This window comes from Nelumbo nucifera, chromosome 2 (genome assembly GCF_055504915.1).
Source record: "Nelumbo nucifera cultivar China Antique chromosome 2, China Antique-T2T, whole genome shotgun sequence".
Taxonomy (NCBI): domain Eukaryota; kingdom Viridiplantae; phylum Streptophyta; class Magnoliopsida; order Proteales; family Nelumbonaceae; genus Nelumbo; species Nelumbo nucifera.
In genome coordinates this window covers 24,549,446-24,606,473 of record NC_142650.1, presented here as the reverse complement: position 1 = coordinate 24,606,473, position 57,028 = coordinate 24,549,446, and the positions used below count along the sequence as shown (strand labels likewise).

At 38.9% G+C, this 57,028-nt stretch overlaps 2 protein-coding genes across 6 annotated transcripts; one reads left to right on the top strand and one right to left on the bottom strand.

Annotated features, from left to right (window-relative positions):
• Positions 1 to 819: 819 nt before the first annotated feature.
• On the top strand, positions 820 to 27,875 carry LOC104595286 (RNA-binding (RRM/RBD/RNP motifs) family protein). 3 transcript variants are annotated; one of them, XM_010255962.3, is made up of 10 exons: positions 820 to 1,028; positions 10,826 to 10,924; positions 11,151 to 11,590; positions 11,955 to 11,997; positions 12,109 to 12,162; positions 24,534 to 24,602; positions 24,729 to 24,794; positions 24,894 to 24,962; positions 27,006 to 27,080; positions 27,586 to 27,875. In XM_010255962.3, the coding sequence occupies exons 1-10, from the start codon at positions 918 to 920 to the stop codon at positions 27,715 to 27,717; spliced, it is 1,158 nt and encodes a 385-aa protein (XP_010254264.1). In that variant the 5' UTR covers positions 820 to 917; the 3' UTR covers positions 27,718 to 27,875. The 3 variants fall into 3 exon arrangements, with proteins under 3 accessions (XP_010254264.1, XP_010254266.1, XP_010254265.1); XM_010255964.3 differs by having other exon boundaries at positions 27,006 to 27,097; XM_010255963.3 differs by having other exon boundaries at positions 821 to 1,028; positions 27,006 to 27,126.
• A 2,709-nt stretch (positions 27,876 to 30,584) lies between these two features.
• On the bottom strand, positions 30,585 to 37,623 carry LOC104595285 (myb family transcription factor EFM-like). 3 transcript variants are annotated; one of them, XM_088896892.1, is made up of 5 exons: positions 37,214 to 37,623; positions 36,191 to 36,817; positions 35,940 to 36,016; positions 35,236 to 35,730; positions 30,585 to 31,355 (listed from the first exon to the last, which is right to left on the bottom strand). In XM_088896892.1, the coding sequence occupies exons 1-4, from the start codon at positions 37,401 to 37,403 to the stop codon at positions 35,257 to 35,259; spliced, it is 1,368 nt and encodes a 455-aa protein (XP_088753018.1). In that variant the 5' UTR covers positions 37,404 to 37,623; the 3' UTR covers positions 30,585 to 31,355; positions 35,236 to 35,256. The 3 variants fall into 3 exon arrangements, with proteins under 3 accessions (XP_088753018.1, XP_088753019.1, XP_010254263.1); XM_088896893.1 differs by lacking the exon at positions 30,585 to 31,355 and adding an exon at positions 31,444 to 32,336; XM_010255961.3 differs by lacking the exon at positions 30,585 to 31,355 and having other exon boundaries at positions 35,005 to 35,730; positions 37,214 to 37,621.
• Between the last annotated feature and the right edge of the window lie 19,405 nt (positions 37,624 to 57,028).

Below are 57,028 nucleotides of genomic sequence, written 5' to 3'. Positions count from 1 at the left end.
AATTGGCCCAAACCCTAGTTGAAATGCATTAAATGGGCACCCCAACTTGCAGTCCCATTGTTTGGTAGCTTTAGCGTTGATTGAGCAACTTCGAAGAAGCTATTAATCATTGCTTCACTGGAAATTTGATTTCATGGCTTATGTAAGTGTACATCCAGCTTATTAGGTTTTTCACCAAATATGGCTTTATTGACGTGGGTCTACCTTGCAATGTGAGAGGCTACTTGTGAAAGCCCTCCAAATGGGCACCAACTCTAAGGCTTTATTCTCGTTTTGGTAAATGACCGTTTTACTTAAAAAAATAATGTTATTGAAGGGATAATATTGTCCCATCATATATTAGTGATTTTGGTGTGTATAGATAAATAATTTATCCAAAACTAAGGAGAGTATTACATTTTTAAATAGATAAACTATTATAGGACTGTTTGAAACTTATTTATTTCTTTTCTGTGAGACCTATCAACTTAAGGGCGTTTGCCATTAGCCATGCCAACCTTAAATGTTATTAATGAAAACGCTTTCAGACTTTTATACATTCACCACTTGAGTCTCATTCATCAAACCGTTCATCAGGAATATCAGCGATGTAAAGTACAACCGATGTTCCTGATGTGCAAACGCGGCAAACAATATGTTGTGGTCTGCAGATCCGAACCCTCACCACTTGCCCTGAAGTTCTCTTGTATAAACATCTGGGCCTCGGGCCCAGTCCAAAAAGAGGATGTTCTAACTTGCTATGGAGTTATGCAATTCTACATACCACGCCTTACAGACATGGTGGGGCCAAGAATTGCATAAATCTCGTTGTTTTCTAGCATTCCGAAAAAAACATTTCCCAGAAAGCGGAGTTCCTTCTTAGCTTGTTGCAGAGGCTCCTCTCCGAAGGGGTTTATGCGAGCGCCAACAAAAAATAGATGACGATCGACGACGATAATTCGATCTATGTGGGAGGACTCCCCTACGATTGTACTGAAGACAGCCTTCGCAGAGTCTTCGATTTATATGGCTCTGTCGTCGCCGTTAAGGTCTGCTATTTTCCCGTTCTTTCATGAATTTTCGTTTTCCTGCTGTTTCTACTTCTATAACTAGGGCTTTTCGTCGAGCATCCATACCTTAGTTGAAATTATAACTCAATATGTTCGATTTTCTTTTTGGACAAAAGATGAGAAAATTCCAGCAAACTTTTGTCCTCATTGCCATTTTTGGGTTCCAGTTTCCAAAACTTGTGTGAAGTTGTGGACATGTTGATTACTAGTTCAACCAAAGTTTCGCGTTTACAGTTTAGCTTTACTGAATATGATGTTAATGGTGGAAAGAGATCTAAACTTCCAATCTGCTGGGAGTTGGCATCTTAAGCGTGCAGAGTTATCTTTTCCCAACAGAGTTGCTAAGCGCTCACATTGTCTTCCTGTGGTTTTAACTTTTAAGCCTTGGTTGTATTATGTTGGGGGAAAAGTGGGAGATAGTTCTAGCCTTCTAGGCTATTCTTATTTCTTATACATCTACTTAAACGTACTTGGTTGATAATCATATCCAAGGCTTACTATCAAACATTGAAAAGTAAGGCATAGCTCAGGCTCTCTGTTGTTTGATCTGAGCGTGTTGTTCTTATCTTATGTTGTGATTTGGTTTGACCGTGGTGTTGTGAAAAGTGACCATATTCTTTCCGAATTAACCATCAGAAGTGTGTTCTAGTATTCTAATGGTTCATTATGTATCATACTTGTTGGTTTATTTGACATGTATTTATGCATGTAAGCCGAGAATATGAGGGCAATTAAGCCAGTGCTGTTTGAATCTTATTAATACAATACCGTTAAAGATTTGGCTTGTGAATAGGGCTTTCATTTCAGATAATATTGCTGTTAATTTTCTGAAATAGCCTGTAAGTTAGTGCTCAAATATTGCAAGTTGATTTGTGAACGTTATAACTTAAATATCTGTTTGGAGTTAAACTGGTTGGGAGTTGGGACTTGTTTTTTGTACAATGAAGGATTTATTTCTCTTTTTCCTTAATATTTTTCAATGTTCTTGTTTTAAACCTCCTTATTAAGTTAAAAATTCACTTGGGTTTAAGTCCTATATTACAATTTGGTTCAACTCAAGAAAGCTTTGTCCTAACTACTTAGGTCAGCCACACCATTTCTCTCTTCCCTTTGACACTATCAATGGTGATTTTTTCTGTCAAATTATGATTCTTCATATCTGTTATTCCTGCTTCTATCCATGTTTTTTATCCTTTTCCTAACTCTTCTAGAACCATTGACTTGCATCAAATTGCTCCTTACTATATTTTTGATAAGTAAATAAATAATTTCATTAAAATAAGAAAAGGAAGAGTACAAATTAGTGGTGATGAGGCATCATCCGTTACATCAAAAAAAGAATACAAGAATCCCAGATTCAATACAAATTTTCCAAATCACATATTTGAAAACCCAACACTTCCCCTAAGTTTTCCCCCAAGTCCTCCCTTGCGCATTGACTGAATTCTGGGTGAATCAAAACCCAGTTGACCACTGATTTGCTTATTGCAGCTACTATCCTGTCCAAATTACAACTTTTGTCATAAAAAATTCTTCTGTTCCTCTCCTTCCAAATGTTCCAGCAAAATGTGAATGGGATGCAGCCCCAAACCACCTTCACCTTCATGGTTGTGTAGGAAATGGTTGGGATTTCGGGATATCTTGCCGAGCTACCCTTACTACACCTTGGAAGGCTATACATGGTATTCTCCCTCGCTTCCTCAGATTCATCAGGTATGATGCTTGTTCTGGTAATGCTATTATGTTCTGGAAGGATGTTTGGGTGGGTACTCAACCCCTCGAAGATTGTTTCCCCTCGCTTTATTCCTTTTCCCTTCACAAACATGAGCCAATTGCAACTTTTCTCCCGAGCCCGTTAAACCCCTTATCTTTAAACTGGGACTTTGGGTTTTGTAGAGGGTTAAGGGATGGTGAGTCGAGTTGTGTTATTGAGCTAATTCATTTACTAGAATCCATTTGCTTGGACCCCACTTCTTCTAATCAAAGGGTTTGGACTTCTCTTCCAAAAGGTACTTTTACTTCCTCTTCTTTTCTAAAATCCCTTAGTTCTAACCCCATTTCCCAAGGATTCCCTATCAAAGAAGTCTGGGTGCGACCTATTCCCCAAAAAATTGCTATATTCTACTGGGAAGTCTTCTATGGGAAAATCAATACTTTGGAAAACTTACAGAAAAAGAGACCCTCGCTTTGTCTTTCCCCAAATTGGTGTTCCTTGTGTAAGGCCGAGAATGAGGACTGTTTCCATTTGCTGATCTCCTGTTCCTTTGCTACAACTATCTGGAGGTGGAGCCTTTGTTTATTTGGAGGTAGGTGGTCTATGCCTTCTGATTTAAGCTTGTTATTCAACCCATCTGTCTTTGTTTGGCACACTAGAAGAGGTAAGGTCATGTGGAAATGTGTCAGGGCAGCCACTCTGTGGACTCTTTGGGAGGAAATGAATGCAAGAATTTTCTTAGAGAAGGAAAGAGGGTTAGATGAAATGAAGGATTGTATCCTAACAAGAGCAATCCATTGGCTTAAAACTGTGGATATCTTTGATGACTTGTGGAGGAATTGGCTAGTAATAGCTAACACTTCAACAAAGTAGGATAGAATTCTGTTAGAATGGGTTTCGCCTTTGGAAGGTGTCATCAAGCTGAACTTTGATGGAAGCAGCCAAGGCAACCCCGGGCCTTCTGGTATAGGGGGTATCCTGAGAAATAAGGACAACAACATAATTTCCCTATTCTTAGGACCGGTGGGAGTGGGGGATTCCATAAGGGCAGAAATCCTTGCTGCAGTACAAGGAATTCAGATCGCCAACCAGCTTGGGGTGGAGCATTTCCTAGTTGAAGGGGACTCCCAGGTGGTAACAAGGTGGCTCCTAAACTTGGATACCACCATTTGGGGCTACAAAGATCTCATAAAAAAAGTAAAGTGGTTAACCAACAATATGAGAGTTGAGGTAAAATGGGTTAGTAGGTTTGCTAATTCTTTGGCTGATGCTTTAGCCAAACAGGGGGTTTCTAGGGAAGATCTTTTTTGTGCTTTTTTGTAAGTTGTTATTAATTTGGAAATCTGTACTTAACTAGCCTGGAGAGGTTGCAACTCGTGCCTTTCCTTGGGGACTTTGTACTATTGTCTATTGCTGATTAATAAAATTATTTCAATTATCAAAAAAAAAAAGAAAAAATTTCTGAGACTGAATTTGGATGAAAATCAGATACCCCAAACAAAGTTGTAAACAATCTCCATAGAAAATAGCAATCTTGCATTAAAAAAAAAACCATGTTTGAAATTTTCTTCCTGCTCTTTGCATAAGCAGCACCTATTGATCAAGTGGAAGCCTCTTGATTTCAAATGATCAACAGTCAGGACACTGTCCATAGCCACCAGTCACGCAAAAGCTTCTACTCTTGGGGGAACTGGATTTCCCCACACACCTTCTATTTGATCTGATTCTGAATTGCTTTTGCTGAGGGCTAGATAACAAGACTTTACAGTAAATTTTCCATTTGAGCATTCCTTCCACCACAGCTCATCCCTCCTCCAAGGAGAAATTTTCACATCCTCTGATTTCCCCAACAGAGAGATGCATTCATCCACCTCTCTGTCCAGCAAAGGCTTTCTGAATTTTGGGCTCCATATCAACTGATCTCCCCTTCTTTCATAACAACTTTTAATTGTCACTTCACCCTCAGCTAGCCTATATAATCTTGGACAAACCTCACTTAACTTGTCAACCCCACACCAATCATCCTCCCAAAACCTCACTTTTGAGCCCTCTCCTACTGAAAACCTTGTGAAACTTCTAAACTCCCTATTAAAATTGATAATCCCTTTACACACACTCACCCCATAAGAAGACCTCACCTCTCTAGATACCCATCCAAGCCTTACAGAAAATTCATAATCCTCACCACCACCCATCCTCCATAAAGAAAATTTCTCTCCCTAACCCAAACCCCCATTTGCTCCTTACTATTGCTGTAGATGGTGCAGATGTCTAAAGCATCTTAGGTGTTGTTTACCAATATCTATGATTTTGTTCTGAAAAAGAAAACCAATCATATTGCCAACCACCCCCTTAATCTATTTTGTCTCATTTTATCACTTATTGGGGCCACTTGTAGGTTCTCACTAATGCACTTATTTTTGAATCTATGCTTTCTAGTTTTTTCTACTAATTTATCTCAACATCTTGATCTTTGTTGTGCTCATTTTATGTTGTGTTGCTTATTGCGCAAGAAGTTTTCTTTTCCTCACTAAATTATTGCCCAAGAAGTTACATCTTATAAAAATTCTTCTTGATCCGATTGCCTTTCTCCAGTCACACAGCACTCCCAATACACCTCCCCATTTAATCCACCCTCTTTCTAATTATATAGGTAGCATCCTCTTTACTCAATTTCTTGTTATGAATTGCCATTATATGGTAGTGGTCACATTTAGTTATCTCTTGGCCACCAATTGTAATTTCTCTTTTTCTATTATTGTCATTGATTCATTCCTAAACTTGTATTGCCTATCTGTCATAATCCTATTTATTTGGAAACATTTGATTCTAGAGCATCATAATGGGGAAATTTATTTTGGAATAAAAACTTATTGTGAAGGTTTTCTGAATGAAACTTTTTGGAAGTTGTTGTTCTTTTTCTCTCGGGTGACTTTTGGTCACCTTCCTTTTAATGCTCTTTTTTTTTCATAAATTTTATTTTATTACAAGAAAACAGGTTTTCTGAATGAAACATAGCCTTGTGGTAGAAAGAAGAGTTGGACATCATGACTTCAACCTTATCAGTGGACAATAATTTTCAAGTCGGGGGGGGGGGGATTGATACATTTCCAAAAAAAGTATCAAACTGATACTCATAGTAGAAAATGTTTCTGCTTCCAATAATCAATGAAAAAAGTTTATGCTTCTGAGAAAGAAACATGCTTTAGAAAATAGTAATTACAAATGATATTATACCACCAAAACTCTTAATGGATTTGTTAAAAAAACGAGGAAAAAGTAGGAGAAAAATACAAATAGATGTGCTAGAGCACTTCAGCTTTCATGGTATCAGAGCATTAAGCACCTTCCTGGTTACAGCCGACGCCATCTCTTCTCTCTTGTTGTCTTTCTTTTCTCTTTTTTTTTTTTTTCTCTGGGTTGCTGCTGTGAAACCCTAGGGTTGTAGGAGAACAAAACAAGGTTCGAACCTAGGGTTTCCCTTGGTTGTAGGGCGCAAGGGAAGTAAGATCCAGACGTTGATGTCCTACTAGACTGTTTCTAGTAGATAGTAGCTATTCGGCTACTAAGAGAGGTCTGTATAGGACAAACCTAGTTAAGGACTGATTTCAGCAGTCCTAGCAGTAGCCGTAAGGGGAAGAACTCTCTCTACAGTTGTAGTACTCGAAGCTCAAGTGAAGTCTGCATAGCACAGTGGTGGAGAGCCCTTAGTTTCAGGTCGGTTACCAGCCCAGAACACCTCATTTGCTGCTGTAACTGAACTGCTTCAGAACTGTGACAGTCTCGGAAAGTCTGAAACAGTGTTGCGAGCTGTCTAAACCTTCAACTCTGCAACTAGTCTCTCTTTCAGCACTGTGATCACTTCGGCTAGTCTTAAACAGTGCCATCTACACTGAGGCTACAGTCAAGATGTCTTCAGTATCCGGAGAGGTTTCTTCTAGGGACAACAGACCTGCTGCAAGGTCTTCAAATTTGGAAAACCCTAATCTGCACAACTTGCAGATTACAAGTGTGCTGCTGGATGAGTACAACTTCAGGGAATGGTCCGTTTCTGCAATGCTTTTTATTACTTCCCGTGATCTCGCAGGCTACTTAGATGGGAACAAGAAGGAACCTGAGGTTGGCAGTGCAGAGTATGCTGTGTGGCACAAGGAGAATGCGACGATTATGTCCTGGTTGCTTGCCTCTATGACTCCTCGGGTTGCCAGGACTGTTCATCACTTTCCTACAACAGCCAAGATTTGGGAAAAGGTGTCTAAGACCTATGGACAGAAGAAAAACAATGCTAGAATCTACAGATTGAATCAAGACATTGCAGCCTTAAGGCAAGGGGATATGATAGTTGCAACATACTTTGCAACTCTGGAAGGCCTTTGGGAAGAACTTGACCATCACTTGATATTGGATTGGGAAAATGCCAGGGACAAGGAGAGACATGATAAGCAGATTGAAGAGAGTAGAGTCTTTAAGTTCTTGGCGGGCCTGGACCCAGTGCATGAGGGTATAAGGTCACAAATTCTAGGGAGAGATGAATTGCCCGAGTTACACCATGTTTATTATCTAGTGAGGAATGAAGAAGTCAGGAGAAAGGAGATGCAAGTTGACTCTTAGACTCAACCAATTGAACAATTTGGAGAACATTCAGCCTTGGTCTCCACTAAGGGAAACAAACATCTAGACAAGAAGCACCTTAAGTGCACTCATTGTGGTGGTGAGAGACATGTAAAAGAAAAGTGTTGGGTCCTTTATCCTCACCTGAAGCCAGCTGCATTGAGAAAGGACAAGAAACAACAGAAGGGTCATGCGGCAAGTGGGAATCTTGTCACCAACAACAATGGTGACAACTCACAGAATATACCAACAATGTCTTCTTCTCCTATGGGGCAGGTTGCTGATTCCCCTAGAGCTGGTGCTTTGGGCTTCACTGCTAGTGAGGTAGAAGTCCTTAGACTCTTCAGAGATTGACACCCAAGAGATTAACTTGCCCACTGTCTTCTGTATTAAATCTTCTGGACTCAAGGCCTTATTACAGAAAAGCCTACTATTCCTCTCAGACCAGATGGACCATAAAACAACACTAGGGATGGTCTTCCACACTATCTTCCTTTTCTTGTTAAGCCCTTTGATGTTCCAACAACACATAAGCTCCTTAACCGATCTTGGCATAGCCCATCTTAAGTTCATATAACTGAAAAAATAATTCCACAGCTGAGAGGAGTGTGGATAGTGAATGCACAAATGATCAGTAGATTCAGAATTATTCCCACACAGACTGCACACAGTGTCCAAAAGCTGAAAGCCCCTTCTCACAAGATTAGCTCTAGATAGACATTTATCCAGCACCATAGTCCAAACCAGGAAGTTGGACTTAGATGGGCTAATGGGGTTCCAAACCTGAGAGCTAGGGAAATCAGAAACACTTGTTCTACAAAGTTTGGAAACCAAAGACTTGACAGAGAAAACACCATCTGGACTCCACTTCCAGGACCATTTATCTTGTGAACAGAAATCCACCTTTTGATTCTGAAGAATAGTCAACAAGTTCAACATCTCTTCCAGTTCCCTGTCGAAAAGATTTCTTCTAAAGGTAGGGGACCAAACAGCTGACTCTCCAGACAAACTGCAACACTCAGCAACAAAAGCCTCTTGATTGGATGCACACTGAAAAAGGAGAGGAAAAGACTCGGCAAGAGAACCATCCAAGCACGAGGATCCTTCCAAAAATTGGTTCTGCTACCATTTCCTACCTTAACTGAAATCCCTTCAGCAAGAACAGAGAAGTTCTTCATTATCCTTTTCCACAGAGAGTTTCCCCAGCTAGGAGGAGGGTCCCTAGTTCTCCAGTTACCCCACTCTACTCCATATTTACTGGCAATGAGAGATCTCCACCAAGCTTCCTCTTCAGTCACAAATCTCCAAATCCACTTGCAGAGAAGAGCAGAATTAAATGTTTTCAACTTTCTTATGCCTAAACCACCTTCATTCTTGGGGAGGCAGACTTGATCCCAACTAACTAGGTGAATTTTTTTCTCCTCTTCCCAATCCCTCCAAAGAAAATTTCTTTGAAGTTTTTCAAGCTTTCTAGCAACTTTGTTTGGGATAGGAAAGAGAGAGAGGAAGTAGGCGACACCTACTTTCTTTGAAGTCTTTCTTTTCTTTCTTTCTTTCTTTTTCTCTCCTCAAAACCCTTTGATCTTTTAAATTTCAATAGTAAAACATTAAAACAAGGTATAATTGATATATATAGCATATAATAATCTTTTAACACATATATTATAAGAGGTGCCCGCCTTGTCACTTTTGTTGCCTATGTGGGTGCCTAGTTGCCTAGACGACGCCTTGATTACTATGGTTAAAACTGAAAAAAAAACGAACCGAAATATCAGTTTCAGTTACTTTGGTTTTCAGTTAATTCGGTTTGGTTAATTCAGTTTTACAAAATTTTGGTTTTGGTTTCAATTTTTAGGTTTTGAAATTTGGTTAACCAAAAAAACCGAAATAAAACCGAAGTTTATATATATATATATATATACGTATACATATACATATACATATACATATATATCTATATATATTAATATATATGTTATATATTATATAGAGTATTTAAAATATAATATAGTATATGTATATATATTGTATTATATATATAATATATTAAAGAAATTTGGTTTTAACCGAAATAACTGAAAACCGAACCAAAAATATCGGTTTCGGTTTGGTTTTCCATTTCAAAGTTGGTTTTAAAAATTTCAGTTTATTTGGATTGGTTTTTAACTGAATAAGCCGATTGCTCACCCCTAGTTGCTACCCAAAATCAGTGGTGGATTTTGTGAAGAGCTGGAGAGTCAAAGGTCTCACAAAGAGGGGAAAACTGGCATGGAATATGGCTCCTGAAGTGGTTTTTTGGTGCATTTGGCCGGAGAGAAACAAAAGGATTTTTAAGAGTCAACATAATTCTAAAGATACAAAATTTCACAAAACTTTGGGAAAAATGTTATCTTGGCTGGCAGTATATAGAATGTTTAAGGGCAGACATTATAATTCCTTTTTGGTTTTTGATAATCTTTTTGTAAAACAGGGTTTGGGGATATAGGACTGGGCAGTATTTTTATATCTATAGCTCTTCCTTGTACATGCTTTTTGCCCATTTCAATGATATTATACTTTACCTTTTCAAAAAAAAAAAAAAACCCATCCCCAAATAGGATTTGGGGATAATCTTTTTGCTTATACCAACTATATGGGGTCGGCTACATTAATTCTGTTTCACTATTTCTTTTTGTTTAACGCCATATCCATTGTTAAATTATGAGTGTTTAAATCATCTCTTACTTCTTCAACCTATGTGCTTTTTGGTCTGTCCCTACCCCTTCTAGCCCCTTCAACTTGCAATAGATCATGGGTGCTTTTAATGGTTTTCTATGCACATCACCAACCATCTTAGTCTACATTTTTTCATTTTATCATCTTTTGGAGATACTCCTTGTTCCTTTGAATGACTTCATTTCCGACCCTATCCTTTCTAGTTTTTCCACTATCTATTTCAGCATACCCTAAACTCTACTCTATACACTATAGCTGACCTTGCAACTGTTATATAGAATTTTCCTTTTAATCAAAGTGGCATTCTCCTATCACACAATACTCTGGATGCACCCTGCCATTTTGTCCATCTTGTGCTAATTCTGTGGGTGACATGCTCTCTCTCTCTCTCTCTCTCTCTCTCTCTTATTATGAATTATTGAACCAAGGTACCGGAAAAGCTACTTACATGATGGATATGAATAGAAAATGATGGAAAGTTGTACTTTTTTATTCTTTTGGAATTTCTATAGTTTATTCATTTCCCTATTGTTTTTAATCATTCTTTCAGTTTATGATGAAATTCACAATTTAATTTGATTGGGTTCCCTGTATGATCTAGGATAGTCTTTTAATTTTAATCTGAGAATTAATTATTGATTGAAAAGCAGTGATAGGGTGCACAATGCATTTAAGAGCTTGATGGCTTATTTTACGTTGGGAAGACTGCCTCTGTTGACTACTATTCCTCTTCCAGATAATTAATGATCGAGAAGTAGGGGGAAAATGCTATGGATTTGTTACTTTTACAAATCCTAGATCTGCAATTGATGCCATCAATGATATGAATGGCAGGGTATGTTCTTCTTCTTCTTCCTTCCTTTCTTTATTTTTTGTAAGTGGTGTTTTTTAATAATTTGATAAATGACAAGGTATGTTGTTCTTCTTTATTTGACTGGAGCTCCGAGTTGTATTGTGTTGTTAGTACATGGTGCTCCACTTTCTGCTATGTATATCAGATTTTGTCTTTTATGTTTGATTTCAATTTTCTAGATTTCTGATGTTGTGGAACTTTAAATTAGACAATTGGTGGTCGCATTGTAAGAGTAAATGAAGTCAAGACCAGAGGTACAAGACCAAATTTTAATCGTGAAAATTTCCATCGTGATTCTGAGAGGGATAGAGGCTTGGACTGGGATAGGGGCAGAGATCGAGATAGGAATTATGACAATGAGAGGGAGGGTTATCGTAATAGAGACAGGTCTCGTGACCGACATCTGGAACGAGAAAGAGAACATGGGCGTAGACATGATCATGATCGAACAAGAGATCACTTCCTAGATCGAGATCGTGACCGAGACAGAGATCAAGAAGAAAATGAGCAAGTGCATGATAGGAATATTGATAGAGATAGGGAAAAGGATCGTGATTTGGACTGGGACAGAGATAGAGATAGGAGTAGCAGTGGTCATGACAGAAGCAGAGACAAGGATAAAGATCAACAGTTGAAGAAGCGGACCAGGTAAACTCAATTATGTTTTGTTGCTAGGAATAAAAGGTTAGTTATAATTTCCATTGTGTTAATGTTTTCTGTAATATCCCCTGGTTGTGTGAAGACTTGGTCTTGCAGCATGGTAACATTACTCCATTTGACTTCATATTTAAAAAAAAAACATTAATTACTACCAAGCAAGAATTTTATTACTGGGAAAGGTCATATGTCAAGTCTCTCTTTTTCATTTTTGGGGCATTCTCCATCTTCCTAAAGAATTCTATCAAATTGTTGAATTAGTAGGCTTTTCTAGAAGACCATTCTTAAGAAATGGCATAGGCTTGTAGCATATTGCTGATTTTTATTTAATTATGCTTCTGGTTTCCTCTAACAGTAAAGAGTTATCATCAAACTCCAGTGATGATTATTATGATCAGGTGAATTTAGCGTCTTTATGTTTGCTGGTTTATTTTGTGATGTCAATGCATACACTTTAAGATGTTGATGATGATGGGGTGATTGCTTTTGCTTGTGTTTCATGCTATTAGGCAAAGGAACAGCTAGAGCTCTCAATCCAAAGGCGTGAGGATCTCCAAAAAGAGGTTTGCATACCATTTATATTCTGATTCTTGGAAGAGTATGCCAACTTCTTTAAGTTGTCATGAGCATTTTTATGATTTTTTTTGGAGGTTCTAAATTAATGCCCTTTGTTTGGTTTTCTTGCTGTAGGAATTCCACTAGGAATTGGACCTTAAATTTTGGTTAAATTCTGGAAATTTAGTGCAATAGTCATAATGAGATGAGAAGATTGCTAGCTAATTCTTCAAAACTTAAGGTTTTGTCAATCAGGTAGAACGATATTCATCAGTATGTATTCTTGATGTAGGAGAAATTAGGGGCCTTCTGATACTTGGCTGTTGGTGAGTAAATAGGAAGCTGAAAGAGGATTTGGAGGAAGAACAGGGGCTGTATATGATGAGAGAATGAAAAGGTAGGAGTGGTTGTGTATGCGAATAGAAGTAGGAGTGGTTGATTTGGTTGATTCAGAATAGGGGTCGTAAAGCAAGTAGGCAGCTTGCTGCCCACCAAAGAATGAACAAGAAAGTAGAAAGAGAAAACCCTTACTGTTAAGAGTAAACAGCATAGAGATAAATAAGTGAGAAGTTAGATAAAGAAATAAGTGAAGAGAATGTCTGTAGTGCTCAACAAGGGGAAGAGGTAGAAAGAGTGAACCTTTGTGAGTTTTCAGATTTGGAAGGAGAGTCGCAGAGTTCAGTAGATGTCTTCGAGGTGATGGTGGGCGAATTAAGTGTTGCTCTGAGGCAGAAAAGGAAGGGAAATGGGTTTGAAGTGGTTAATATTGATAGCAACACGTCAGATACCTGAAGAATTATAAAGGTACAAAGCAAAGGACATTTGGTTCATGTCACCAAAGTCTTTCGCCGTTTGAAGGATGGTCTTCTGGGTGCAGGTCCAAGTGATAAGTTCAAGAGAGTCTATATAAGAAGAAGGGTGTGAAGACGAAAACCAAAGTTCAGAAAGGTACTGAAAAGATCAACTCACTTGATATTTTGAAGGACGATTCTAAGAGGATTTTAAAGGAGATGGCTTTGGATTCTCAAGAAGAAGAAAATAATCTGAAGAGGGGAGAGTTGGAGGAAGTGAATGAAGGTTGTGAAAAGATTGATAAAGGCCAAGAGGAAGAGAGTGAGGTAGTTCTGGATAAAGTGAGAAAGGCAGGGAAGAAGATTGATCTGGAAAAAAGTTTGGAAACAGAGGTCCATCTAATCAAAATGTTAGGGCTCTTCTTCTTGGGAGCATGGAATTAGAAAAGGAATCTGCTTCAGATAAGGTTTAATCGAGGGTAGAAGATTCTTTTTCAGCTTCTTTCAGGGTGGAGTGTTTTTAGTTTTTGGGTTTGGATGAGTTTGAATTTTCTGGATGTATTGAGTTCTTGGGAGGTTCTTATTTTTGGAGGGCTGGAAGGTGTTGATTTTTTGGTCTTTTTTGGTGGGTGATATCTTATCACCCTTTCTTGTATTCTCCTCTCTTCTTCTAATAAATTTTCATTTTTATTTATCTTCAAAAACAAAAAAAAAGTGAAGAGAAGAAAATACGAGAGAAAAATCCCCAGCAACAATCAGTTTTTTTTTTTTTTTTTTTGAAAAAGGTAAAGTATTGTATTGCAAAAGGAAACCAGATACACCAGCCCATGTACAATGAGGACCTGTACATTGGGAATTTACAAAAGATCTGATAGATCAGATAAAAAAAGGTCCAGCTTGCAAAAAAGGAATGAACTGAACTCCAGTGAAAGCTCTTTGTACACCTAACCAGGAACAAAGAAAACCTATAATTTTGTTCTTTACAGAAACTATGTCATTGGAAAGATTATCAAAAATCCGGCTGTTCCTTTCCTTCCTGAGGGCCCAAGGGATAGCGGCTGGAAAGATCTTTCAAAGCAGCTTGCCTCTTGCATTCAGACCTTCAATGGTCCATCCCTGAAGCAGCTGAAGGACTGAGACAGGAAGACAATAAGAAACACCAAAACGGGAGAGGGCCGTTTCTCAAAGCTGCTGAGAGAAGTTGCAGTGGATAAAAATGTGGTTGAAGATTCAGGAGCTTCCACACAGAAAGGACAAGACTAGGAAGCTGCATCCCCCTTCTGACCAGCCGATCTGCGGTTAGGCACTTGGCGAGTGCTGCAGTCCAAATCAGGAAGGCTACTTTTGAAGGAGCATTGGACTTCTATATTAAAAGAGAAAGTTCCAGAAGCCTCCCAAGCCCAAGTTCTTTCATCATCTGCTTGTGGGTTGGTCTTGAAGCTGTGAATCTGAATTAGAATATCTGTTAATGGACCTATTTCTCAATCATTAAGGTTTCTTCTGAAGGTAGGGCTCCATATAACTTCACCATTCCTCAAGTCAAAACATTTATCCACTTCAACATCTTTATCCTGTGCAATGTCAAAGAGAGAGGGGAACCTATCCTTTGAAGCAATGTCTCCACACCAATTGTCATGCCAGAGCTTGAAGAGATTACCCTTGCCAACCTTGTATTTAATTCCTTTCAGGAAATCAGGGGAGATAGAGACAACATTGCTCCACAAGGCACAGCCCCTAGGGAAAAACTAGGACCTGAGTTCCACCCTAGGTTTGTGAGTCCATACTTTTCTGCAATGGTTCTTCTCCAGAGGCTGCTCCTCTCTTTGCTGAATCTCCAACACCATTTTCCAAGCAGAGCTTTGTTTACAACTTTAAGATTTCTGATTCCTAAACAACCAGTTCTCCTTGATTTGCACACAGATTCCACCTTACCAAATTAAACTTGAAATTGTTCCTCCACCCGGCCCATAAAAAGAGCCTCAGTTTCTTTTCTAGCAGCTTTGCAACACTGGCGGGAATCTGAAATAAAGATAGATAATAAATTGGAAGTGAAGACCATACAATCTTAATTAGAGTGAGCTTGCCTCCCTTTGATAATAAATATTTAGATTTCCACATTGCCAATTTTCTGTCAAATCTTTCAATAGTTGTATCCCAGATTCTCTCAGAGCTGCTTTTGGCTCCCAAGGGAAGACCAAAGTAGGTGGTGGGTAGATTTCCAGATTTACACCCCAAGACATTAACCATACTGGGATCAATAAGACCATCCTCTGTCTTCAACAGTTCACCCTTAGATAAATTGATTTTGAGGCCTGAGATTGCTTCAAACCATCTGAGAATAAAACTCAAACAGACTATTATGGACACGACACCTGGCAACACGCTGCGTCGCAATCACAGGCGGCAGCGCGCACAGCAGCGCGTCTAGCGGCATGCACCGCCCGGCAGCGCGCCGCGGTACAGGCTGCCCCACAGCGCACCGCAGTACAGGCTGCCAGCCGCACGCCTAGCGGCACGCACCGCCCGGCAGCGGCATGCACCGCCCGGCAGTGGCACACACCGCACGGCAGCAGCACTCGACAGCAGCACGCACCACACAGCAGCGGCACGCACCACACGGCAGCAGCACGCGCCCTACAGCAGCAGCAAGGAGAGACGCGCGCGCCTGCAGTAGAGTAGGGCCCACACGACAGCTCATCCCGGTGGGCCCACTCTTATCCGGCCACAGCAGCCCTGCTCGCCAACGCCAGCTGTACCTTTCCCTTATCCCCTATTTTTGTGTTTCCCTTAGTAGTAGGAGTTTGAGTTTCGATAGAAGTTTAAGTTGCGATAAGAGAGGGACTACCTTAGCTGAATACAAGAAGGAAACCCTCTTGTAATCTCCTATTTAAGGAGCTGATTTCATTCAATAAAGGTATCGAATTTTCAGTCAAGAAAGAGAGCAAGGAGAGTTAGGTGATCTCTTGAACAAATCACCCCTCAGTCCGCCACCATAGGGTCAACTCGCAAAGGCAAGGGCAAGGGAAGGCAAGGAGTTTTCCCCACAGACCGCCCCGTGACGAGATCCTACGCCCGGGCCCATAACATTTTGGTATCAGAGCCAAGCGTCATGGGCGACATGGAACAACTGTCGTCCAAGGTTCATGAGCTGGAACACCGTCTCGTGGAAAATCACGCGGAGGTAAGAGAAGTTAAAGAGGATGTCAGGGAACTTCGGCGTCTTCTGGAGTTATACTTCTCCACCAGGGAAGGGAGCCCTGAAGGGGCAGCCACTAACCACAGCCGCCGCCCAGATCGGACAAAAGGCTCCGGTGAGTGACAGAACGACACACCGACAGCAGCAATCATACCTAAATACAGTCATCTGGAGTTCCCCTCATACAGCGGCAGCGGTGACCCACTTGGATGGCTGTACCGCTGTGAGCAATTCTTCCGCAATCAGCGCACGGAAGAGAAGGACAAGGTCAGCCTGGCAGCATTCCACTTGACCGATGAAGCACAACTCTGGTTCTACCGAGTGGAGCAGGAAGAACCAGGCCTTAGTTGGGGCCAATTCAAGTCGTATTGCCTCCTCCGGTTCGGGCCCCCATTAACGAGCAACCCCTTGGGGGAGCTCATTAACCTCAAACAAACCGGGACCGTCGCGGAGTATCAGCGGCAGTTTCAAACTCTTCTCGCTAGAGCCTCGTCAGTTCGGCCAGACCAACAGGTGGATATGTTCACCGTCGGCCTATCTGAGCCTCTGAGAGTTGATGTGGAAATGCAGAGCCCACCCAACTTGGTCACGGCCATGAATCTGGCCCGAGCCTTCGAGCGCAAGCTGCAGATCAGCAGAGCGCCGTCCAGCATGGGGCGTCCCGCAACGACTTCGGCGAACCCAAGGTCTATAGCAGGAGGGCCTTCGATGGCTGCCAACAGGGAACAACGCCCTTTCACCAGCAACAATACCCGTTCTGCAACTAGCATGGGTAGTAGCACGACAACACCTCCCATCAGGCGCTTATCCAGGGCCGAGATGGCGGAGCGCCGAGCCAAGGGCCAATGCTTCAATTGTGACGAGTTGTACTCAGCCGGCCACCGTTGCAAGCGGTTATTCTGCCTTCTGGTAGACGATCTGGAGGAAGAAGAAGAGGAACAGGCGGCACTGGAACTCGAGATCTCCCTCCATGCCATCACTGGAGTCCAAAACTCCCAAACCATGCAGCTGCAGGCCCAGGTGGCAGGACAACAGGTACGGATTCTGGTTGACTCAGGGAGCACCCACAACTTCATCAGCAAGCAGGCTGCGCTCCAACTGAAGCTACCAATGGAAGACAGACCGTGGCTCCAGGTGGCTGTAGCAAATGGGGAGAGAGTTCACAGTCCCGGGATCTGCCGAAGCGTCCAAATCCAGGTGGATTCTGAACCATTCCTTGCAGATCTATTTGTACTGACCCTAGACGAGTTCGACATAGTGTTGGGAATTAAGTGGCTCATCACCCTCGACCCCATCCTATGGGATTTCAGTGCCTTGACCATGACGTTTGACTTACATGGGAAACGGGTCACTTGGAAAGGGACCAAGATGAGAGCAAGAAAACCACAGGTGCATACTCTTCATGGCGACGCCTTGCACACCGTAGAGATGGAGAGGCTTCTTGTCGATTTTTTAGACGTGTTCTTAGAGCCTAAGGGCCTTCCGCCTGGCCGGTCGTGTGACCATCGGATTCCCTTAATACCAGGGGTAGGACCCGTTGTCGTGAGGCCGTACCGCTATCCACACCTACAGAAGGACGAGATAGAAAGGCAGTGTACAGAGATGCTGGAACAGGGAATCATACGCCCCAGTTGCTCTCCATTCTCCTCACCAGTCTTGTTGGTGCCAAAGCAAGACGACACCTGGAGATTTTGTGAGGACTACAGGGAGCTCAACAGTAGAACCGTCAAGGACAAGTTCCCGATCCCGGTGGTAGACGAATTGCTAGATGAGCTCCATGGGTCTCAGTACTTTTCTAAGCTGGATCTTAGATCAGGTTACTTCCAGGTCCAAATGGCCCCTAAAGATGTGGAGAAAACAGCCTTCCGAACGCATCACGACCACTTTGAGTTCCTGGTCATGCCTTTCGGTCTCACCAATTCCCCATCTACATTCCAGGCCCTGATGAACGAGGTATTTCGGCCCCACCTCCGCAGGTTCGTCCTAGTATTTTTCGATGACATTTTAATTTACAGTACTTCGTGGGTGGAGCACGTTCGTCACCTAAGGACAGTTCTGGAGCTGCTACGGCAGCACAAGCTCTTCCTGAAACGAACTAAGTGCTCCTTCGGAGAACCGCAAGTCCTTTACCTGGGCCATATAGTCAGCAGGGAAGGAGTCTCGGTAGATAATTCCAAGATTCAAGCCATTCGGGAGTGGCCCAAGCCCCAGACCATTAGGGCTCTCCGCGGGTTCTTGGGGCTCACGGGATACTACCGCAAGTTTGTAAGGGACTTTGGACTCCTGGCGGCCCCATTAACCAAGATGTTGAAGAAAAATGCTTTTCGATGGGACGAGGCAGCTAACACCGCCTACACCAACCTAAGGGACGCACTCTCCACTACCCCCGTACTGCAACTACCAAACTTTGACCAAGAATTTACGGTGGAGTGTGATGCGTCTGGCATAGGCATCGACGCAGTACTGCAATAGCAAGAGCACCCCATAGCCTTCTTCAGCCGCAAACTAGCAGATCGGCACCTCAAGCTACCGGCCTACGAGCGCGAATTGATCGGACTGGCCAAGGTCGTCCAGCATTGGAAGCCGTATTTGTGGGGCAGGCCCTTCGTTGTCAAGACAGATCACTACAGCCTCAAATACCTTCTAGAGCAGCGATTTACTACTCCACCCCAACACCACTGGGCAAGCAAACTGCTAGGGTTTGACTTCTGCGTGGACCACAAGGCGGGAGCCTCTAACCGGGCCGCTGGTGCGCTGTCCAGGCGTGAAGAGGACACGACACACCTCTGCGCGGTCTCCCAGCCCCGCGTGACTCTACTGGAGGACCTAAGGAGCGTGTTGCCCCAATCACCAATGTGGAGAGACCTGGCACAAGAATTGCAGTCTGGCACGACCAAACCAAACTGGACCATCCACGAGGGACTTGTGCTGTACAAAGGAAGGGTGTATCTCCCAACAGATTGCCCCTTGATTCCAGCTATCCTCGCTAGCATCCACAACGCCACCCATGAAGGGGTTCAGAAGACGCTACACCGCGTCCGTGCAGACTTTCATTGGCATGGTATGCGAGGCTCGGTCAGGGATTTCATTCAGAACTGCTCCGTATGTCAGCAACAAAAGTGGGAGAACTTACACCCAACAGGACTTTTGCAGCCTCTCTCACTCCCAACGCAGATCTGGGCCGATATCTCGATGGACTTCGTGGAAGGCTTGCCTAAAGTTGGTGGGAAATCCATCTTATTCGTAGTGGTGGACCGCTTCTCCAAATATGCTCATTTCATTCCATTGTCCCACCCCTACAGCGTAGTGTCGGTGGCCCACGCCTTTTTCACGCACATCTTTCGCCTACATGGGCTGCCCGAGTCCATCGTCAGTGACAGGGATGCAGCCTTCACCAGCACCTTCTGGAAGGAGCTATTCAGATTACAAGGCACGACCCTAGCCTTTTCCTCCGCCTATCATCCACAGATGGACGGGCAAACGGAGGTCGTCAATCGCACCATAGAAATGTACCTCTGTTGCTTCGTAGGGGACCAACCACGACGCTGGGTGGAATGCCTTCCTTGGGCCGAATACTGCTATAACACATTCTACCACTCGTCCCTTGGCATGACCCCCTTCTGCGTGGTGTATGGGCGAGACCCTCCTCGTCTTCTCTCCTACGAGCGGGGTTCAACACGGTTGGAAGAAGTGGACCGCAGCCTCCAAGACCGCGATGCCCTACTGGCTGAAGTTTCCTTACGGTTACAGCAGGCATAGGCACGTATGAAGGTAGCCTACGACTAGCACCACCGCGAGGCCACCTTCCAGCCAGGACAGTTCGTTTGGCTAAAGCTTCAGCCCTACAGGCAACTCTCCCTCAGGCGACAGGCCCCCAAAAGCTGACCCCAAGGTTTTACGGGCCCTTCAAGGTTCTTCGACAGATCGGGAAGGTTGCCTATCAACTTGAACTGCCAGAGCACAGCAAAATCCATGACGTCTTCCATGTGTCCCTACTAAAGCCTTTTACAGGGACTCCCCCAACGCAAGTGCCTCCTTTACCCCCTCTCAAGGACGGCAGACCCATCCTTCAACCTAGAGCTCTGGTCCGGTCGTGCATCAATCAGGGCACCTTCGAAGTTCTAGTCGACTGGGACGGACTACCATCAGCAGAGGCCACTTGGATCCCCTGGACTGACCTGCACAACGCCTACCCCGACCTCGAGCTTGAGGACAAGCTCGTTGTCCAGGAGGGGTGTAATGTTATGGACACGACACCCGGCAACACGCTGTGTCGCAATCACAGGCGGCAGTGCGCACAGCAGCGCGCCTAGCGGCATGCACCGCCCGGCAGCGTGCCACGGTACAGGCTGCCCGGCAGCGTGCCACGGTACAGGCTGCCCCGCAGCGCACCACGGTACAGGCTGCCAGCCGCACGCCTAGCGGCACGCACCGCACGGTAGCAGCACGCACCACACAACAGCGACACGCACCACACGGCAGCAGCACGCGCCCCACAACAGCAACAAGGAGAGACGTGCACGCCTGCAGTAGAGTTGGGCCCACACGACAGCTCATCCCGGTGGGCCCACTCTTATCCGGCCACAGCAGCCCTGCTCGCCAACACCAGCTGTACCTTTCCCTTATCCCCTGTTTTTGTGTTTCCCTTAGTAGTAGGAGTTTGAGTTTCGATAGAAGTTTAAGTTGCGATAAGAGAGGGACTACCTTAGCCGAATACAAGAAGGAAACCCTCTTGTAATCTCCTATTTAAGGAGCTGATTTCATTCAATAAAGGTATCAGATTTTCAGTCAAGAAAGAGAGCAAGGAGAGGTAGGTGATCTCTTGAACAAATCACCCCTCAGTCCGCCACCATAGGGTCAACCCGCAAAGGCAAGGGCAAGGGAAGGCAAGGAGTTTTCCCCACAGACCGCCCCGTGACGAGATCCTACGCCTGGGCCCATAACACAGACCAACTGATCCGAAGAGTAATCACAGAAAAAGACAGTATCATCAGCAAATTGAAGCAGAGAGGTCTGAGTATCTCTTTCACCGACTTTAAACCCATGCAGGAGACCACTATCTGTTGCCCTACAAGTGAGCTTACTTAAGGCTTCCATAATTATATTGAAAAGGAAGGGAGACAAAGGGTCTCCTTGCCTCAGACCTCTTGAGCTTTTAAACCTACCACAGGAAACACCATTGAGGAGGACCGAGAAAGTGGGTGTGGTTACACAAACCTTGATCCAGTTTCACCACTTGGAGCTGAAATTCATTCTTGTGAGCATATAGTCCAGAAAACTCCAACTAACATGGTCAAAAGCCTTTTCAATGTCCACTTTGAGAATCAGCCCCTTCTTACCTCCCTTCTGCGCGAGTCAATCAACTCATTAGCAATGAGGACCCCATCGAGAATCTGTCTCCTTTCTACAAACGTTCCTTGGGAGGGAGAAATGATCTTACTCATCACTCTCTCCAGCCTTAAAGGTAAAACTTTTGCTAGAATCTTGTAAACACTTCCTAAGAGGCTGATGGGCCTATAATCCTTCAACTCCAAGGCTCCTTCCTTCTTAGGAACCAGGGTGATAAAAGTGGAGTTAAGACACCTTTCTAGGGAAGCATTTGCATGAAACTTTGCGAAAACCTTCAGTAGATCTTGCTTGATGAACTTCCATCCCAGCTTATAGAACTTCGAAGTGAAACCATCCGGGCCTTTGTCTCCTTCCATTTGAAAGATAGCCTCCCTAATTTCTTCCTCTGAAAACAGTTTTTCTAAATCTGCAGCCTCTTCAGATAATCTGTTAATATCCAGTTCATCCAGTCTAGGCCTTTTTTCCTACCTTTCTCTGTATAGTTTGGAATAAAAGCCCACAGTGGCATTTTTAATCCTACTATCCTCTTCCAACACCTCCCCAATTACTTTCAGAGTATTAATGCTGTTTATACACCTTCTAGCATTAGCCATTTTATGGAAGAAACCAGTATTGTTGTCACCTTTCAACCAAAGATTCCTGGACCGCTGCCTCCATTTAACCTCCTCTTGGACTGAAAGTTTGTCAAAATTCAGCTTGGCTTGGGATCTCGTTTTCCTATTTTTTTCACTCAAAGGGCCTCTCTCCTCCTCTAAGTTTATTTCATCAAACCAGTCCTTCCTAAATCTCAATTACAATAACTCTACTTATAGTAAATTTGTGAACTTGGATGTCCCTTTACAAATTCCAATTTGGACCAGGAAATAGATCCAAACCAACTTCTAATTGCTTTGAAACTGAGACAAATCCATAGGTGATGATGCATAGGGAGTTGGGGACATTCTAATGAGGACTTGAGCTCCTAAAGAATTTCAATAACACTTCATTAATCCTACAAAAACTAAATATAAAGACACCAGAAATTTCTAAAAATAGTAAATCAAAATTTTACTTATAAATAGTAATGAGTTACCATGAACAGTAAGCCTAAAAGTTACCATAAATAGTATTTTTGGAATAACTGAAACTTTTCTAGAAAAACTTAAAAACCCTATTCTTATGACACCTACAACTTCAATAAAAGGGTTGCATCCTAAGTAGACCCCACTTGTGGTTTTCATCAATTCTTCTGTGAAGTTCCTTTGAGATGAGAATGAGGCCAAAAGACTTTTTCAGGTCATTTCTTCCCTCCCTTTTGGCCCATTACTTTCTTTTTGGGCTTACAAATAGACTGAAACTGATCTAACCAAGTACATGCTGCCGCATCATTAGGATTTTAGGATTTAAAATTTCATGGCAAAGAACAAAAGAATTGCCTGATCTAACCAAGGCTCAAAGTATCTATACGTATCAGTTTTCAGGATTCCCCAATACAGATAAAAGACTTTTGACATTTTAAAGGTTTCAGTCATTAATAATCTGTTGAAACTTGCAAGCCCTTCATTCTTCTTGTTTTGAGCCAGATTCTAATGCCTCAATCCCTCCTAGACTTCCATCTGCCTTCATTCTGCAATTTGATGGGATCTGTAGAGGAGATGAAAACTCTCAAAGGAAAGCAGGTATTGGGGGATTAATAATCAGATATGATGGTGGGCTGGTGTGGGATTTTGTGGTCCCATTGGGTACTCGGATATCTCTGAAACTGAAGTCTGAGTGCTTCTTGTTGGTCTTTGGGCTGCTGGTTCTCTTGGTTTATCTTTGATTTGGTGGAATGCAACTCTAAAAATGTTATTGGTTGGGAGAGCGGGTCGCAGCAAGGCCGGTTTATATTTGACTTCCTTCTTAATGAGATTAGGGGGATTGCTGCCAAGTTATTTTGCTTTTTTAGATGAATTAGCTAAAGCAGGGGTGGATAGGGATTTTTTTTGTGTAGCATGAGCTCTATGCCAGTGTAATTTGGGGGAGGGTTTTCTTTTTGGCCTTGTTCTTGATGGTCCGAGCTTCTTGTACATCTTCTCATGTACATCCTTTCTTTTTTGAATGAAAGTCGCCATTTCTCAATAATAGTGTTATGGTATCTGGTGTTAACTTTTCAAAGCAAACAAATAAAAAAAGTGAGAGTTTTGATGCTTCTAAACTCTCAAGAGTATCGATACTGTGAACCTTGGAACAATAAGAACAATAGAAATAGACCAAAGTAGGGATTTCTTTATTGTATTGGTGGAACAGTTACAAATTGAAGAATGGGAAGAGAAGATAGTAGATTAAAGAAAAGAGAAGGATATGTAGCAATTTTAGACAGTAACTTCTAATCTTGATAACAAATTAAAATTAAAAGGTCTCTATATAAAAGAGGTAGACCCAATTAAATATTTATATTTTGCCCTTGGATTGCTTACAGTAGGAGGTCTTGGATTTCTCCTAAATTATTTGCTTTCTTTTCAAATTTCTTTAGCTACAGGGCATTTTTGGGCTTGTGCTAGGAGTTAGCTAGGTTATTGGCTCCAGGGATGGTTGTGAACTCCAAGAAAAAGAAGCTTCTTCTGAAGTCAAGTTTTCTCTCCTAGGATTTCTCATTTCCTAAAAATTGCTTTGCCTCAGTTATTGTAACGGTTGAGCTTCATTTGTTCAACTTGTACATCACATGCAATTTTTTGTTCTTTTTTCCTCGTATATCATTCAACTGAGAAACTCCCAACTGATCATTACCTATCCCCAACTACCTGCTTGTATCTTAAGAATAGTTGGATATGAATTATTACTCTGTTGCTTCCTCTAAATACTGAGTAAATGTGTTTTTAATCATTTGGTAATTTAGGTTGTGCTGGTAACCGTTCTGGGCATATCAATTATTTACTGCTTTTGTTTGTTTACTTGTTGCTTAAAGTATAAGGACTATACCTGTGCTCATTTTTTCTTAATTAGTTCCTTACCATAATTGAGGAATACGAGAAAGTCAAGTTATATTTATTTATCAATTAGCATTTCATTTTTTGATTATCAGATTTCTCAGCTTGAAGAGAAATTGGAAGGGAAACAACAGCTTGTTTCTGATTTACAGAAGAAGTCTCAGGCAAGTTTGTTATTCAGTAAAAGGTCAAGGCATTATGTATGCTATTTTATTTTTTCCTTGAAAATATCACTTTGAAGCATCTGCAATTTGAAATAATCACCTCCTAGTGGTTTGATGTTTTTTCAGAAACTGGAAGAGGCCTTGGCTGCTGCTAAGAAGCTATCTTCCTACCGATGTATGCAATTGACGAAGGTAACTGCTACATGTTTGTATTTCCTATGTTTGTCAAAGTTCTGCTTGATAACTTGCTCACTGATGATAGTTTCTTTCTTGTGTGTGTGTGCTTTTCAGTTGTATAAATGTTTTCTGCAAGTAAAGGACTACACTGAAAGGCTCAAAAGCTCTGAACAGGAACTCCAGGTTATCTCATCACATTCTGTAATCTGTATATCTTAAAGGCCTCAAGTAGTATGTGCATGTGTTGGCTGGTTGCCTCTTAGATGGGATGAAAATGGAAAGTGCAAATGAGAATGCATATAGTGGTTCATAATCATATATGAATATGATGGATGTCTTAAATATTTTAGTTCATTCATAGAATGCACAATGTAGTAAGGCAGGAAATCATGATCATGAACTAGAGGTAGGTTGGTGCATTTGCCTCATGTCTACATGCATGTTCAGTACGTTATGAATGAGATGGTGCGTATTCACGTCTTCACATGGTGCATGATGTTTAGATTGTCCACCTCCCCACTAGACCCGTTCATGGGCCAGGCTCGGGTCGGCCTTTCACTCTTCATTAACAGATTTTTTTTTAAGGCCTGAGCCCGATCATCGGGCCTACAACTTGGGCCTGAGCCCAGGCCTGGGCCCGAGCCCAAAGTCTAAAGCTCAACTTGTTGCCGTTGCTACCACTGAAGCGGCTGAACAGAGAGAGAGAGAAATTATAAAGAAAAAAATAAAAAATGTATATATTAAATTATCAATATATATATTATATAAATTAGTCGGGCTGGGCTTTTTTTGACAAATCCTGAGCCCGGCCCAAAACACAATCTGCCTTGGTGTTTCGGGCCCGAGGGCCTAACTACATATCCAAGACCGATTGGGGGCTGGGCCGGGCCGTCGGGCTACCCGGCCCACGAACAGGTCTACTCCCCACCCCACCAAAAGAGAAAGAAAAGTCAAGATTGGCCACATTTGTGTCAGCTAGCCTCAAAAGATTAGCATAATGTTTTTTTCCCTTCTCTTCTGTTTTTGGTTTACTTTTTAGTGCTGAAAAACTTTTATTGAAGTCAAAGAAAGATAGCAAGACTGCAAGAGTGCAGCAGGAAACAATTTACTATTTACACCACCATGAGTGCAAAAGAGGCACCTGGCTCACCCAACTCAACTCAACTCAACTAAGTCTTGTCCTAAATATATGGGGCCAACCACATAAATCCTGTTCCACCATTCCACCTGTCTTACCCACCCCACAGATAAAATAGTAGCCTTCTTTTCTGTGTTGCTGATAAAAAAATGGTAGCCTTATTGTGGCTAGCCAAGAATCACAGGTTCCTGATACAGTTCTCCAGATTTCCCCTTCTCTAGCAAGTTTATCTGATGGGGTGAGGCATTATTAGTTAGAAATTTTTGTGGATTTGATTATTTGAACATGCTTACTGATAACAATTCTGGTGATTTTGTTCTTCTAAGAATAACTTTTAAGCTCGTATATGTGAAAATCACAAGGATTAATTTCACTTTTTGGAACATCCATGGGAATTCTTCCCTTTCTGTTCATCTGCCCTATCATCACCTGTGAGTCCCTTTATACCTCCAACCTAATGAGCCTATAAGAGAACTAATGCAATCCTTGAAGAATAGATAGCATCTCTGCTGAATTGAACAATTCCTATCTCCTGTAGGTCAAGGGTTCACAATTATATACTCTCCAGTGTGGTCTCTAAGTTCTCGTATTCCTGGCCTCTGGATTTCCAATATAAGAGTCAATAAGATTCAATTTAAGAGAACCCAAAGGAGGAGGGGACCAAACCATTAAATCACATTCTTCCACTGAGTACTATAGATTCTGATAATATCATCAATATTAATATCCTTAAAATCCATATAAATTCTCTTAAATGCATTCTTTATTCTCGATTATCCAGTAACAGCCATTCAAAGTTCACCATATGGTTAACGAGTTGCATTCTTGGGCTCTTTGACCTTTGAATTGTCCCTGACTTTGCACCACGTGGACTTGAGCGGGACAGTAAGTGTTTCACATTGCACATAATTCTTTATACAAAAAAGAAAAATTGTTGTACAGAATTGTTCGACTTTGATCCATATTCATGCATGTGTAGACGGATATTCCATGTTTCCACAAAAACGTGCAGTTTTAGAATTAGATGTTAAAAGGTGTGCCTGGAGAACATGACTTCAACTTATATGCATTCATCTTGCTTATGACAGTCACTTGTTGATATGGCAATGCTCGAAGCTGATGAAGTTGGAATTAGGGATGGCAATCTATATGCTAATGGCAAGGCATGATCTTAACCAAAGTATTGACTGGTCTACTGTGCATTCAATGGTGATTTTGTAGTTCTGCCTTCAGTTTATCTTTTATTTTGTAGATATCCAGATCTTTCTTATTAACAGAAAAAAATTAAAAAAAAAGGAAATTAGAAGGAAAAAGGGTACTGATTCAAGAATCATCTCCCCTTAAGCTTTCTACTTGTTATTTTGATCTGTTGTGATCTCAATGACACCCTATTCCTTTTTTTCTGATAGATTATATTACTCCATGGATATCTATTTTACTTGAACATGCTAAGCCAGTGCAACCAGTTAACTTATAAGGCCCTGTTTGGGTGGACTTCTATTTTTGTCCTTTTAAAAATATCAAAGTAGAAAGTATACAAAATACTTAGGTATTTTTGCTTTAAAAGCCGTTTGGGTTAAAAAATTTGAAAAGTATATTCTCCAAAACAGAAGTATTATTTTCTGTTTGGCAAAAGTATGTTCATTCGTGCTTCTGGTGGTTTCGCAGTCTGAGACCAGTGACGACGGTCCGACTCTAGCAGCGACGAGCAGAGGTAATGTCGGGAGTTTTATTGAAGGGTGGTCACACGTGACCTGCTGTTCACACAAGACGGAAGCACTATTTCACCAAAAGCACTAATTGACTTTTTTCATACTTTGGAAGTAAAATCAAAGTATAAAAATATATGCTATATGGTGCTTTTTTGTACTTTCCCCACTGTACATTGCAGCTATACATTGGGAACATTTCATGGCTACTGCTTTAAGGTTGGTGTTGGGAGCTATCTGTGGGGATCATATCCGAGTTCGGTGTGGCCTTGTCATCCACCATGAAAATGCAGAAATACCTACTTAATGGAAGGAGGGAAAGTGAATGCTCTGCCATAGACCATCGGGAAGTTGGGAACCCTGCAACGTTTGTACTGTTCTGGCCTCTGGGAATGGAGTCGGTGTTGATTCCCAAAAAATAGAGTTTAATTTCACCTCTGGAAAATATTATCAAATGCGTAACCCAGGCCTGGCCCATGTAACCTAGACCTCCCTCTGAAATACTCTCGAGGTATCTTGTGGTGACTGGAAGGTTTCAGAAAACCCTAGAAAGGAATTGGATAAGACTTAACCATGGCGGCTGCTCTGTGATGCTTGATGCACACCTTGTTAATTCTTATGGATAGCTAAACATGCATTGTGGGTAAGGGTGCCCAGGAAAAACCGAAAAACTGAATCAGACTAGAAAATTGAACCGCAAAATGTGGTTAATCGAACCGATCGATTCGGTTTTGGTTTGGAATTTTTGAAAAATCAAAGGATTGATGCGATTTGCGGTTAACTTACAAAAAACCGATGGTTAGTTGAATCGATCAGTATATATTTATATGTATGTTTTATATATATTTTTAATATGTTATATATTTTCTGTATATTATGTATAAATGTATACTTATATTATATTTATAATAATCTATTTATAAATATATTATATATATTTAAAATATTTATAATATATTATATATCATTTAATATAATATTATACATATATTTATATAATATATTTTATAAATATAAAAAACCGAAAAACCGAAGAACCAAACTAGTCAAAAACCGAAACCGGCAGACTGATTAACCAGTGGTACCGGTTTGGTTTCGGTTTGGAGAAATGGGAAAACCAATACCACCGGTTTGGTTTGCAAAATATGTCCATAATTCGTTTAGCCGAACTGTGAACACCCCTAATTGTGGGTAGAAATGGAGTTCAAAATCCCATGGAGCCCCTAAAAGTCTCATTCTTCCCCCTCACGGCCTCACCAACCCACTGAAATGTACCTTCTAAAGAAGATCCCCCCAAATAACTTGCTGGGATACAAATTTCAGGGCCCATTTGGTTGGTGAAAATACAAAATAGGGTCTGGAATTGGAATTGAATCCAACTGTTTGGTTGGACAGAATTGGAATCTCATTCCCATTTCTGGTAGAATGACATTCCCCTATTTGAGGAAATGGCCATTCCCTCCCCCTCCCTTAGGAATGAAATTCCATTTCAGCTTATTTCAATTATCATTTGAGAATAGACCATTCTAATTCGGATTCTGACTTTGAATCAAACGGATCCTTAATTGTAAAATCTGATAGACTAATTCCCAAGCAATTACTTGAACATTGCTTAAGGGTGCAACTTTTTCGGATTAGGATTGGGAATTTGTCAAATTTTCAATAGGCCCAACCTGAAGCCCGAGCCTGAAACAGTGTAAACTATTGACTCGGGCCAACCCGACTTGCAACCCTAAATTGCTCAATGAAGCCAGTCCATCAGGGGGCTATTCGGAATATCGTATTTGCGGGAGCCTCTTCCAAATTCTATCATGACTGCAACTTTTGTTTTGTTAAGATATATGGTATCTATTGGCATAGTAGTTGATACAAGTACATACTCTGCAATTCTACAAAGACCACACTCCTGATACACCTCCCAAGTCCCACCCAACATGCACGGCTTTGTTTTGGTTATGTATTGGGCAGAACCGCACACAACAGGTAGTTGTTTATTTATGATAGAGAGTCTTTTTCTCTTTTTTTTTTTTTTTTTTTTCTTCCTTTTTTTCGGGGTTGGGGGTTGTTTTGATCTTGTACATATTCTTCAATACATGGTAATTCTGTTTCTTCTAAAAAGGTAGAATTGCAGTTTCAGACTTACTTTTCAGGTGTAACTCCACTCTATAACAGTCAATTTCAAAATATACCACTGCAGCACTCAAAACTTTTAAAAACGGTCAGTTTAGTTTAAAAAAAGTATAAAATGACAAAAATGTATTTCACATGTCATCTAATTTTCTTTATCTATCAAACATATTGAACATGCAAATTGGGAAAAAAATAGGCGGAGTGTCATCTATTATAAAAAAAAAAAGAAAAAAAACAAAGTCCTAACTCCTAAGGTTTAAATGTTTAAACCTCTCTAAAACCTTTGTTTTTTTTTGGTCGAACCTCTCTAATACCTTGAACATTAAAGAAAGAGCTCTGGAATACAAATAAAACCAAACAAAGGACCGAAAACAGAAATTGCAGCGCTACCCAAAACATCTCTACTACATAAAAATTAAAAAGGTTTGAGAAGTAGGAGCAGTTGACAGTGGGGCTCTCTCTGTTGGTCCTTGAGCCAAACGCTCCTCCCTCCTAACCTTGATAAGTACGATGGTTGAATCAGGCAGGGGGCATTAATTACTTTGATTTGAAGAAAATAGAGGCTTAACAGGCATATAGAGCCAATCGTTCAACTAATCCTAGTTTGTGTAAGAGATTTGTTTGAGTACAACTTAACCCAGTTGGATGGTAGTCACTCAATTGTCAATAGTTGTGAAAGTATGAAGTGGGAATGCAGAAAACCAAACCTAAACGTCTCTCGGGGGTTAGATTAAAGGCAGATTTTTTAAATTATTCTTATGATTTAGTTATTTGACTAATTCAATTCTTAGTGTTTACATATTATATATTATCTTGAAAAAGCAAATGTTGAATTTGCCCTCTACTATTCATCAAATTTTTAAAATAAAACAAAACCAATAAAAATTTTCAAGAATAGGAAGCAGATCGTCTTCGTCTCCATCTCCGTCTCTTGTCACCACCTCCGTCTCCGTTTTCCATCCGTTTCTGTTTCTATGTTCGTCTCCACCTCCACCTCTGCCTCCGCGCCTCCGCCTGCATCCTTCTTGCCATCTTCCTTACCTGAGTTGAAACGGCATCGGAAATGAAAATAAGAATCTCAGAATCTTATAATGGAAGCAGCACCGGAAATCTGATGCGGAGGAAAGATCGTGTAAGCTCTTGTAATATTTAGCAATCTATTTCTTCTTTTCTTGCATTGGCATTGTTGTACTAGGAAAAAGCTTTGGCATTGTAGTACGTCCATTCCTTGTCGCCTTCATCATCTTCATACAAGATCTCTGGGCGTTCAACATTTTCAGTCCCTGTCCTCTGCATGATGGAAGAAATAAGTTCATCCAAGTTCTCTGCACAAGAATTAAATCTATGAATACAACCCTTCCCTTTCTATCCTTCAATTTAAAGGCAAAAGTATTCCCAAGACTAAGAGATGGATAGTATTTTCCAGGATCTCCACTTTTGGACGCCATTAGTGCAGAAAAGTTCACTGTGAGTGTCAAACCCATCATCTGGTGGCTCAAGGTTAAGTGCAGAATCCCAGAATTTCTGCACCATTGTGTGTGCCATGTCATTGACAGCTCCAGAGCTCCCCTCAAACATGAAAATTGCTGCATGAATTATCTGCAGGACATCCAGACAAGCAGAAATACATCCTTCTTTATCTAGAACAGGAAGATATAGAGTCCGGTCCTGAACGAGCCCAAAATAAAAAAAGGAGCATTTTCAAGCGTAAAAGGGTATTTTAGGAATACTAAACAAAAATATTACTCACTTAATGTTACATGCAAACGGTGTATGATGGTGAAGTAATGTAAGGGAGATTTTTGAGAATTATCAGAAAAGTTAAGGATAGTTTAAGATAATATATAAACAGTAAGGATACAGTTGATCAATTTCTATATGCATAAATTTTTGATAGTTTTTGTATGTTTATGCAGTTTGATAATGATTTCTTCGTTATAATTATCTCATAAATTCTGCTTCATATTCCATCTTAGATGAGTCCCTAAGAATAACTAATGAGACAATAATGGATTCATCTACTGATACTGAATAGCAATTCATCTAATGAGACAATATGGAGTTTCATTTTGCTAATTGAGACAATAACAGAGTTATACCCTTAAAAAAATGAGCTTCAGTTAAAGATAAATTCAACAAATTGGTTCTCTTTCTCTCTCTCTCTCTTACTTGATTTGCATTGTCAACAACCACGACAACCACAAGGATACCCCATGTTGTGTAGCCCATTACCAAAAAAAACAAGTGGTTGAGATTGAAGCTCTGCCACAAAATCTAAAATCTGCATTCCTTTGTCCATTTCATCCTTCTTCCTATACTTGGTTTTACAAAGCTCTCTCTGCTTCCGATCCTCCACATCAATGATTCCTCTTTGAAGTTGCAACAAATTAAGAGGGAAATACAACAGCTGTCCATGGATCATTTATCCTCCACATCAGTGATTCCGCCATTCTTCTACAACCAAAGATTTTGCTGACTCTTCTCCTCACTCTTGTGCTTCATGTTCAGATTTGAGATTAAGAAGATATAGTCTTCCAAGAAGTTTTCTTTGTGGATATGAGATCATGTTGGTAGTGTTCTCTTCATTCAACAGACAAAGGAAAACAGGAAAAAAACTAAAATATTTAATGTTTTGAAGAAAAGGGTAGTTTTGGTATTTTCAAAAAATATAAGTCATATATGTCGTTACATGATACAAATAACTAACAGACTGTTAATATCGGATATTAAATTGACAGTTTTTGAAAGTTTAGATACTACATTGACACATTTTAAAAAGTTTGGGTACTAAAATGAGACTAGCCTCACAAGGTACTAATATGCAATTTACCCTAAAAATTTAGTTCAATCCAGAACAGTAGTAGTACACCTCTAATTATAATGGACACTGAGATTGAACATGTTTCCAATCTTAACCATCTGCTCCTTGGGAGTAAGGGTGTCAATGGACTGGTTTTGGACTGGACCCCGTTCAATTGGTTCAACCATTTTTCAACTGGTTTAAGTGTTGACATCAATGTTCATCTAATCTAAACTATAAAAAATAAAAACGTGAGCATCCCACTCCAGTGGAACTTGGTTCAAGCAGCAGCACTGGTTGGTTTTAGTTTTATCTAAGTAGGTGGAAGCACTTGATTTGAGTTGCATACAAGGTTTTAAAAACTAGACCAGACATAGTACCGTTTTGGCCCCTGGTTCTTGGGTTGAATGGTCTGATCATCTGGTTCCAACGAATGACTCATTCTGATTTAAAAAATAATTAAAATAAAAAAATGGCCAAAAATTTTTATTTGGGTTGATGGTTCGACAGTTCGACCGCCTAGGTCAACAGGTCACTGACCAAGTCAATGGTTTTTGGCCCAGGAGTGGTTTTAGGGTGAAATGGATCTGGTTACCTAGACGGTTCCCAGGTCAACCGGTCCAACCATCCGGTCCAATTCAGTTTTCAAAACTATGGTTGCATATATGTATGTATGAGAGCAAAAAAATTGCAGATTTATTATCAAATTACTTGGATAAAGGCCTCTATATTATAAGTCACTCCAAATGTCTGATACTTGATTCGACTCCAAATCCAATTGTTCTAGATTTGAATATTAGAATTTGTATCCGATTAATAATTGGATTGGATGGGGTTAAATGTAGTGTAATTATGTATATATAAATATATTGTACAATTATATAAAGTTTATAACTGATAAAGTTTAGAACTGATAAACACAATAAGGTAGATACAATTATATTATAAGTTATAAACAATTAGTTTTTTAAACCTTTTTTAAAATTTTTCTCTGTAAACACAATAAGGTAGATACATATTAAATCCAAATTCAATCTAACGTCCAATATGTCATATTTAGGACTTATTCATTTGCTTTGAAGTCTAACATGTGAAAGTGTAATAATTACATTAAGAGGTATATTGGTATTGGTGAACTTTTCTTTCATCTAAACTTTGAATGCAAAGAATGTTGTTCTGAATTCTGAATTTTTATAATTATCAAATATCTATTTTGACCTCATATATGAGAGTTTTTGTTTGTCTTTTTGGGGGTATTATTGGAAAACAAAATATTGTATGATTGCATTTTAAGAGAGAAGAGATAAGATGAAACAGACAACCATTTTTCTCTTAAAGTTAAAAGATTACTCTTAAGAGATAAGAATTAAAAGGAAACGAGTAGACCCTTAGATTAGATTTAGACCCAAAGTTTGATAACCGGATGTGGATGCAGATGTAACTGGATCTGATCCGATTACAATCCTATGTGAGACTCAATAAACCTGGCAACTGGTAGGTTGTAGGAATGACACTGGGGTGGCTTTAGGGTAGGGCACCCACTCCCTATTGGGGATGGGGAATCCCCGTATTTTCTCTGCCCCAAAGCAACTACCTAAAAATAAATTAATTTGTGGATATTTTATAAATAGGATTATGGAAATTTGAGAGTATTTTAGGAATTGAATTATGACAGAAATGGAATTATGGGATTATAAGATTTTAAGAATTTAGGAAAAACTTAAAGATATTTTAAAATTTAACATTAAATCTAGGGATATTTTACTAATTTGGAGAATTATATGTAAACCCCGTTCATGACAAAAATATTTTCCCCATCCCCGGTGCAGAGGCTGAGAGCAAAAATATTTTTCCCATCTTTGCCTTGTCCCGTTTGAGATTAAGAAGACAAGACGTTGATTTTACAGGAAAAATTGGCATTCCTAATAGGTCGATTTTAGGCTCTAGGTGTGTGCTAGGTCCGGGTTGTTTGAATGGGTTATATACCCTGCCCCGGCCCAAACTCAATCCATTGAAAACCTTACCCAAGGATCTATCACAACTTATCCGAATTGAAATACATAAGTGGATACTTCATTTAAGATCCGAACTCAGTAGACCTAATTGGTCGAACACAGGATCAATCCATTGACACCCTATCCTAAACCGAGTTTATCATGCAATCTGCGGCCGTTAACCCTTCAATTTGCTGATGGGAGATATCGGGTCGGGCTCTATTTTATTCTTACCCGGCATCGGAATTTAGAATTCAGAAATAGTTGATTTTAATAATTTTACTGTTCCAAATTTTCATGAGTTGTCTCTTTCATCAAAAGACAAAATTCACGGGCTTTCTCGCCTTAAGGTACGCAGTCATCCTTTTCGGGGACCCGCCATTATGGAAGAAGACAGAGGTCAAATCCGTCATTTGGTAAGATAAAGTGGAAAAGCCCTAAAACGCCAAAGATCATGTAATTCCAAACTTCAATTTTTCTCAGGCTATGTCCAGTCACCAATGACCAAACAAGTAATAACAATGTAAAGATGGAAAAACAAAACAAACACTCGCTTTTCTCTTTTCTGCCCCTTCTACTACCCTCTCCAAGACTCCAACTCTCAGTCTCAGAGTCTCAGAAAAGCAATAAAACAAAAAAGCAAAAAAGAAAGAGGGTAAAAGAAGCCTCATAGTAGCTTGCATACCAGAAGTAAGAAAGACTATGTCTAGAACTTGAGAGTGATCTCACTTCCATTGCTCTCATCTCCATCGTCTCTCAGTGAAGCCAACCCTTTTCTTTCTCCTCCATTCTGATCACCACTGTCGCCTTTATTCCAACTGCTGCTCTCGGACTTCCCATCTTCAATGCTCTCCGACCCATCTCCGGCCGGTCTACCATCGGATTCCGGGGAGCTGTGGGTCTGAGACGATGCCTTGTACACGTGGTGAAGGCTATGGTGGAGCTGGTGCGTAGGTGTCGGATAGAACTCTTGCGCCACGGCCGGTGCACAGTAGTGTGTTGAAGCGTGGGAAGCTGGATGTGCGCTGTAGATGGTCGGTGCAGCAGGGTGAGCTGCTGCTGCTGCCGCCGTCGCGTACTCCGGTGGGACCCAAATCCCACTCAAGACTACAAGCTGCGGTGCCGGAGTTCCAGCCGCTTGAGGGCTTGGGCTCGGCCTTCGAGTGTGGAGTCTATATTTCTGAAACAAATACATAACTCCCATCAATAATGAACCGAATATCATCAGTCTGTGGCTTCTGGGTACCAACTAAGTACGAACTACACATTCAGTGAACTGTGAACATGAAGCAGAGGGAATCTCTCCATGCTTTCTGCATGCATGTTCAGTGTACCACGAGAGAGAGAGAGAGAGAGAGAGAGAGAGAGAGAGAGGACTAGTCTAAATACCTGCAAATGGCTTTTTACTTCATCGTTAGTCAAGCCATCAACCTTCATCAACTCCCTGATTTGCTTTGGGGTGGCAACTATTTTGGTAATTAACAAAAACGAGTCAATTTGTTATCCTTATATAATTTTGATAATAATATTAGAACAAGTCTTTAATTCTCCTAAAACTGTAATAAGAATCAGAAGAAGAGCAAATCTCAAATCTTCCTCCTGTTGTTATTATTATTGTTATTGATTTTTTTTTTCATTACCTTGAGAACCACCCAACATTTGGAGGGCGTTCACAAAGCGTCGGTGCAAATCCGGCGACCAGCACCTCCTTGCTTTCCTATGAGTTTGGGTTGTCGTCGCTGGCTGTGGTTCTGCGGAATTCCTTCCTCCCTTTCCTTGCTCTGTGGTGGCCGTTCCTCCGGCGTTAGACTTGCTGGAATTCTCTCTCCTCGAGCAAGACACTGACACCGCATTATCGGACTCTGAGCATTTCTTGTCTTCCATCTCTTTGTCCGTTGAGGCAAGAGCCAACTCGGGAAGACCCCGTAAAGTAGGACTCGCACATGTGTTCCTTTCTTTTGAGAAGGGAAGAAAAGCTCCTCCATTTCTTTGCTTGCTGTCTAAAGCTAGCTTGGGGCTCACACTGAAGCACTGATCGCCTACTTCTTTTGCAGAAGCTGCCGTGGCCGGCTGCTGCTTGCTTCCATCACTCGATTGGCTCCACAGTTGTGCCGTTGTCATCCAACTCGCCATCTCTGATGCGGTAGATGCTTTCTCTAATCCTTGATCAGAAGCCGAATGTTTAAGGGGTATGAATTCCTCAAGGACTGGCCTTGACACCTGGTTTGTTCGGTAGGTCTGTAGCTGCTGCCTTGAAGCTTCCATGGCTGAAAGGAGAAATTGATGATTAATTAAACACAGATGTGCTTGATTCGAATTAATTACATATCAACCCAATCATATCTTTGAAAAGGGAAGCTAGCTATATATATAACTGTAGATGAGATGAGATGAATATCCATGCAGTACTGGTCGCTAGTAAAAGCTAGCTCTGCATATATACAAGTGAATTGAAGAACCTTGTTTGAATCTTGAATAGTAGTTCTTGTTGTGCTTAATTCTAACATTCTTAGGAAAAACAGTTCCGATCATTAAATCCTAGTGATTAAGAGGCGACCATAATTAATCAGATCTTGATGTTTTTATATCTTCTCCGATTGCTTTGTTTGTTGATACTTGGCAACGTGCTACATCGGTTATAATACGAAGCACGAGAGAATTACCATTGGTGAGAAGCTGCATGCAGAGGGGTAACTCACGCTTGAATGCATCGATCTTGAGTCGCTCTTCCTCGAGACGATAAAGGAATTCTTCGAGTTTCTGAGTCTGATCAGTCTGTTCTCCAAAGGACTTTAGCAGCAAAGAATAGCTGTGGGGCTTGCAGTCTAGACTTAGTTCTGCAGGCGAACCCATAATTTACGTCGTGAAATGTTCAGTCTTCTCTCTAGCAAGCTCACTCGTCGTTAATGTGCATGTCTCCGGTTGCTCACAACAAGTTGAGATGAGGAGATGCTTGCTCTTTTTGAAGAGGTGAATTCAAGTGGGAGAGAGAGAGAGAGAGATTGTTTTTTTGTGAACACAATGTGGATAGGGGGAGGATGGTTTCTTTTTAGAGGTGAGTTCGAGGGGAATAAAGTTGGGTTTTGGAAAGAAAAGCAGGTGATAAAGCAAGGGTATGGTAACTTCTTACAACGAACAAAGGCAAAAGTTAATGGGTGTTCTGAGAAGGAATCCGGTTTGGACAGAGAGAGGGGGTCATGTGCTTAGAGACCGGTTTTAGAACCTTTGGGGTCTTCTTTGTACTATTGCAAATCACCATTTAAAAAGATTCTTCTTCTTCTTCTTCTTCTTCTTCTTGTCGTCCTATGCTTTATTCACTTTTTGGTTGTAATTCCTCTTCTCAAATTTTGAAATTTGAACCCCTCAAAAAAAAAAAAAAAATCCGACTTTTTCCCCTATTCATGTTTTATCTAATACAATTGTGTTTTGTGTTTTAGCAAGCATGAGATAACTCCACCCGTCCACCCGTGTGAGTTTATCTTGGTTAGAGAGTTGATTTCAAGCTCGGATAAAAGATAAGAGTTGTATTAGGTTGATAGTCGGCATTAAAACTTTTGTCAAACTCTTATGGTCATGGATCCTGAATTGGTGAAACAAATTTATGCAATAGATGATGACAATGCTGCTGATGAGGCAGATTGGATGGTTGTGATGATCATTTCATGGTAGCAGCATTTGAAGGCATGCTGAACTTAGTATTGGTTCTCCTATATAAACCAGAATACAAATGATACCACCTTTAATTAGTAGTTAATTAAGGCATAAATTGATGAAAGCAAAGCTTGAAAAGGGCATATACCAATGTTTACATTGATAAAAAGAAGAGCCAGAGAGACATATTCAAACGTGTTTTAGTATCTATTCATCACCCTTCACTTTTCTTTTAGGGTTTCAAAAGTGATATAATGTGCTTGATTTAATATACATGGTAGAATATCTAATTGCAACCTACACACAAAAAGGAATATTATATTTGCCTCCGGCCCTCCAAGTAAGGAATATCTTAGTTCCAATTCTACGACTCTAATCTAAACTAAGGGAACCACACACCCACAAAGCTTAAAGAAGCAAAAACAAAGCCTCAAAAAGAATAAAAAGGGGAGCCTCTAAGGTGTGAGAGAATCTTCTTCTGCTACTAACTTTAGTGAAGTGGGTAGGAAGGTAAGAAGATTCTCTCTGTATTTACAGTGTTTTTAATGGGATTGTAGCTTGTCTAAAGTTTTAAATTTGTTCACATTTCCGTTGGTCGGTTGGACAGTCCGGGTCGGGTCACCCACCTCCCCAGGTGGGTTTGGGTTGCTTTTGGATCAAAGCGCGCGACCCATGGTAACTAGGGTTGCAAGTTGCAACCCGGGTTGCCTGATTTGAAAATTTTCAATTACTTGGCCTCATATACTAGGGTTTTGGGCCATTCAAAATTTAATAAATTCCTAACTCAATCCGACCCAAATTGCACCCTTATGCCAGGCTTAGTGGGGATCCATTTATATTTACAGCAGTAGAACTTGGAGGTGATCGGAGGGTTTTTTTTTTTTTCCAAAATCGGGTTGAAAAGAAAAGATGAAAGAAAATTGCATCGAACACCCTGTGCAATAATTAGTGTTTCACTCTTTGTAAAGAAATCAAGTCTTCAGGTACAAGACTCCAACCCACACCTTTTGTGCAGATTCTCTTCTCTTTCAGTTTCTCTCTCTAGGTTCCAGAGAGGATTCTCCTCGTGACACGTGTTGTGATATTCCCCATATCGTCCTTCTGAATATCCCTTTTGTCTGGCGTAACCCAGGGAATATTCCCTTGATAGAATAAAAACTTGTGAAAAATCGAAACCGAGCCAAATCACTTCCGTCTTTATTCCTCCCTGGTTGCATTCCTGCTATGTTGCGTTTGGATTAGTATGGATTTGGGAATTGGATATGGAATTGGGTTTGTCAATTCTTTGAATCTTTTGATCCTGTTTTTTTTCTGCGGTGCAGATTTAGAGAAACGCGGAAAAAAAGATTAATTAACAAAATTCAACATTCCGTGTTTTAGTAGAACTCGATTTCCTGCTGGACTAGTCATTTCATTTCCACGGAATCGAAATTCATATCCATTCTAATCATACAATCCTAAAGCAGATAAGAACCGAATTAAAATGCGCCTGCTAACTTGAGCCACCAGCAGCTCATTTATTAACCTGCGCCCACAGTTTTCTTTTGGAGTTATTCTGGGTGATAGGCCAAAAGTGCAAGTACAACAGCCATAGCCATACCCATCTCATCTCATGTTGGCTAGTTTGTACACCATTACAGGCCAAATATAAGCCCAGGTCCATTATTCCAATTGCTGCCTCAATTCTCAAATACATAAAATGCAGATAAAACTCTAATATGGGCTACAGTAGAATTTGGGCTTTCTTCATATTTTGGGATAATTACACAAATGGTGGGATGAAGGGAGATGATAAGTAGATCCGACTGGTTATGATGATGAACTGACCACGGGAATCCGTAATAGCAGAGCCGATGTTATGGGGTTGGTAAGGTGAGGCTAATGGACCACAGAGACCAAGTTGGGCCCAGGTCTTAAAGCAGTCCAATATTGGTCTCCAGTCAATGGACCTGCTTTTGAAGCTTGTATGTTGTATCCATCCATGGCTGTAAACAACGTTCAAAGCTTTTAGTGCTTGAGACTAGCTTTTCCACTTTGAATCTGCTACAATATTTTAGTTAGTTGTGTGTTTTGGAGGGGGGGCTATAAAGGGTGGTCTATGTGTAGTTTTTGTTGGGTAATCAACATGAATGAGCTAGGCTGTATGGCTGTACCCAGCCCAACAAGGTCTAAAAGGCCCCCAAAAGCCCAATGACAGGAATGAATGATGAAGCTTTTATTTATTTTTCTAATTAAAAGTAGATCCCACGCAAATGGCAAATGTGCCGGCACTGTTTTGTGTCGCACTACGTATTGTTAGAGAATCCACAAAAAATAATAAAGGAATAAACCGGGTACAGTTTTGTGACGGGAAAGACAGATGCTATGAGAATTAAACCCTCAAATCCAAAGTAGGATAACAACTGTTTATTCTATTCTTCATTATCCAACCACTGTTGGGTGCGCTGGCTTAGCTTTGTGTTTGTGTTGGACAGAAATGGAAATGAGGGTCCAGAAGCAAAATTGGAATCCATTACTTTCTGGGTTTTGCTGTTTGGCTCGAACCCTCTACCATGGAGTTTTGTGAAAAATCCGAAAAACAGTGAGCTTTTTAACAAAACTTTCCACTGTTTTAGCAGATTTTTGAATCCCTAAGTGGTGCTGAAGCTGATTACTCTAAAGTTATCGGAGATGGTCTAAGTTTAAGTTCATGATTAGAGTTGAATGCCAATTCTGGTTTATTTTGGTTTCAACTTTTACTTTCTTGTGTAAATGAAAAAGTAAAACTTAATGCAAAAGTGAACTAGAATTTGCACTTTTGATTTATACTCCTGCGTATTTATACAAATTAAATTGCATTGCAAACAATCAGGTGCATCCTTTTTCCCTTAGGGCAATAGTAATTAAATTATGGTTTTGGATTCAAACCTCCACTTACAGCCCATAGAAAGAAAAAAAAAAGGTTCGACCATGATACCGAAAAATATCATAAAAGAGGTGACCAATCAGATGGTATTCATCAAATTAACGGGGGTGCTTTAATTGGTTAAATCCTTCCAATACCATGTCTTTCCGGTACCATAGATTTTCCCAAGAAAAAATATCGAGGATTTATCCATGGTCCATTCTTCAAATACTCTTGTAGTTGTCTCAGCACAGAATTTGGGTTTCTAGTAGGTTTTGAAATCCTCACTGGAGAGGGTAATATTTATAATTCCGTGCAATTGGGGAAATCCAATTATCCAAGCACGTACATATGTACAATCCAATTTTTGTGTTCTCATCAATGGAATTCAGGAATAAAATGGAATGGGTAGCCCCTGATTCTATAAGTTTCTTGGCTTCACTCTTTGAAACTAGTGGGTTTTTAGCTTTTGAATATTGTCAATGTTGCATTCAAGGTCTCAGTATTGCATGTACCGTATCTTTGGGGTACCGATACACTTATTTCAAGTTATTTTTAAAAATTCTATTTTTAATAATTAGATAATATAAAAATAAGTCCCTTGTGAAAATTTGAAAAAAAAACTAAAAACAATAGAAGAGCAAGAGGTGCATTGACACTTGGAACCAAGGCTTTTAAAATCGATCCGGAGAACGAATTGATCAGGGGTCCAGTTCTTGGGTCGAATGCTCAGCTCGTTTTAACAAAAAAATAAAAAAAAAAGGTCAAAACTGTTCGAACGATTAACTGCCCGGGTCAGCGGTTTATTAATCAAAATCAACAGTTTTTGGGGAAAAACAGAACTAATCACTTGATCGGTTCCCAGTTTTCCAATCCGACTGTTTGGTCCAATCCGGTTTTGAAAATCATGCTTAAAACTTTAGCTGCATTGTGACCAATCAACAAGTATATGTTATAATACTGGAAAGATATGATATTCGAAAAACTTGTGACTAATCAACAAGTATCACAAACGGGATAATCAATTAGGTGATATTTATCAAAATTTTTGATCAAAGCTCTTCTGTTACATAGCACTTAATTAGCTTGATGCATTGATGGGAGTCGCAACCACTCTAACAAAGGTGGATTAGCATTCAATTCCATGGCCATGGAATCCACGAAAATGGGGTAAACACCAAGTTAAAGCTGCAATTAAAGGGCGAAAAGCAAGCACCTTGACAGAGGAACCGGAGTCTGTAACCCAATACCCAATGGAAGATCGATCAATCTAAACCAGTGAATTGGTGTCAACAGGCATGTGGTGGGGTATAGTGTTAACTAGATTCCATTCGGACATCAGAGAAAGTGCCCTCTCACATGTGGGTCCCTATTAAATCAAGATCAATATCTTAAACGGGTTTGCTTGATTGGCTTGTCAATGGTATTCTTATCGACCTCGCCGTAAAGCATATGTTCTCTCATGCGTCTGCATTCTGCAACTGACGTTGAACTTAGTAATTTGATGGACAAGAGAGAGAGAGATCTGTTGGAGTTTGTTTATATATTGGGAGAATGAGAGATTCGATAGCCTTTGCGGAAAGCCATTGATGTCTACATTTATGGGCTGTAAGGCTTCTACTGTCATTCAAAATGAGAATCGGGAATTGGGTTTGAAAAGAAATTGATGGTTCTACCAAATTCTTGATTCATGGAGGAGGATAGATTCACGAATAAGCATCAAACTTAAATTAATTTATCTGTTGATTAGCGCCAACAGCTTGATAATTTATTGACGTACAGCAATACCCCTCATTTGAAGAATCTGGGGCGCCATTTACATCTTATCTTAACAAAGATGTTTCGTTTTTGCTGAGCATTTTGGTTTATTCTTTCCCTTTTCATAACAATGATGACTAATTACAGAAAAAAGGTTTTGATTTTTAAGAAAAAGAAGGATAAAGACTAGTAGGAAAAAAGTTCTCATTACTATATATTTAATCTTATTTGCATACATGAGCTCAACCTAGAGCTGTCAATGGGTCCGGTCTATTTAATTGAACCAAACCAATTATACCCATTTTGATTTTGTATACTTCGTCTCGATTGGGGCCGGTTTTTTATCAACATATAAACACTTTATTATTTATTATGATTTTTAATAATGTTTTTGGCTAAATTTCATTTTATTAAGGTTATATTATTAGAAATGAAATTTTAAATTGTCATAATATAAATATAGATATAATTGGGTCAGACCTGATTATCTCAAATATTAATAATTGATTAGATTTTAATTATGAGTTTTATGTTCTAATTATAAGTGGGTGGAGACCGGTTGTTCCACCCAGATCGACCCAGACCCAACCCCACCCATTGACAGCTCTAACTCGAGCAGAATTAGTTAAAGCACTGAATTTGCATTGGACATATTTATACTTGCACTCTTCTCAAATGGAGCTGAGTTTGGAAGAAGTACAAATATAAATTTATAGAGCACAAAACCTTATATTTTATATATAATTATATTGTAAATATTTATATTTGTACGCTTTTTTCAAACTGAGCCGTGGATAAAAAAAAAAAAATATCAAGGAGACTCGGATTGAAATTTGAGTTACTTAGATTTTATGCGTGTCAACAGTAAACTTCTATACAGAGGTGACGCGCATGTTGGAAGAATACGTGATTCCTTTTAACTGTATGTCTATTGTCTAGCCAGGACTCATGAGAACAATATCAATTATCAAAGGATTTGAATGAATACAAATGCTTTATGAATGCATGTAAATGACATAAAGTGATGAAAAGGAGAAGAGATTGATATGAAAATATTAAGTGGGCAGCAGAAGAATAATTGCCATTCAAATTTGTAATTTAAAAAAAAAAAATGTATAGAGTTGGAGCTAGTGCTGCAGTTGTTAATGTAGCTTTGGACCTCATGAGGAGTATGTTAGCTTATAGGTTCAAATCCAGATCTCCTAAGGAATGTCTTGTACCAATTTGACTAAGGGCCTCTTTAGGAGGGCTCAGTATTGATTGAGTTGAGTTGAGTTAACAATTTCAAAGAAGCTATCAAAACTAAGTTTCACTGCAAAGTTGATTTTTCAACTGAACATAAGCTTTTTTTGGGGGATGGCCTCCCCCCCCCCCCCCTAGTCCTTAAGAAGATATCAAAATAAATAATACATATACCTGTAATAATTTCAAATTTCATATGAATTAATTATATCAAATATTTTATGTAGGCAATAGAATTAGCTAGTTCACTATCAAATTAATTACTAGGTTAAAGGTCTATCTAATCTGTTTTTTTTTTTTTTTTTTCAGGTCGAACCAAAAAAATCTGATTAATAATAAGGTTGGTTTATTTGGGTCTGTTACTACAAACTCTGCTGCTTTTCTATCAGTTTGGGACTGAGTCTAAGTTGGTCCGGTCCAGACTCAACCAATGATAGCCCTACTTCCTTTTGGGTTTCAGATAAAGATTCCACATACGATTACCATTTTGTATTCCAGGATATCTACCATTAATCACTACCTTACATTACATCTCACGTCATGGGTTTGGCGGAATCCTTTTCCTAGGATCCATACTGGCCAAAATGGTTATCATCCCCATACTTGGCGTCCTAAATATTGGACTCCAGATCTACTACCCGCAAAAATACATGGGAGATATTCTCCATGTATGACTGCAATGTTCCGTGGATAGGTATGAGTAGCAGTTTTGGGCATTAAATATTGGTTCAGAGTCCATCATCTCCTTCATGGATGGGCTTTCAAAATTCTCATTTACATCCTTGTGAATGGAAGCTTCTATTTTAATAATTACGCTTTAAAGTTTTAAAATTCATCATCATCATCATCATCATCATCAGCATCATCATCATCATTATCATTTAAGTATGGGATGGACTACATGAATGCCATTCCATTTTGTTTCGCATTCAAACTTGTTTTGCAATTCATTTCATCACAAATTTTTCGACAATACAACTAGATATAATGAATTGAACGATTATTTAAAAGAAAGATGAAAGTGACTTGGTCAAATTTGGATCTCAAGGATCAAAGAACAAGAAGCCAACAACACACACAAATACATGCCCACTCTTATTTAGCTTTGACCAATGACTGGAATTAGACCACATAGCATCTCAAACAATTTGAGTGGAAGAAGGAATGGAATCACTTTGGTCGGCCTCTAAGGAGATTATCACAAATAATAAAAAAAGATGACATTTATTTAGAGTGCCATTGAAGCAAGGAATTTTTTTTTTCTTTTATAATGTTTAATATAAAGAGTATCAAGTATCAACCCATTCTCATCCTTCTAAAAAGTGTCTAAATGCACTATTTGATTGGAGAGATTGACTGATCATGCATATGCCTGCACTAGATGAGTTCTATCAACCATTTTGGATCACTAGATACTTTCATGTGTCTAGTGGTCCTTTGATTCTTAGGAGATTATTATACAATGGATGAGTGGCCTTGTGATTCCCAAGTTGTAAGCATTTATCCCTGATCATCAATGTGGGGTTCTGATTAAATGTGATGGCCATTCATCCCCAGCTCCCTATTAGTCATGGTGTGGGTTTCCATTTGGGATCAAGGTTCAAAATATCTATACACCCTGATATGTCAAGAGGGGTGCATCAATACTTTGAACTTCTTGTATTTTTTTTTTTTTTAGATTTTTTTCAAAGTTTTAGAAGAGACCTATTTTAGTGTACTTTAATTATTAAAAATTTACAAAACATATAAGTGTATCATATTGAAATTTTGAACCTTACTTAAGATATTTGATCATAGGCCAATCTACAGTAATTTTGATTCCGGGTGAGATACGGTAGAACGGGCCCTGAAAGCATAAGCATAGACTTGGTCCATATTCAATGGAGCCTATAAATTCAAATTATTTGGATAATACCTAAACCCAAATTATTCAGTGATATTCAGCTAGAAATTGAATCTTATCCATTGGATTTAGATCAAAGTCAGATATAATAAATTAAAATAAAATTGATTAGGTGGGGATCACATCAATATACTCCTTATATTACTTCTCACAAACAAACAAGACAAGCAAAAATAAACCAGACTTTCAATAGGATGGGTCTACCGTAGAGCTGAGCCCATTATATAGTTTACAATATATGGGAAAATCTATGATACAGGAAAAATATGAAATGGAAAGAATTTTGACCAATCAAAACCCATGTATGAATTTTAATAAATAACACCTGATTCACTATCACAGATTATGATTCTAATTTATTGGTCAGTTGTTTTTCAGATATCATATCTTTTCCATATCATAGTCGAACCTTATACTATACTATATATATTATAAAGCTTACTATTTTCCATATCATATATATATATATATATATATATATATATATATATATTATATTTTGTCAACACAAAAAGTTTACTATTTTACTTATTTTTTATTAAGGATATATTATAAAGCTTTAAGTTCTTATTATCATAACTAATTACAAGGCTTAAAGTATCAATACACCTGATACACACAAAAGAGGCGTATCGGGTGTTTCAATACAACAAAACACTTTTTTAGATTTTTTTTCCCTCAAAAATGGTCAGGGGGTCAGTATTAGGCCTGCCCACCCAATGAAAATGCCAAAATTGGCCAGGGCGTATCATGTCGAAAAATTTGAATGTTGGCTAATTATAGATGTTAAGTATAATTGTGTCTAATCAGGTCAGACCCAATTATCCTAATTGGCTACTCTCTTTTTCTAGTTTTTACATCCATCCATGTCAGCATAAGGTTCCGTTCAAAACATCTTCCAAACCATACTTTTAGTAGTCGAAGAATTACCAAATAAGGCAGCAATTTAGGTGCTACCAACCCAACCCAAATCAAGCTGCTTTTTCATGGATTCGGCTTAGATTTTTGGGCTTTTGCAGAGGCCCGGGTCTAAGGATTTGAGTTTGACTTGAACTTGGGCTGGGTCTGGATTGAACCTTGGGAAGCCAAAATTGGTGTGAGCAAACTTAGCTCAACCTGATCTTGTTCAACCTTCCTTATTATATTTAGCCCATGTATATGTGTATATTGTGTACTGCATTCATCCCGCTTTAGAGTATATTTCTTTTGTTCTATTTTTCAATTGAACTATGAATTCCAAATCAAAGATAAATATATACCAAACATAAATCGAAAGAAAAAGAAAGAAAACATAAACCGACCCACCGAGCCTCACCAAGTTTTATTAGACTAAATCGGAGGCTGGGCTTAGATTTTGATGAACAGAACAGAGGCTTCCACTGATTGTACTGGACCTAGGCCCAAAGGTCTTAGAATTGGGCTCTCGCCATTCCTTGAAAGAGTTATTCGCGTCTCAAGACTCTCATCTCATGCATTATTTATGCATGTATCGAAGGAACTGTACATACACATAGGATCCAAATTCCAAAGTTTACTAACTTTTCTTTCCAATTCCAAAGCCATAAGGTGAGATGTCATATCTCAATCAGAGCGGACTGAAATATTTGGCAGAGGGTTGTAATCACTGATCAGTCGGGGGTAATGGTGAGGCAAGAATCCTCCTCACACTCTCACCTCACGGCACGGGCTTTGTGCTCTGTGTTGCATTCTGACTTGTGAAAGATCAGATCACTATTGTCGCCAAATCAGGTAGGCAATACTTCAACTAATGTGGCAGAAATATGGGCGGCATTGGTAGCTAGGCTCAGATAACAGAAAAATTGCCAAAACATCTGGTAGCTAGGCTATCAAGTTGCAGGCTAGCGGGAGTGCAATCAGGGAAGCCAAATTGAAAAATTTACAATTCTTCAGGATTGGGCTTTTAGGCTTTTAGGCTAGGCCCATTCAAATTTTAATAAATTTCTGAACCCAAATCTCCTGCAAGTGCACATAGCATCCAGTCACACGTTGGGGACATCTGGAATTACTATCATGGGCCACTCCATTTTCCATGAATATACCTATAACTGTGTGTCATGTTATGTGCTGCAAATTGACCATTCCGTCATACATAAAGTAGTTGGTGTTTGACAAGGGAGACTCCATAATTTGGTGTAGCTTGTTCAAATTCGTGATGAACTACTAATTAAAGGTGTAAAAGACTCCATAATTAAGCTGATATCAAGGACTTAATCCTGTCCACCCAAAGTAAAACTTCCCACGGAAGGGAAGGGGAGCCTTTACACAACAAATTAATCCACCACTTTGTTCTAGCATCTGTCATCTGAGAGGATTACAATGATATGTGTTAATATCATTTATGTAACCCACATGGAACACCACAATGTCACAACTACATCTCCCCTGAATGAAATGAAAACATACAAGGGTAAAGTTGAAAAATAACATGGATTTTCTTTGGCAACATGCGTCTCGGTAAATACTTTACTAGCATCATCATTGCTCCAAAAAAAAAATAATAATAATAATTAGCTACTTGAATTTTCCATAGATAAAATGATATTTTACTTCAAAACAAACTGAATGTAAAGGCTAATATAAGGGTGGCCACGAGTTAAGTTTTTTCACGAGTTATTCAAGCTTGGGTCATGAAAAGCTCAAATTGGTTTAATTTAAATCAAGTTTTGAGCTTAATATATAGGCTCGTTTGCTAATCAAGTCGAGTTCGGTTCATGAAAAATTCAGCTTAGTTTAGTTTAAATCGAGCTTTGAGCCGAGCTCAAGCTTAGTGAAGCTTGGTTCGTGAGGCTCGCGAGCCTAATATAATAAATAAATAATTTTTATTTTATATATATATACATATACATATAAATATATATAATAAATATTTTTTTTATAATTTTTATTTTTTATGTAAAATAAAAATAATTTTTATAATTCTTAATTTTTTGCATGTAAAATAAAAAAAATATTTTTATTTTTTGAAAATTCTTGGCTTGTAGTTGAGCTCGATTTTGTGAGCTTTTGAATAGAGCTAGGGTTGAGCTTGAGCCTAACACTATTTCTGCGACCGAGCTCAAATAACCAATTATTTATCTTGACTCGGCTTGAATCCACCCGTAGGCTAATATGCATATTTATAATATATAAAGTGGATATCTGCCTTGGTTCCATGTAGTTTATAAGAGTTAAATCCAAATACCATATATCTTATATGGATAATACTTAGACACTTGATAGCACATCATCTTACACTAGTGATTTTATATTTAAAACACAAACAAGTGTTGCATCAGCAAAAAAACAATTTATTGTGCTGATGTGGCATTTATTTTTGTTAAAAAAATCATTCATATTGACGAACAACCTCTAAATAGGCTTGTGAATGGTATTTGAACATTCGAAATTGAATATGAGATTTAGGCTCATTAGTCTCCCTTGCATATTCTCGAAATGACTAAAAACCGGACCAAATCGGATGGTCAGACTAGTTGACTTAAGAATCGGTCAGGTAATTGATTTTGTTTCACTATAATTAAAACCACTTTTTGGCAAAAAAAAAAAAAAATCGTTTATTTAGTCAGTGACCCATTGATCTAGGCGGTCAAATCCTCAATTCAAATAATGGTTTTTATCCGTTTTTTATTTTATTTAATTTTTCATTTTTTAAATTAGAACGGACTGTTCATTTGAGCTAGATAGTTGAACCGTTTGACCCAGGAACCAGTCCCTAGAACAATTCCACATCTGGTTCAGTTTTTAAAACCTTGCCTATCCCCATCAGCTATCCTTGAACCACCGCCCATTGCCGTCGCAATACCATCGACAATTGCCTAGTCTACTTGCTAGAATATGATATAAACCACAAACAACAACAATGTTATCTCCTTGCTTGAGGAAGTCTCAAGGAAGAAGATAGAGAGTCGACCGACGTCTCTGTGCCAACTACAAAGTCACTACTATTGCATTGTCATCCCCATCTAACAGAGGCTATCTTGTTAGCCCATGGGCCATAGTGGCAGCCAAGCTCGCCATTATACCGTGATTTTACAGGTATTAGAACCATCTTTTTCTTCTTTTTAGTTTGCATTTTCTTACGAAGACGGGAAAGCCACTAAACTAGGAATAAAGCGTTCATACATTAGATTGATTTAGAGAACCATAAAAAATTCAGGAACCAGAATGCCTAAAATAATTATTTAAATTTTCTTTTGAAATTTCAAATTAATTGGTCGAATTCGAATAAAATATTCAACCAAGTAATCAAAATTGAATTCAAATTTGAGATTTTGGTATCTGTCCGATGTAGAATTGAATTATGATCGGATTCAAATGATTCAATTCGAATTCGATCTGTTTACAGGCCTACCACTACCGCTGAATGAATTGCCAAGTGATGGTTGATTCTTTTCTATGATATGATTTGAAAAGTTTGGAAACCAGACTTGCTCCCAATAAACGGTTCCAACAAGCCTCCCAACACATTACAACCAGCAAACAACGTACAGATGACTTTGATATTAATTGAAAATTACTTACATGAAACTTGAACTTATGAAAATTTAAAAACACATTATTCAAATAAACCTTATTAATAGATTCAATAGAAATTTTAAGTATATATTGTCATATATATATATATATTTAAATTGAACCGAAATTGGATAGGATGTATCCATATTCAATCCAATTAATAATGGGTTCAAATACGAATTCAGATTTGAAGCCCTAGTCCCGCTTTTAAGCGGCTCCCTCTTGGAAGTAACCTTTCCATTGGTTGGTGGGTGTTTTATTTTTTATGATATTTTAAATGGAAATCAATGAGAGATATGTATTGTCACATCGTTTATTCATCTAAAGTTATTACACTTCACCCATCGAGAGGAAGAAAGTCAACAAACTAAGAAACGTCTAACTATAGAGACAGCTTCAAGTAACAATTTAATTGTATGCCGATTTATTTGATCAATCCTAAAAATAGAAATGATACTAAACACAACCTAAATCATTTAATTTTCTTTTTTTTTTATTTATTTGTTTTATATTTTGAACACTAAAGAAAGATTCCATGCATGAAAACCAACAGGATATCTTACACCTAATCTTGTTTTAATTTCTATAATAAAGAGTTGCATTGAGTCATTGACTATCAAAATATATTATTATTAACCCACGCTATGGTCAACTAATTATAAAAAAAAATTGCTTCTAGAACTAATATCGTTAATAGATTTTTTTTTGTGATGTCTATGGATAGTGTTTAGATATGGGAGTTTCTCTGTCGTCTAAAAAAGGCATCTTAGATCTAAATAAATTAGTTAGAAATACAGAGCGTAGAGGTGAAGAAATGATGCAATAATGAAAGCTTTGTTTAGGCTATTAATAATTAAGGTAAAATGTGTTTGGGGTAATAATGAAAGCTTTGTTTAATGTGTTTGGGGAACGGACCCGAGATCCGCGGGATGTGTTACACATGGCAAACATGGGTCATTGACCCTTACCAGTATCTCTCAGATATTGGCCAGCTCTTTTTTAATGGTATCAGCCCACATCTTGTGTTGAGCGAGTTGACTTGGGGAATTACTAGACGCTGGTTTTGGTGTATAACACATACTGAAATAGTGATTCTATTGGATTTTAATGTTATTAATTATTATCAGTATGATCGTTTATTAATTGTTATGTCGGTTTATTAATTGATCTTTCATTAGTAAGTGGAAAGTGATACTTTTAATTTTAGGCTATATTTGGTTTGAAGTTAAAAGTTGGAAAACGAAGGAAAAGGTAGAAAAATCTTGTATAAGTTTTCTTACCATTCTCTTCCTTTTTCAAAACTTTTTTTTAAATTAAGGTTTAAAGTATTGATACGTATCGCCCGTATCAGTTAATACGTATCATTCCGGTAGTTCCCCAATATGCCTTTGCAGAGAGTGTATCGGGGTTCTGACCGGTTTAGGGGGTGGAGGAGCCTTAAACCGCCCCTCCTGAACCGATTTTGAAAAACAATTAAAAAAGTAAAAAAAAAAAAATACCGATATAGCCCAATATGCTCCTACTGGCATATCGGGCATATCGATATTTTGAACCTTACTTCAAACCAAACATAGTCTTAATGTCCATTCAAATAAATTTAATCAAAAGAAAATAAAAATGAAAATATCATTTTTACCCTTAGAAAACACAAACAACCATTTTATTTGGTTCTATTTGGTCAATTTTATTTTATATACAAAAAAGTATTAAGAGTAACTTCAGAATATACAATCATAGACCCATGCCTTTAAACATTTCCATTCAGTCATTCTATTATTTTCGTTCTTCTTCTTCTTCTTCTTCTTATTATTATTATTGGTGACTCTTGATGCATTTAATTGGCAAAAAGGCTGCATTTAGAGTGTAAAATGGGCTTTTTAAAAAACAATTTTTGAATAAACGTTTTTTTTTTTTTTTTGGACTTTGCGAAATGGGTTTCAGCTGATAGTCTGATACCCAATAAGTTTGCTTGAGGCACATTTACCAAACCAATAAAATACTCCCAAACGGAGGCTAATGCTGTGTCATATGAGTTGGAAACATCTCTCGTGCATAATAACATGTAAGAGTATGAGATATTTCCTCATATCTAACTGTGATGTTAAGTGGATAGAAAATTCCGATTCGACTAATCACACCCGTTTCTTACCGGATTTGGACTAATATTCTTTTTTTCACCTGTTATGTTAATAATGGAAAGCACACTACACACGTACAGAATGGAGAGTAGTTCTCCCCAAAAATCACTAAACCAAATAAAAGAACAAAAAGAAAAAAAAAAGGAATTCAAAGAAAAAGAAGGAATTAAATTAAAATGGCCATCTCTATCTTATATACGTGAGAAAATTGAACTTTGAGCTTCCATCTGTAACAAACTTGAAAACATTCGTCAATTCACAATTTGAAATCGGGTCAGCCAACTTGAATTGGAGTAGGACTGTTGTCACCGGGTTTGTCTTCCCAAATCCCAATGGTCCTCCTTTAACTTTAAAGCTAAGAGACTAATTTGATGGCACGTCCAACAGAGACAGAGATAGAGAAGATATTGAATTGTAAAATGCATTAAAATTTTGGGATGGTAATAATCTTGACGTGAGGCCCCAAGTCAGGACGGGTAACTGTCACAGAGTTCCATTGAACCTGTATAGCTCAGAGTCTGCCCGGTTTGGACCTCTTAAGGCATGAAATGAAATAGGTTGAACGGTTGATCCTTTTCAGGACATTAACCCAAGTCCATATCTATACTCAGGAGATTAGATAAGGATCGTTGAATTGTATGGAGGTGGATTCATGTTCGATCCATTTATGCATGGTTTTTAAAATCGGACCGGACTGAAAAAATCGAGAACCAGTCAAGTGACTGGTTCTGAATGATTAATCGTTTGAACTGTTTGAATGGTTTTGACCATTTTTTTAATTTTTTTATTTATTTTGTTAGAACAGGTCAATCGTTTGATTTGAATGATCGGACCATTTGACCCAGGAACTGGACTCCTGATTGGTTCGTTCTCCGGATCGATTTTATAAACCATGCATTTATGTATTCAGATTTGGATCGCCTAGGAAAAATAGGGGTGCAAATTGATGAGGAATGTAATTGAAAATTTTCAAAATCAATTTGCAGCCCTAGGGGTATGGAGTGGGGGGTAACTATTGAGAGGATAGGATGTACATGAGACCCATTGGCCATGGAATCAGGATCTGTTCCACTGTTTTCAATACACAGTGGGATGGGGCTATGAGGTCCCGTGTGAGATGCATTCTGTGAGGAGCAGATCTGGGATTCAGTTTGACAGGTTAATCTCAGTCTTTTCCTCTTCTGTTTTGGAGTAACATCAAATGGAATCTGCAGCACGCCTCACACCCACAGGAAATGTTCCCAATGCATATTGAGATGTATATATGAGGCACCATTGTAATGGGCCAATGTCATGTCAATTTTAAGGTTATTGGCTGAAATGGCTGAATTGAATACCATTTTTATCAGATACAATAATTAAAAAAATATAGCAAACAATATATTTCAGTTTCAGCTGTTAAACAAGGTTCAAAGTATCGATACGATACGAGTTTTGGTTGTTCAGTACTTAAAAACGGCCGAAACTTTATTTTTTTTAGTTTTTTTCACATTTTGGTTTTTTGGGAAGCTTTTAGCATGCTTTTTATTATTAAAAAAAATGGGGATCCAAAACATCTAAAAACAGGCGTTTCGTACCGTATCTTTTTCAAAAGATACGGTACGGTATCGAACGTATCGTATCAATACTTTGAACCGTACTGATAAACAATGGACAATCTCTACCATGACTTATTCACCGAAAGACAAGCATCTAGTCATTATTCAGCCACTTCAGCTGTTCAGCTGTTATTAAATAGCCCTAGCTGTTGCATCATTGTCAAGAAAACGGAGAGGTAGCTGAAGATGCCGATATTATTATTATCATTAGACATATTAAATGCTAGGAAATGCTATGTTGAGTCTTAAACACCCTTATGATTTCTTTCTAGAGTGGGTCGTCTTCTTTCTAGAAGCACCCTTTTGATTTCTTTCATTACTATGTTGAGTCTTAAACACCCTTTTGATTTCTAGAAGCTGAAAATTTTAAAATAATAGCTTGATCATACTGCATTAATTAAATTGAAATTTATAGGAAGATGGGATTAGCTGAATGTTTTTGCTGTTGAACAGATTGTGAAACCAACAATAATTTTATCATTATTATATAGTTAAAGCGTTCAGTTAATCCAAATTTATTTTCATAAAGTTGTAATTGTTACAAAATTAATAGTTTGGGTGAATTGTTCTGGGTGAAGATGGTTTTGGGTTGAACCTAATTTAACGGATTGGGTGGTTAAATGGATTAGATATATTGGAACTCAACCTAAACCTAATCCGCCCAATTGACACCTAAGGGATCGAACAGTTTGACCCAGAAAAAAATTTACAGTTTAGTGATAAAAATGTTGAAATAAGTATTTAAGAATTAAAATAACAAAAAATCAAATCAAATCAAAAGAGAAGGATTTGACCGGTTGGTGAGAGAGAGAGAAAGAATTGTTTCCCATGTATTTTCTCAGCAGACACTCCATTTCCTGCCATTATCATGCATTTTGCTTCAACACATCTTCAACGTTCATTCACCTCTTCTTCACACAAATGTCTTCTCTACTTCATATAATCAAGGGATTTTTTTAGGAAAGGGCTGTAATTTCAGATTTCTTGTGTGAAGTGCAGTCTATTTATCCCCATAGTTAATTCAAACTGGAGAGCATGAACTCCCAAAAGAACTTCTCAAGATCCAAAGGAAGCACACAGAATGAATGGAGAGACGTGAGAGGAAATGAGGAGAAATAGTATGAGAGAGAAATTAAGAATCAAGAGGAGAAACCAAAGATAAAGAAAAAATCAAGAGTTTGTACTTTTTGTCTCATTTGCAGTATAAATTTTGCACCACTTCCACTTAATTTAATTCTCTCTTATATAAAGTGGGAACTAGATCAATTTGCTTCCTACCTTATTTCCTCTCAAATATTAACCTTCCTCCTGCTTCACTAATCTTTCATGATTCATATAACTTAATGAAGAATGCATCATTTACGAACAAATAAAACAAAGTAAAATCTAAAGCAAAAACTAAACTTGGATTTTCACTCAATTTATTTATACTTAGGCTGCGTTTAGAAATGATGCAAATATATATGTAGAGATTGAGATTCATCTGAATTTGCTCCAACTCTCTATCAGTCGAACTCGTATAATCAACTAATTTGGGTGTTTGCATTCATATGATGAATAGATTACTATTTCAGTGGTGAATCCCAGAATCTATATTTTCTTTGTGTGCTTTTCATTCAATTTTAATAGGCAACCACTTGTCTAGGTTAATTGGTTTTATATAAAATAAAATTTTATTTGTTAGCAATTTAAAAATCAAACAAAAAATTTTAGAATGTTGGATTAGTGGGAACCGTTCCGCCCAATAGATGACATCCATGTCTAACACCACCTATGTTTCTAAGCTGCTCATGGCCAAACAAATGGAAAGTCCATTACATCAATGTCTTTTGACATCAACAAATTTTCCATTGGTTTAAAATTGTGGAGGCTTTTCATGGCCAAACAATCTTTCTCATCATCGGAAAAAATCAAATAAGCAACAACATTGCAAACACCCAATTTGAATAAAATAAGATATCTTTGATGGGTGATTGGGTGGAGCCTAGGGAACCTAGGACTATCTGGAATTAGGAGTATTTAGAAATTAGGAATGACATATATGACTCTTTTGGAGCAAAATAATGAGCAGTGTTGCATGATCTAAGGCTGGTTAAATCTCTCAACTATAAATGTTTGCAGATTGAATGACATTCAAAGGTAGTAATTGCTTTGGTAAAAAACAAAGCATGTTTGTGGAAGATAACAGGCACCTCCATTTGGTGCGAAACTGTCCTCGTTGGAGAAGAAATCTTCATTTGATGCCAAGCCTCTATTATCTATCTTATCATCTAAGAGGGAAAACCATAAAGGCATAGCAACACCATTGTTGCATAAAAGAATCAGGTTAGATGACAGCCACTAAACACTTGTTATCACCTTACAAATTCTGATTATTTAGGGTTTTCTTTTTTGGTTTCATATGCCAATCAATGACAAAACTATGCCAATGACTCAATGTATTGTAGGCCATGCATCAACTCTGACATTTTTTAGACAAAGGTATGTTGAGTCATTGAGTCATCATGTTCTTTTGTGTTGCTTGTTATTATTTAAAATCTATTAATTAGAACATTGTGCTTAAATAGGTTAGACCAGGTTGAATATCTACTTATCTATCTAAAGTAATTGAAACTAATGTGAGGGAATCTGTTCCCCTTTAGTTTAGTTGATCTATTTGTTTCTTTTTCACATGTCTAATTGTTTTCATGCTTAGTTTAATTGTTTTGGGAATGATAACATTTTTGGAATCTTATTACTATGGTCCCTTACTAAGCTTTAGATCCCCTGCA

Coding starts and splice junctions, on each gene's coding strand:
- LOC104595286 (XM_010255962.3), top strand. CDS start 918: ATGACGATCGACGACGATAATTCGATCTATGTGGGAGGACTCCCCTAC. Junction 24,795..24,893: donor GATGTATGCAATTGACGAAG/GTAACTGCTACA, acceptor TGTGCTTTTCAG/TTGTATAAATGTTTTCTGCA. Junction 24,963..27,005: donor GCTCTGAACAGGAACTCCAG/GTTATCTCATCA, acceptor TGCTTATGACAG/TCACTTGTTGATATGGCAAT.
- LOC104595285 (XM_088896892.1), bottom strand. CDS start 37,403: ATGGGTTCGCCTGCAGAACTAAGTCTAGACTGCAAGCCCCACAGCTAT. Junction 36,017..36,190: donor AATGTTGGGTGGTTCTCAAG/GTAATGAAAAAA, acceptor TTACCAAAATAG/TTGCCACCCCAAAGCAAATC. Junction 35,731..35,939: donor AAGTAAAAAGCCATTTGCAG/GTATTTAGACTA, acceptor TATTTGTTTCAG/AAATATAGACTCCACACTCG.